Raw genomic sequence first — 65937 nt, forward strand, 5'->3', positions numbered from 1 at the left:
AAGTACATGATATTCATATCATACATGACATAAATCAAACACTCTCATAGTAGCATCACACAATGCATATACATGACATGCATACATCAATATTCAAGTCAATGCATATTCTCATTAATCAAAAAATGCATATACATGACATAATAACGTTAAACAAAGCATATATGTAACGTCCCGAAAATTACTCCATAAATATATATATGGAGTAATTTTCGGGACGTTACATATATGTTTTGTTTAATGTTATTATGTCATGTATATGCATTGTTTGATGAATGAGAATATGCATTGACTTGAATATTGATGTATGCATGTCATGTATATGCATTGTTTGATGCTACTATGAGAGTATTTGATTTATGTCATGTATGATATGAATATCATGTGCTTTTCGAATGTAATGGAATGAGAGGTAAGACTCATGCACAAATGTTCTAATGTATCATTCATGGTTTATTTTTATGTTCTAATGTATCATTCAAGGTGGTGCGTAACATTACCTTCATATAATCTTGAGGATAGTGACTAAACTTAGTCATACTACCCAGTGTAGGATGGTTGGGATTTTTTCCAAAGCATTGGTATTTTTGTAACAACAAAAACGGGCCAAGTATGGTTATTTTGACGTCTTGTCTTCATTCAGGTGGTTATTATTCATAAACTGCCACAATTTGGGTGATCAATGATGCGTATTAGTAAGACTTCATCTTAAGGGTGTTCATTTAACTCTCCCTAATTTTTGCCCAGACTACCTTATGTAGGCTTCCGTCGGGAACTCTATCATTTTATTATGATCCTAAGTCACATTTGAAGGTTTTTGACTTAGAATCGTTCTCTTCCTAGGTTGTCCATATGGATTTTCAACCTACCTCTTTTTTTTTCTTTTTCTTTTTTCTCGTTTGTTTATTTTTTGGTTTTTTTGTTCTCTTTTTTTCCTTTTTTGTGAACACCCTTGAATGTGGTGATTTGACTTGATAGGGAGAAAAAGACTTGTATGACTCGTTGTTGAATTTATTCTTGAAGATGATAATTTGAGATCCTTCATCTTCTTGGTTGAAAGATTATGGATTCATGTGATGGAATCGACTTATAGAGCCATAGGATGCCACTTTACCATTGCCCCAGTTTTGAATTACTTATAAATTTTCAATAGCATATGAGATCATCCAAACAACTGCAACAATTTTGGGTCTCTTATAATATTCCATCAGACAATAGGATCGAATCAAAAACTGCCACAGTATGAGATATTAACGGTCATCTTTCCCTTTCAATTGTGTTGGTGGGCTTAGATTGGAAAGCCTTAGGCCATGAAACATCTCAAAATCTATCCCAGTTTGAGAGGTTCTCACTTTTCCTTTTCATACTCCTTATTTCATGAATAACTCTTTAAAAAGAAATACTAAAACAATGATCATACAAACTTTGCAAGTGTTTGGGCTATGAGTGGACATGGTAGTGATGATAAAATTTAATTTGGATTTGGCTTCAGTAGATGTGGTGGTGATAATGATATGATTTAATTTGGGATTTAATCCATGAGTGATGATGAGGTAAAGATAATATTGATAAGATGACTTTTAACCCTATATATTAAAGATGAGATATTTTTATCAAAATTTATGAGTTTTGGAGTGAATGATTTTTTTGTCATGATGCGCATCTTAGGCAAAAAAATCATCGACAAGGTCTTTTAAGCTTGTACCATGGTTAGGCTAAGGGTTTTCGGGAAAATGATATAAAGCTCAAAAAGATGTGTTTCTCATACCCACCTTCCACCTTTCACCTTTCTTATTTATCCTATTTTTCAATCGTTTCCTAACATGACATTAAACTATTAAGAAACTTTTCTAGATAAGGAAGACCTAAGATTAAGGTGATAATTTTTTCGTGAAGGGTACATTTTGTGGTTATTGCATTGTACTTTGCCCTGACTTTTGCGTGAGATATTAATTGAGTATTCTCAACAGACTTTTTTGTTTTATTTTGTTTTTATTTTTTTCTCTATTTTGGCCCTTTAAGCAAGGAACATTTATTCTATTCTTTTATCCTTCTGTTATATGATTGGCGTGAAAGAATATTTTTTCTTTTAATAATTGAATGTCAAGGAAAACAATTGAAAAACTACCCTCCCTAGGTTATTAACATATTGAGGGTTATTAAAAAAATTATCTTCTTTCATGATGTCTTGGCTCAAATGGGGTGACTAGGGATGTGTTCTTAATGTTTGAGAATTACAAAGAAGCCTTGTGTCATTAAAAAAATATGGCTAAATATGTACATCATTTTTTTTATATTTGCATCATCCTCCATTTTATTTTTGAATCGAATATCTCATAGTAATGCATGAGTTAATTGTATTTGGGTTTATTTTGTGGTGGTTTTTTTTTGGTAAATATGACTGGTGGAATGTAGTATAGGATGAGGTATGATACGGTGAAATTTGCATGATCAATGCATTAGTACATGCTCGTTAAAAAACATGCATTTGAAAGTAATTCTTTATTCATGAAAAAGGAAACACGGGTAAGTGTGAGATGGACTTGGCCTTGAGTGAGTCCTCAAATAAGAATTTAATAGGTCTCCAACTTTAGTTGGAGTTGGAGGTAATGCATTATCTAGTGTGGCAAATGTAGCTTATGTGGTCTTGATCACAAACTAGGAGTTCTCTATCTTCTTGAATAGCTTTTATTTCAATATTGATTGCTTTCAGTCGAGTCTAACAATTGTATTCTTAAAAACCAACTCAAACTTATGAGTATCCTTCACAATGAGATCATGAAATACATGTAGAAAATGATTTTTAGTGATGCATGATTTGCATGAGGTGAACATTTTTTTATCTTGTTACATGGATCGATATGCAACATATAACTCGAAATGATGCATGAAATGCAAGGAACGTGTATGACTATGCATATGTTGAGATGTATGAATAGTGTGAGGATGCAAATTTTTTTATAATGTATAAGGTGTATGAATGCATGTACTTTTATTTTTTTTATCGGATGCATGAAACCACTAAAAATGCAATTTATGATATGTCTAACTTTGAATGCATGTATGAAATGTTTTTTATATGAGAAAGTTTGTGACAATGAATACAATATGGTAAGATATGAAATGTTATAGTAATGTATGAAGTAGAATGTTTGAATAATGTTTTTTACTAATATATGAATAAATGAATAGGTGAGTGTATGAATCATGTATTTATTTTTTAAAAGTGTATGAATGAATGAAATATTTCTCCTTTTGAATGCATGAATGAATGCATAAGCGAATCAATGAGATTTTTTATTTTTGAATGCAATGAATGAGTGCATAAGCCAATCAATTAAAATTTTATTCTTAAAAGTAATGAATAAATGCATGAGTCAATTAATGAAATTTTTTATTTTTGAATACAATAAATGAATGCATAAGCCAATCAATGAAGATTTTATTTTTGAATGTAATGAATAAATGCATGATTCAATTAATGAAGATTTTTTTATTCTTGAATAAATGCACAAATGAATGAATGTCCGAATAATATATTTTTGGATACATGTATGTATATATACATGTATGCGTTCAGTATCATAGATATGGTATACTTAATAGCTTTTGTGGGATATCTAAGACCCTAACTCTAAGGTGGGGATATAAGGTCTTTATACGAAATATCTCATAGGGGCTGCTTATAAGGTGCCCAGATTGTATCCAATCACAAAGAGAAGAAACCCAAATACCTTAAGGGATTACAAGTGGGGCCTGTAGTCCACACCGGTAAGACCTATGATATTTGGTAACAACCTGGGTGGTTCATCATGTCAATATAAGTGAAGCCCAAAGTCCTCACCGACAAGGCGGATGTGCCTTCTAATCTAATGCTCAGGTATAGAGCATATACTTATACTAATATGATAATGTTGTAAAGGATAACAATAAAATAAAATAAATTAAAAGTGAAAATAAAAATAAAAATCCATGCATTTAACTTTTATGGGTCTGACTCTCTTAAAAAAATCCCCAGCAGTGTCGTCAGCTGTCACGCTGCAATTTTCGGCTGCACGACCTCATTAGAGTTGTCACTACATTTTTTTTAATCAGAAATGTAGAAAAGTCTTTTGGCACAATCGCATTGGGCCTTGGACTTTGATATTCAGGTTCAAGAGTCGATTACACATTAAGGAAGGTATTAACATCTCTATTGTCCGTTCGAACGGTACCCTACTATATTGCATGAATTATTAATTGTGTTATTATTATATTTTTACAATAGTGTTATTCTGACAAGAGTGATCTTAGTCCTACGTATCCCCTTTATGAGAATCAAGACTATATAGTTTTTCGGGTACAAAAATTTGTTTGTTAGGTTGATTTTATTTCTTAAAATAAATAACGTTTAAATTATTCTTGAAAAAAAGATATGAGTGAAGCATTGACCTTAAGTCCGATACCGCATCTCATAATAAAAATTGACTAGCAAATTCCCAGTTTTTCTTTTTTATTTAAAAAATATTTTTTTGAAAATAGAAATATAATTAATCCTATTAATTTGAAGAAAGTGAAGTGTAGCCCTTACATCCAACACCGTAACATACCATAAAATTAGGATTAACATATTTCACATAGTCTTCTATTAAACGATTTTAATTTTTATGTAATTATAAGAAAAATGGAATTTCCAAATAAATTAATAAATAATCCAATCGCATATTTTATTTATTTTTATTGTGAATGCATTAAAATTATTGTTATGATAATTATTAATGGAAAGACGTAAATAGATAAGAGCAAAATTGAAAAAGGTGAAATTGTGTACCTATATTGACTCCAAGGGTCGATGTGAACTTGGATTTCAACAATTTATGTTGGCAAAATGTCTGCTATGTTGAAACCAGATTCCAAATCAGGTTTGCAATCAAAACTATTTGAGCACGAGAGAAAACAAAGAAGCTTTAGAAGTGTTGGAGATTCTGTATTTTTATGGTTTTTTGTTGGTGTCCTCTTTTGTGCGTTGTGTGGAAGATTTTTGGATTATCGTGAATGATGTGGGTACTTTTGGATGTTGAGCGTTTGAATGGATCGTTGTTGAATGCTTTTTTTTTGTTATTGTGTATAGAAGATTCTGATGTTGTTGTGAATGAAAGATTTTGATGTTGTTGTAGATGATATGGATTCGTTGTATATGAGAGATTTTTGAGATTGTGGATCTCTTGACTTTTTATTGGATGATTATGTGTGAAAGATAATGTCTAGAGAAGGAAGAAAATGATTGAAGAATGAAATTTTTGATTATTGTGTATATGAGATTTTGAGGTTGATATGGACGAGAAATTTTGAGGTTGTGTGGATGAGAAATTTTGAGGTTGTTGTGGATGAGAGATTTTGTGTATGGAAGATGATGGTTAGAGGGATTTTGGATCCGTTAGAAAAGAAAAAATGGTATGGACATTTTTTAGATTTTTTCATAAGTGTCCCCTCTCCCCTTTTTTTTGTGAATAATGAACTCTATTTATAGACTAGAATTTACACATGTGCTTAATTAGAAGAATATCTCCCATTAATTAATTAGAGGATGTTAATGGAAATAAATCTGATATGTTTTATTCAAATTTGATTTCCACGATTATGAGACAATCAAATTTGCATTTAACCCTTATTCAAAAATCTCAATTTTCATTATTATGACCCTTAATAACTAAAATTCGAAATTTAGTATTAATTATTACTCAAGATTCAAATTTTAATAATTTTATTCATTTTGGGTTATTTAAAAAATGTTATTTTCGATAGAAAAAATCCAAACAATTTTCTTTTAAAAAGTATAAAATTATTTTAACCACATATGTATAGGAATAATAATTGTTTTGGACTCTAAAATACTTAAAAGTGCTTAAAAACATGATTTGGGTTCAATTTTCATATAAGTCATATAAAAGCATTTTTTAGGGTCGTAAAATTTATTTTCTCATACATGCAAATTAATAAATTTTGTCATATAAAACCTTTTTTTTTGTTCTACCTAACTCTATTTCATTAAATTTTTGGTATTATTAAGAATATTTTTTCACATTTTTCACTAAGGAACTAATGCCATGACCTTGTTGAGTAAGGAATTATTTCATTACGTTTATCAATAATCATCCAAGTATTTAAAGTGAAAATATAGTTAATTTACGGTATTATTACACACAAAATTAATATTAAAGCATTCACAATAACCACACATAGTTAATATTTCAATATGTCTCTAACTCTTACACTCAAATATTAGCCTTTAATTATTTAAATAAAAAATAATTATTTTTTAATTTCAATTATTTTTTAATGTTTTAAAGTTATGTTCATAATTTTTAAGAAATTGTTAAATACTGTGAGAAACTGATACTATTTCCCTAAAATAATATCTTTTAATATATATTTGAAGGATACATTAAGGAAAATTGGAATTATAAAAAAGGATATGACTAAAAAATAAATATTAATAAATAAATAAAAATGAAAAGAAAACTACATAGGAGAAATATTTATTTTATAATTTCACCTTCCTCAATGTTTAATAACTTACTTTTCAATGTTTAATAACTTACTTTTCCCAATGTGTCACTGGATTTTATCTTTTTGTGTTTTATGTAACAATTTTTTTGAAATTGTTCTTTAGTTTTCCATTTCAAATTTGTATTTAATATTTCTAACATTATTAATAATATTTATTTTCTATCAATCGAGATTGATCCAAAAACTTAAACTTTTAATCCAAATCAAATGGTGAGATATTGAACTCTACAATTATATTTCAGAAATGATTCCTATTGGTATTCAAGATATAAAATATGAAAACCGTAGCTCAAAATTATTTTAGTGAAAATGTTGAGAATATTTTATTTACATTTAAAATTTGACTAAAATTTGTGGAGACATGTATGTCATCATTTTGGTATTGAAAGAAGTTTGCTAGAAAATTAGCCTATTAAAAATATATAACTACTTAATTATTTATACATTTAGAAACGGAAAACTGTAAGGGTATGTAAAGATATAATTAAATCCTAAAACATTAGTTAAATTTATAAAGTTTCTTATCTTCTTTATATTTCATGAAATCATTTTCTGACATTATACATACCTCATAAGGGCCCATTTTCATTTATCGGACATGGTGAGTTCGGTTGATGCTTTTTACTCGTACCAGATCAGCCCACTATTCGTTTCCAGAAAAAGATTATGGCCCACAGAAAATAATTCCCAACAGAAGAATAAAACGTAATGTTGGTGGAAATAAAAAAGATATCGCCGTTGCCGGGGATCGAACCCGGGTCACCCGCGTGACAGGCGGGAATACTTACCACTATACTACAACGACTTAGTTGTTTATTTTTAAATTTGTCGCATATTAACACATTAATATATTTGATTTATCTCTATTAGTCCCAACTTCCAAGTAGCTAAGCACTCACCCTCACTTAGTTTGGCCATAAAGTATAATTTTTTGACTTTATGAATTCCACTTTCTTATTTAAGAAAAATATGTATTCAGATGCATATTCTATTTTTAGATTTTAGTTTGAATACATAATGTAATGCAAAGTACTTAAATCTCTCTTCACTAGTCCAATTTTAATTGCTTAAAAATAAGTTAGTCATTTGAATACGACCTAAAAATAAAATTTCAACTTTTTGGGTTATTTATAAACATATATCTATTTACTTCATCTTTATATCTATAGTAATATGACAATATTCTGATCACTCATATATAAATTTATAATTTCTTATTAGGTATCAAATTAGGATGTATAACCAAATAAAGACGATTGTTTATTATATAGCAGTTACAATTAAGAAAATGGTGTGAAGGAAGAGCACTATCACCAATACTTATGACACAAATACTTCACCCCACATGTTACACACCTTATTTTAAGTATTCAATTTAAGATATATTTTTTAATTGGTACCAACGTTTAGCTGAAACATTTATGACGATACTTAGGATTTGTTTGAGAGTTTGATTTTGGAAGGGAAAAAAGAGAAATAGAAGACTTGAGAGTCATCTCACAAGTGTATTTCATAGCTCTCAAGTCTTCATTTTCTCTTCATTTCTCTCCAAAATCCAACTCCTAGATTAACCCTAAAGTGATACATAACTGACACCCTAAATTAGCTGGTGCAAAAACTTCTAAATGGTGAAATGTTTGGATAAAGAGAAAACTTCTAAATTAGCTGGTGCAAAAACTTCTAAATGTTGAATATAGGATGAGATGAGTTTGAATCATCCTTTGATTTTGAGGTTGCTTACTTGATGAACTTAACTATATGCGTTTGATGATGATGATAAAAAAATGAGAACACTTCTATACAGTTTTAAAAATGAAAGATATCTCGTGTTATTTAGGGATCTTCTTTTGTAAAGAGATGAATGCTTACATCATAAAGTGATGTCTTTTAATATATTTTTATGAAATCCATCATTATTCAAAAATATAAATATTAACTCTCAATTTAAATCTGTTCTCAACTCATGTTTAACTCTAATTTCAATAATATATACATATAATGTCAACATCGATCATGTCCAAGTATTCTCGTCGTGTTTGGTGAACATATTGGAGTGGAGCTTCATATGAATATTAAGTTGATACAAAAGAAGTGATCATAACACAATGTTAATCACAAACAATCAAATAAATGATACAAAAAATAGAAGAGAAGAATATTAGCCAAGGAACATATTGGCCAAGGCCAAGCAGCCAAGGCAGCATCAAGCAAGGACCAAGTATCAGGCCAAGCAGCCATAACATGTGCATCTGGCTAAGACAGATTTCCTGAAGCAAGGCAGGCTGGCCAAGCAGCCAAGTTGGCCAAGGCATGTACTCCTGGCCAAGTAGGCCATGACAGATTGACTAAAGCAGGCCAAGCCTCAGTCTGGCTCAGCATTGCTCACTACTGTTCAGCAGTATGGGCCAAGAAGCCTTGGTTAACTTATTGACCAAGCAATTCATCTTCCTTTATTTTAACATGTGTTTTTTGGTGTGTAATTTTAGTTTGTTAGTAGTTAGTTAGTTTGGTTGGTTAATTATTGTACTACCTTATAAAAGTAATATTTTAGTTCATATTTTGTACACAATTCATATCATAATCAATAAAGTTCAGATTTATCTTTTTCATTTCATCTTTTGTGTTTGAAGTCCATAAACTTCATTACTCTTCAAAGAGCTTTCAAATTCTCATATGGTATCAGAGCTCTTCTTAGAAGAGCTCTACTACATTCAATGACCACGACCAATCATTCCATGGCTTCAACAAATTCAACGGCAGATTCACTACAAGACATCATCTCTCCTTACCTTGTTCATCCCCTAGAAAATCCTGGCATTGCATTAGTTTCACCCGTATTGAATGGCAAAAACTACCACCAGTGGGCAATGGCCATGAAAGTCAGTCTCAACACCAAACAAAAGCTTCCATTTTAGATGGATCCATACTCATGCCACCCAAGACAAATCCAATAAATCCAGCATGGGAGAGGGCAAACAATATTTTCATTTCATGGAAGAATACTTTGGATTGATAAAGCCTATGAGGTTTGGGAAGAATTGGAAGAAAGATTCTCCCAAGGTAATCTTTTTAGAATTGCTGAATTGCAAGAATCTATTAATAATTTTAGGCAAAGAGAATTGAGTGTCTCTAATTACTTCACTCAACTAATAATCATGTGGGATGAATTAGACAATTTTAGACCCATACCTAGATGCATTTGTATTGCCTTACCTGATATAAAGAAATGTAGAGTTGAGCATAAGGTGATTAGATTTCTCATAGGCCTTAATGATGCCTATAGTATTGTTAGATGACAAATTATGTTACTTGAATCTTTACCTAATATGAGTAAGGTGCTCTCTTTAGTCACACAACAAGAAGGGCAATTATATGCCCAAGATTCTGATTCCAAGATCATGACAGTAGGAGGATCTTGGAAGAGGGGTGCTTCATCAAATAAGGGATCAAATCTAAATAGGAACTTTGGTAGAGGTTCCAGTAGTTCTTTTGCAAGAGGATCTTGGAATAAAAGGCCAAACAATGGAAAATATTGCACTCATTGTAAGAAAAGTGGACATATTGCTGAGACTTGCTAAAAATTGCATGGGTTTCCACCAAATTTTCAATTTACAAGGGGAGAACAAATAAATTCTGTAAGGATTGATGTTGAAAATGATGATGCTTGTAAGAATGACCAACAGAAAAGTCATGATAAAGAGGAGCATAACAACACCATCCATGGCCTAAGTCATTAACAATACCAAGGACTTGTCAGCATGCTTCAACAAACAAATTCCATAGGATATGCATCAAATAATGGAGTCTCTGGAGGTACAACCAATGTCATATCTGCTGCTTCTACATCGCATGATGAGGAATCACCAGGTATGCCTATAATGAACCAACAAATGTCATGGATTTTGGACAGTGGAGCGATTGATCATACATGCTCCACTTTGTCATTACTTCATTAACCATGTTAGCATAAATACTGACCGATGGACTTTTGTCCTTGACCGATGTATTTTGGCTTGTGACCGTGGATGCTTGGATCCTGACCGAGGGAGTCTAGATCATGATAGAGAATGCTTGAAATCTGACCAAGGAATGCTGACTCGTGGCCTGGCCAAACTGTCCCTGAAAATGATGCATCAGCCTTGGCACACACGCATCAGCTTGGCGCATCAGACCACCAGCTTGGCGCACCAGATTTGGCCTGAGGCCATGCACCAGACACATCAAGCATGGGCCGGGAACATAAACTTGGCGCATCAGGCGCACAAGTCCATCAAGCTTGGCACATCAATCTTGGCCCATATATCACACTTAAGATTTTGAAACTTTATATGGGCATATTTTTTGCTATGACCTTTTTAGTCATTCTTATCAAAGTTAGTTAAGAATTAGATGGGCCAAGGGTTGTTATTTTTCTGTTCTTACTAATTGCTTATTTTGCAAGCAACTTGAGTTATCTTGTATAAATGTAGTCCTTATGGGCATTAGATAATTCAATGAATGGAGGTAATATTCATGCTATTTCTGCAATAAGAAGAGAAGAAGAAGACAATATAATAATCTCTTAATAAGGTTTGCCATATTTATGCTCATGTCCTCGAGAGAACTAAATGACTACTAAAATAATCTCTTAATAATGATTACATATTTTAGCACACACATAGAAACAATCCCCAATGAATATTTCTAAGTGGTGCAACAAGAGTTATAATAATAAGATATTTAAGTCCAATATATAATATTAATGTTCTCCTCCACTCCATTATCACACAATAGGAGACTTCTTATAATAATATCTATTTTGGACATAAGTAGACAAATGGACTGGTTTGATGTACACTGTACGTTACAGCTAATTATACTTTAGTGTTAGTGCATGCCATGCATTTTGTACTTTTCTAGACCATATAATTATGCATCCATACGCAAATCTGTACGTAATTCTTAATTTCCATGAGCTGGTTTGCTTTGTAAAATGTAATGATTTGAGGAGAAAGGACGGCAAATTGGGGGAACAATTATTCTTTATATGCTAAACATTGTATGCTACATTTTTGCTTTAGCTATTACTTCATCCACTTTTTAAATGTGTTGCTTTAGGGTTTGTTTTATTTACCAAGAAAACTATTACAAAATTTGTTTGTAATAAAATTGTTATTGTTTTTTCTTTTCATACCATTTTCAGTTCAACTCCATACTTTATTAAACAATTATTTCTCTTTCTCCACAATAATAAAGATAACAGTATAATGGATAAATAAATAAATAATATTATATTGAACTTTCACAATTAAATTTTAACAATTCCCCCCTGAAAAACAAGACTTATAAAGAATATGAATTACAGAAGATATGATGATAGTATAAATGATTCTCACACAATTAGTGTATATATACATTTTTTATTAAAACAAATGAGAGATTACTCAATTAATTATTATCAGAGCTCATTAAAAAATGTATTACACTTGACAAGTGAGACTCCTCTCAAGTAATGGAGAAAGAAATGACTTTTACTTTATAATATAATAAGGATAAAAATATAATTTCATTTTAAATAAGAATGATATAAATGTCAATATAGGTGATTTTTTCTATGTTGGTGAAACATATACGCTAAGATATAAAATAATAATAAAAAGGTGAATGGGGAGCTCTGTTAACATATGTGATGTATATTAACCATTTGAAATTAAGTTAGCTAACATGATATCTAGAGTAAAAAAATTCTTCTTCACATATATTGCACCTATAATAGACTAATCATTGCAAATGTTATTATAAATTGGGAGATGCATGATATAGGTGGGTTTTAAAATTCGATTTATAACTAACGAATCTGTTCCCGTGCCTTTTTTAAGTTGTTGATAAATTGCGCACACCATTATAATTAATTGATGGTTTCATGTGCATTTTCTTGCAATTGTCCATGGGCAACCAATATTAAAAGGATTTTTTAAATGGATTAATAAATCCTGAGAAGAACTTTCTTAAGCAAAATAACAAAACCAGCACAAACAAATATATCAGCCACCCCAACAACTTTTAGATACTTATTAATTCAACAAAAAAAAAACTGTCAAACCCACCAGAATGAAAAAGTATGAAAAAATACCCTCTCAAATGGATGAGAAAGAAACTCTTATTTGCCCAACATAACCAAGTATAAAATAGAATAAGAATATTCTTAGTCTCTCATCCACTATGACATTCTTATTTTATAAATTTTATTCTTAAATAAAAACAATTTTTGGTAAAGTGAAAATGAGAAGAGAGGTAATGTTTAGTTATATTTATTGTAAAATATAAAAGTATAAGATAGGTTGTGAGACTCAAATAAGAATAAGAATGATATTTGTTATTATTAGAAAAATGTATATGTTGTTGTTATTTCATTAGAGTTAATAAATTATAAAATAATGTATGAGAACTAAATAAGAATGAAGATGATTTTCTCGTGTGTGATTGCTCTACCTTAACAATTTTAAACTATATATAAAGGGAGATGACTCACATGAAAACAATGCGCTATTATGAAATATAAGAACAATTAATATAAATTATTGAATCTTATTTGAATGATAAGATTAAAAAATACATGACTATTATATGGGTAGTTGTCATGGTTTCAAAGTAGGGTGGGAAGGTAAAATCAAAGGTATCAATTTACTAAAGGGACATGTTCTGGAATCTGCATATAAGGACAGTGGTGATTACAGTTACTAAATGAAAAGGGAAATTAAAGGGTACCCAAATGGTAGTACTCTTTTTTTTTCCTATTAAAATTTACTTGATGCACATGCAAACTACTTTGGGTTGCTAAAGAACGCGGTTTTTATTAAATTCTCCTTTTTTTTGCTTTATTAAATTAATCAAGTTTCACTGAAACAGCAATGGAAGTGTTTGCATGTTATCCTCCACTTAGAACCGCTTTTGTTTTTTGCTAATTGTACTGCGGAATCAACTACCGACCACAAAAAACTGTCCCTATATAGCTTATGTAGGTATGTCGTTCTATATTGTTTTTGTTTGTTTCAGATTTATAAGTTTTTTTATAAACTAAGAGAATGAAACAATGTTGCCTCCTCAATTTAAGTTTATAATATAATGCTTGGAAAATATAATCATAATTTAAAAACACAAGTTATATCTAACATATATGTAGAATGTGCTTACCTAAGAAAACCAACAAAGAATGCCTTTGAGTTTTAGAGTAAAAATATGATAATATTGCTAGCAGGCGAGCCAGCGAACATTGACTATTTTGCATCTATATAGCCTAGTAGTAAAACGTAGTTGTCAGTTTTATCAATTAACATCTGTGGTACCAACTTGGTTCATCATTCAAACTTTCGTTCAGGATTTAAATCCTGAAATTATTTTAGTTATTAATGTGATTCAAGTACATTATTGTCAACACAATAGCGATGCAATGTTGTGAAAATACCCGTCAAAAAATAGCTAAATGTATAGATTTATTAAATATTTTAAATTGTTGCTGTACTTACATTACATTTGTTGTAAATGTAGAAAAATACAACAAAAATACGACCATGATTATAATTATAATTATGTTACAATACCTTTCTAAAACTCCCAAAATAAAAACCAATGTTATGATCAAAATTACTGGTATGAAGTAAAGTTTAGAAAATTAGAATTATATGACAAAATAATGGAATAGAGAGAGAGCAATGCATTCTGACCTATTGGATATAATAATTTTTCTTTATGTTAATTTAGTGCTTTTTTCATTTTCTTCTCCTTATGTTGGTTAAGGAAAATTGAAATTTCACGTGCGATCGGAATGACGAATTACATAAAAATTGTCATAATTAATTGACATGACATTTAGTTTACTGATTAAAGTACTCAATAAATAACCACAAATTCTAATTTTCTAAAATGTGGTAAAATTCATGTGCCATCGGAATGACGAATTATGTAAAAATGTCATAATTAATTTTTTTTAGTTTTCTACGAGTATCCTCACACCGGAAGCAATCATGTCTGAGCCGGGAACATTCACAGGTACGTGGGGCTAACTCTCCCAGCAGACATTTTTTCTATCCACAAGACTTTACACTTAAGGGGAATCAAACATGTACGTACCACTTGGTGTCATAATTAATTGATATGACATTTGATTTAGTTGTTAAAATGGTAGAGTCATACATAAATCTTGATAAAGTAAGAAAGAAAGAATTAGAAAATCCATGAAGAGAAAGTTTCTTGATAAATTAAGAAGTATGAGAGAAAATCATGAATGAGAAAATGAAAATTTTCTATATAGATTTGAGTTACAAGGAATAAGAGAATCACCATTTATATACTACAATATCTAATTAATAACTAATTAGTTAAACTCTTAATCAATTAACAAAAACAATATTACAACTAACAAACTGAAATTAAAGTAATAACTTTAACATTACCAATAAAAAGTACTCAAACATTTGATTTGGTGATAAAAAGTACTCAATAAGTATTGGGATCAAAGTCATGGCCACATATTCTGTTCTTTTTGTAGTGGAATCATAGCCACAAATTCTATTTTCCTAAAATGGGGTGTTGATCCAATAAATTATAGCTCGTCACTTGGTATATATTGCTTTCCACTAAGTTCTAATTCTTTCAAGAGGCGCCATAAATTTCCAACCGGTAATTAAGTAATCCAAACATATAAATTAAACTATATAGCCTATCATTTCTTTATAAGTGTTATTTTTCAGAAATTTTTTGCTATTATTTAAACTTTTACCATTATCGAGAGATAAATAATAAGGTAGTAGAGTAGAGAGGTTAGTTGAGAAGGATAAAAATGAAAAACAATAAGAACTTTATTAATAAAAAAAGATTGAATAATGTTTTTAATTAGTGTAAAAAATTTAGAATAACACTTCTAAAAATCTAAGAATGTAAACTATAAGTCTTGGATAATTATTAGATGATCTAGGAAGAAACCATCAGAGCGTTGAACTAGTGGTGTAAGGTTTTACTGGATCTTCGAGGTTTCGATTCTTAGAAGTAACATTTATTGAGATGAGCAACCAATAACCCAAAATGGATTAGTTCCTTACCCAAAAACTGAAATCATATCTTTGGTAATACTAAAAAAAGATGATCTACAAACAAATCATCACGAGTGTATTCTTCTCATTCATGATTTTATGAGTTAAAAAATATAAAACAAAAATTGATGGTAGTGGAGTGATACATTTTGGACTACGATCATATACCACCTAACAGTTTTCTCCCCGTTTCTTTAGTTAAGGTAAATGCATAATCAAGTGTTAGGGGAACATCAAAATTCTTCAAAACTTTTCATCATGTGCTGTGTGAACGATCGAAGTGATTGAACCCTAAAAAAATAACAACGTGGGTGCAAGAGGGTGGGAGAGGAAAAGAAGTAATTTGTAACCACAATCTCAATTTCTATGTGAGGGTGATTTTCCACGTAATAAACATTCATTAGTCCATACCTTTACACTAATACAATATTTTTTCAAAATGTTTTTAGCCACTTTCACAACCTTTTCACCTTCCATGTGCATGTTGATGGCAAACAATAATTATTTGTTGTCACAAATCTTATTTCAAATTTCATCATGCTTTAATGAAAAACATTATATCATTTACAAATGTTAAAAATTTATTATTATTAGAGTAAATTATACCTACATCCTATGAGTTTTGTTAAAATTACAAAATCATCTAATCATTTTTAAACCTACACAAACCACTCCTAATTATTATATATATACATTACATTGACTATTTATATAGAAGATATAAGTGTAATTTCTTAAATAAAAAATGGCGACAATTGTAATTAATTCGAAAAAAATATAGTATATTGTGAAGACAAATTTAAATAGTATAAAAGTCAATATATATTCAGTATTTTTGTTTCGTTATAAACTTTATCAATAATTCTAATGACATGTTTAAATTACTCTTATACTATATTGTAACTAACCAAAATAATAAATAGATATTGACTCTCATACTATTTGGATTTGTCTTCACAATATAATATGTTTTATTTAACTTAATTACACTCATCAAAAAAATTGCTTAATAAATTACATTTATCTCTTCTATAAGAATAATAAGTATAATATATATATCTAATTAGGAATAGTTTGTATAAATTTAAAAAAAGAAAAAGTAATTTATGTATTATCATTAAAAAAATATAATTTACTCTTATTATTACTGATTCATTATAATTAGGTAATGGAGAGAATTAATCTTTGTTAGTCCAAAAGTACTTTGGCGTAAATAGTTGTGGTGTCAGGTAACTTTCTAATCCAATTTGTTGCATATGTGTTTTGGTTTGATCCTTAGTCATTAAGCTAAAGCTAATCTTCCACAAAGGACCCCATTTCTCTTAACCAAAAAAGCTATCATCATCATCTGAATTCCCCTTACTTTAAAGTTGTTGCATGGAATTGAATAGTTAGTGTTCAACATTTGTTTTTGTTAAAAAGAAATCACTAACAACTTTTACTTTTTTATTTTGACAAATATACCCTTAACTTTCCAATATCTTTTGCCCTTGTCGACCCCACTTGTTACCCCTCTTCATCCTTTAAATACCCCTCCCCTATGATGCAATTCTTCCCTTTTCTCTTCCTTTCTCCTTCCGGTTCATTACTTTGGAAAATACCGGTTTTTTCTTTGCTAACTTAAGCTATGTTTTTCGATACCAAGGAAGCGGTCCGGTTCTCATGTCCTCCGGTTCTTGAAACCATCCTCACACCGGGTGAAATAGAGGAGTTGTTTTCCCTCATTAATGAACCAGGCGACCTTGAGAGTCCATCCTCCGGTTCACAAGGGTCGAACCGGGCGGTTTACTCAACACAAGAGAGAAAGATCAGGCGCATGCAGTCGAACCGGGAGTCAGCCAGACGGTCCAGGTGGAGAAAGAAGCAACATGTAGATAACATGGGGAACCAAATGAACCGGTTAAGAGCCGAAAACCGAGAACTAAAAAACCGGCTCGGCTTGACCATGCACCACAATCTCCTACTATCAATAGAGAATGAGAGTCTAAGATCCGAATCATTGGCCCTTATGACCAAACTTTCGGATCTAATTGGGATCTTAGACACCATGCTTTTATAATACAAGCAAGGCATTTGAGATAACTAAAAAAGTAACAACAAACAAGAGATATCAATGTAACTGTATATGTGTATATTACTATGGATATCATGTCACATTTTAGTTTGCACCACATCGTTTCACTAAGTAGTTATAGCTATATAAAATAAAGCTCTAAACTTCAAAACATTTAGAGCACTAATATTACCCAACCATAAAGAACTCATGCAATTGGTGCATGAGGTTTTAGGGTGGGGAAAGCTAATGGTAGAAGGTAGTTCTTTCTAGCTCTTGTTTTTTTTACTTTTTATGCTAACTTTATTTTTCTTTTTAGTGGGATAGGGGAAAATGCTTATTACATGCATGTGGTGGTTTTGATTTAGAAGCCCCACATTGTTGGAAGTAGAAATAGATTTATTTGAAGACGTGTCTACTTTTTTGATGTCGTTCTCACCTTTTGTCTTTTGGTAGCTTTTTTTAAATGGATTATAATCATCAATAACCTATGAATGATATAAGTATAAAAATCAATTATATTACAGTATATAAATATGAAAGTATTATAAATACTAAAAAAAGTTGAGAGCAGTCTATTAATTATTTGAGACTCGATTGAATCTTCGTGGAATATATCGTTATAATTCTTGTATATCGATAACAACGTAATCACAGTATACATGTATAATACGATACCTAGTACCTAAAGCAAGTAATACAATATTGTTTCTTCTTTTTTTCTCCCTGTCTTTTATATGGATAATCTTTAACTATAAAATTGACTAAGACCGGACTTGTAGCGGACAAACATATTTATTTGCTCGATGGTATATGCCTTATTTATTTGAAAAAATAATAATTTATTTGAAAAATAATAATGAAATAATATAGATAATATATAATGCAACAATAATATATAAAATTCATCCAATTTTGGTGTATATATTTTTCTATAAAAATAATATAGAATGAGATGAAGATCACATCTCTTAAGTTGGCGTAGTTAATCTTATTCCCCTAATAGCATAGTGCCACATATGTCATTCAAAAATATTTATTCTTATATATCATTTCATTTTGAGGATCATGAGTTGCGTGTAAAGCCACATTCAATCACCAAAATCGAGAATTCAATTTCTGTAAGTAACACTTGTTAAGAAAGACAGTCATAAATCCCAAAAGAAATTAGTTCCTTATGTAAAAAATACACGTCTCATCAACATACAGATTTTTCTCTGAATTCATGGAAAAGAATTGACTACCCTGCAGATTGGACCATGCCCTTTCTACGCGCCTCTCTAATTTTTTTAGATTAGTGATATTCCTTAGTTTTTTCTCCACATTACATTTTACTATAGTTATTAGTAAAAAAAACTTCTATTTAGAAAAGGGATATGAGACGCTCAAGAACCCCACCCTCAACTTTAAAAGACGATGACGTGACGATTTTATGTATGGTCGGTCCACACGCATGTTTATTGTTGAATCTTCAAGTCATGGAATGATTAGTAAAGTAGGAGATTGTTACACTATTTTAATAATATGTAGTTACTCAGATAAGTGATTAAATCGACTCTTGTAAAAGTGAACTCAATTAGATCCTAGTTACCCATTAAGAAATTTAGAACTAATCATGAATAATGTGATGAAATCCTCTCCAATACGAGTATGGATCTTCACAATTAATAGAGAGAAATATTGTTTTTATATTTAATTTAAGGATGAAAATGTCTACAAGTATAAATAGAAAGATATAACTGTCATTTCATTTTAGTTTTTGCTTTGTTTTGTATAACATTTCTCTCTCCCGTAATGAAGAGGAGTGAAACTCCTCCAATATTAGATGAAAATTGTGACATATAATAAAAAATCTCTAACGATATGACCATGATTTTAAGTTATTTTTTAATAAAAAAATTTATTTCTTATATTCGGTCACTCTAATATTGAAGATGACTTCACTAAGCCATATATCGTAATAAACAACGGTCATTCAACAACGTAATTTTGAATGACGTTGTTGAAAACGAAAAAGAAGAACATTGACAGCATATACTAAAGCAAGCGTTGTCAATGTGTGTAACTTCAACAGCCCATTCTGGATACAATGGTATTGAAAATCAGTAACGTTAGCGCTGACTTGAATGAGTTATATGTAACAACATATTTGATATAAAACACTGTTAATACACTACAAAATACACTGTTAATACGCTCAGTGTATTCTATTTGAATGAGTCATGTGTAACATCTTAATGTTTAATATTTTTACAATTTCATATTAATAAATACAATAATATAGTAATATACTTAATAACAACTTCATGTTAATTATTATTGGGAAGAAGTTAGACTTCCTTAGATTCAAAGGAGTAGGGGACTCAAAACAAAATGGAAAGGAAGTTGGATATGAACAAAGATTTATTATTTTAAATTATATATTTTATCAATAAAAATGTTATATATCAATTAAATTTTTTTTTTTTTTTTACTTTATTATCACGATCGTGGAGAAACATTCAAACTTTGTTAGTTGAACATGATGTGGACTGGTCTTCATAAGGTATGGACGAATATTCCCAAATTCCAAAAGGGAGGTGATGGATTAGGAAAAAACTAACAATGAAGAATCAAACCACCAAACAGAAAAATGATGGAGAAAAGATGAAAACTAGCTAGCTTAAGGGATGGCAACTATTGGCAAGGTGTAAAGAATGGACTTGGACACGTAGTATCAATGAATAACAAATGAGGCAACAACTACCCAGGAGATCCAATGACTAATATCAGAAGGATTGGAGATCAATTGTCTTAATATGTCTCAATCAAATTAAAAAGTTCCAACTAATTAAGATAAAAATCATAAAAACATAAAATAATTTATTTTTTATTGCTTAGTATAATATAATTGACTTGAAATAAGAAGACAAAATTTTGTTTGTTAAGACATATGATTCTTGTTTTGGGAGAAGAACCATCATGGGTGTAGCGTTCAAATACAAAGCAATAGAGGAAAAACCGAAATGCTTAAAACTGCTACATGGGAATTTTGTGCGACAATATTGAGTGTGAAGGACTCAAGTGAGACTGGTATTAATTAGTGTCGAGGGAGAAGGGGAAATGGAGGAACTAATGAAAAATGAACTTGAATTGTTAGAGCGGTGGTTCAATTTAATCAGTTAGTGGGGACCGGGAACCAACGAATGTGGCAAACAGGGCAATATATCTTGCTTAGATGTTAGGAAGTGTTTATATTTCATCTCAAATCATTTGACAATGGAAGGAACAACTGATATTAAAAAAAAGACAATGAGGTAGGTTATGTCCCAACTCGCAAAAGGGAGGAGTGCGTTTCCCAGAACTTCTCTAGCGTGTTTGGAAAATAGGTGACTATTTAATTCTACAACTTTAACCGAATAATGATGCTATCATAGTCGAAACGAGATCATTTGTCCCTAGAAAGTTTATGTCTCATGTCTTGGATCAACCAATATTTGTTAATAAGTCAAAAATAATACTTCATTTTAATTCTATTTTATTAAAGTAATATATTAACTCCACGTTTATAGCTATAAGTGGAGTGAGACATGAATGGCGACACCACATTGGGACAGGTGATCCTCGTCCATCATAATTGTGCTTCAAAATAAAATGATCTAACCCTTCAGGCCTATAAGTACCTAAAAACTTTAATTATAATTTCTCATAATCTATTCTAGAATTACTTTCATATCCAATTAGAAAAGGCGAGAACTAATATGTGAACTGCATATTAGTTCACTTAGAAGCGAACTAGTGCACAACTGTTGGATGAAAATCTTTGATTGATAACTACCTATTATTCATCGATTAGAAGTCGTCAAGTGAGACATCATCCTAGAAGTTGGGTTGGCTCAATACTACTTCCGGTGGACCTCACTTCGTTATGCTCGAAACCGACTTCTAGGAGGAAGTCGGTTTGGTGAAAGAAGACTTCAGCTCGTCGTTTCTCCCCTAGACGACATTAGTAGAGAAGTCGTGATCATTGAAGTTAGGTTGGCTCAAACCGACTTCAATATGTGTGTTTATCACCGCAATCCCCATCTTTCGCAGTCAGGGTGTAATAACATAGTTCTGAAAAAATTGTTTGGATTAGTGATAGTGCTTTGTTGAGGTTAGTTTTCACTTTTTTTTCTTCTTTGTTTAGATTGTTATGAAGTAAAGACACTAATGAAAACTATTTTATGCAATATAATTGTGAATAAAAATTTTGGTACGTTGTATTGTAACTTTTTATTATTATAATTATATTGATTAGTTTTCTTTTTTGTTGTTTATGTTACTAGATGGAAGAAGAAAATAACTTCAATGAACACTATTGTGATGAGATATTATTTTTGAGAAAAAATTTTATTTTGTATTTGTCATATGAATGGTATATTTTTATGATTTTAGGTTGTAGAAGAATTTGATGATAGTGATGCTGAAAATGTGAATGAAATAGAAGATTTAGGTTTTGAAGAAATTGATTTTGGATTGTTAAATGAAGATGAAATGAAGAAGTTAATGTTTTTGAAAAATGATATTGCATATGAATTTTATAAGAAATATGGTATGAAGAAAGATTCAGTATTAGAAAATATCATACCCACCTAGACAAAAATGGTAAAATTTTATGGCAATTATTTTTTTGTAATAGAGAAGGATTTAGAAGGAAAAAAAAAAGATGATGTAGTTTGGAAGAGGACGCACAGAAAAAAACATAAGATATAGTTGTTTAATAAGAATGAACATCCATATTTATTAAATCAACGACTCAGATTAACTACATTTTAATCCAACGACTACGTTAACAATTCAATGCAAACTTCTATTAATTTCTCAATTTAGTCTTTGGCATAAAAAAATTGATATTTAGCTGTGGACATGTCTTCCTAACCACTATGCTTGGAGCTAGATATAATTTTTCTTTTTATCATCGGTGGTTGAGTTTATTTTTTGGACTTCATTGTGGTTATTTATTATGTCTTTCTATTTATTTAAAATGGCTGGGTGATATTTGCTAATCTTATTTTGTTATTTTTTCTATTTATTCCCATGTCATCTTTATATTTAAACAAATTATGACTTTTGTCTTTAAAAACACTCCCAGCTACTGAAGTTTAGGGAATACACTTCATTCCTGGTTACACATCATTCGTTCAACAATGTTAAGAAATAAGTCATACATCACTTAACATAAGTAGTACCACATTAAGTATATCAATGTATCATTACATCTTAACATAATATATTCATTCACTTATAGTGAAGCATGCCAAAGAGTATGTGTTACTATTTACTTTTTATAATTACTAGTGTGTTGATAGACACTTCGTATTTATCGATCCGCATTCTTATTTTATAATATTAATTATTAAATTTGTATTTTTTATTTTAGAGAATTATAATATTTTTTATTGGATGTACTTCATGTTATCATTTTTGTTTTTATTATAATATCCAACTTAAAGTGAGATGTATTAATTATAGTTATCTAAGATTATATGATTTTTCTTTAGAAATAGAAAATATTAAGAGCAAAATAGGAAAATAAAATCATGGTGGTAGTTATTTCAAGTTTTGACTTTATATAGTACTAGTGTGTACAGGCACTTCGTGTCTGCCGGCGAATACTGTTTGATACTGCATATTCAATTTTTATATATTTCATTTTTGTGAATTAAAATGTATTTGATGTGTTTGGTGTACTTTATATTATATTTTTGTGTGATTATGATAGTGTTTAATTAAATGTGAGATATGTGGTTAATTAATATATTGGTGGTAGTTGTTTAAGATTATATAGTTTTTTTGTAAAAATTAAATAATGTTAAGGGCAATATAGGAAATGAAAATTACACCATGAAGGAAGTTATTTCAAGTTTTGACTTTATATATAGTATAGATATAGTATAGAAGAAATACAGATTAAGTATAGATATATATAAATAGATTATAGAAATTTATATAAACATGAAATTAGAAATTATAAAAGTTAAAATAGAGGAACATAAAATACTCCATGAGTAGTTATTTTATGTTTATTAATATTAGTATAGATAACCATGAAATTAGAAAAGATAAAATAGGTAAACATAAAATAATTCATATAGTTATTTTATGTTTTCCATTTATATCAGTATACATATTGTAGGATTTATTTACTAAGGAATAAAAGAAAATCATATTAGATTATTATTTAATAATAAAATAACTACAATAACATAGTAATTTAATATTAAATTTTATCTCGTTATGAAAAGAATGAGTAATAGAATTGTACCATTAAGTTTATTTTGTTGTATTCTTATCAATGTTAGTATCCATATATATCTGATATTAATATTTTAAGTTTATAAAATAGTTTACCATTATATGATCGGATGAAATATATATTTGTGATAAGATTTAAAAGATACATGACACTTGTTATCAGCAATTAATAGATTAAAATATATTATCTTTAGTAAAAATAAGCAGGATTAATGATTTATTTTAGATTTAGGTTAGTATAAAAATAAACAGAAGAAAAAGTATAGTTACGACAATTTACCCGTATAGAGGATAATAAGAAAAAAACTAATACAAAGAGAGCAATGAAACTATATATCTACTAGATATATTGGCATCAACCACATAAAGAAAATAGATAAATAAACAAGAGCATAGCAAAGGAACTTTAGAAAGAAAAAAAAAACAAAATATATAGTCTTTCATCATGGATTTGATCAATAACATTGCCAAAGTTCATGGGGGTGCATCTGTTTTTGGGGGAGTAGGTTGAGTGGAAAAAATAATGCATTTTTAGCTTATTTGTAGTTATATATTTATTATTTGTTAATTTAAGTTGTCGCAAAAAATAGTTGTTTAATTAAGTTCGAGACTTATTTATGCGATTAAAATATAAAATATATGTTGTTTTTAATTTATTTATATCATTTTGTTGGAGTAAAATATTATTTGTTTGTTGTTTAACCAGATACATATTTTAATTAATATTATGATTTTTTTTATAATTTTTAATGTGAAAACCAATTAATGTAATTAGTGATTTACTGGCCAATTATGGTTAGTTTGAGAGTTAGATTTTGAAGGAGAATAAATGTAAATGGAAGGCTTGAGAATCATCTCACAAGTGTATTTCATGGCTTCTAGTCTTCCCTTTCACCTTATTCCCCTCCAAAATCCAACTCCCAAACTAACCATTAATAATTCATTGACTCAATATCCTAATTAAGTTGATCACTTGCCCAAATTTAATTACAATGGTTCACCTTGATAACTACTACATATAGATGAAATGTGTGCTGCTTATAAAATTTGATTCATGCTTGGTCTAAGAGTAGTTAATCATAGATTAAACTGAAATTTGTCGCCATGGTTTAATATATGTGAATCAATAATATTTGGTGGGTGCAATTTACGAAGATACAAAATAAAAAATGTAACAAGCCACTAAAATAGTGTATGTCGTAAAAAAGTACAGATAACGTATTCTGAAGCAACTTGACCGGGTATGGCCTATACCCACTAAATTGTTGATGACCGATTTCCAAGTTTAGCCATAATTTGCAAAACTTTATGGTTAAGATATTATAAGAAAGGCTAGAGTAGTGTTGAATATTTGTTATATTCAGATAAGGAAACTAATGAAATATATTACCATTTAATAGAATTTTAAAACTTACCATATAAATTAAGAAAGTAAAAACATATGTCGGTCCAACGTCCAAATTTTAATTAAAAAATGTTGACAATCAAAATGAAAAATATAGGTAATGAGAGAATTTTGTCCCTCATTAAAAAATATAATAACTATACATTATTATTCAATTCCAGGGACATCATAAATAGTACCAGCTACTCCTACTTTTTCCATAAGTTTTATCATAGACTTGGGAATTAAACTAGGTTTTGTTATTCCTTCTTAAGCTCCTATATCATACCTTAAAGGAGATTCGGGAAAAGATAGAAGTGGAAGATGTGTTTCTAGAACATATATTAATAATCATCATTTATTTATATTACTTATTAAAAAATAATAATAATTAAATATACATAACGGATAATATATTAATAGTGTAACAAATTTTTATATTGTCATATTTTTCTCATAATTAAATATCTTATAGAGACGGACTGGTATAAAATGTGAAAAAAATAGTCTATAAAATCTTAAAATTGGTTATCATAAATCACAGTATTAAAAATACAACACTTAGACAATCCGTACTATTTATTGAGAATAATATCTATGTATTTTAGTATAAAGATTTATATATAATTATTATGTTTATTATCATTTATTTAAATTATCTTTTTGGAATGTTAATAATGATTAGATATAAATATGTAATGACAATTAATAAAATTCAAATATTGTTGACAACATATTTTTCTTCTTCTTTTACCTATTATTTTATAAAAAAATACTAATATTATAGCATCCTACTATCAATCATTGACTACATAAACATCAAATATTGACACACCACGTTCGAGTCATGTACAGCTTTCCTTACAAAGTAATAATCTCTTTTTAATGCATGGTTGTTTTTTATCCAAATGCAAGGAATGTACTTGGATTTGAGATTTGTAGCCCCCATAAAATCCACAAAGAATCATTCTCGATAAATTAGAAAAAAGAAATTACATAAAGCAAGAATCATGTAGAATCAATTCACCAAACACCATAAGTCGGTCCATTAAGTATTATCCTCATATTGGTTCCTTTTCATTGTTGACCAAAGTTTTTGTTCATGTATTTCAATGTTCTTATTTCTTCATAGCAAGTTCTAAGAACTTACCAGAAAACTTTGTTGTTGAAAGTTTAGAGACAGAAGTGCCCCACCTTTTAACCTAATAACGCATATTAGAAACACTGAAAATGATTTGTAGATGACCTTAACTATAGAAAAGGATCATATTCAGTGCCAAAAGAAAAACTGATATCAATCCATTTGATTGTGAATTACTTCCACGTGATTGTTAATTATTTATTTGCGGCCCAACCTTCCTTTTCTTTCTACTACTAATGGGTAAGACATTGCATTTTTTTATACTATATGTTACTATTTGTGTTACAGATTGGTTCTCTTTCATATTACCTTATTATTTGCATTAATAAAAGTAGAATTTCTGTATGTAATATTGTTGTGTATTCCATGTATGAAGAAGAAGTACCACATCGTGTAAAAGTGAATAGTTGAAGAACATATAAGTAGATAAACTCAAAAATCTAATGTCTTAAGGTTTTGGATCAAAATGTGATGGCAAACCTAATTATAAGTTCATTTCAATTAATACATGAAAGAACAATTTAGCCCATGGATAAAGAACTATCAACAAATAATATCAAAGCCAATTGATTGACCGGTTCAACAGAGTATTGGAGCGGCAAATGGGTCGATAGATAGATTCATGTATGATCATTGTGTCGAAAGTCTTCTTGGAGAGAAGTAAGGTGATGTGTTTTGTTGATGATAAGCCAACAACGATACAAGCAAATAAAGAACTGAACTCTAGTGTATTCGATACTCAGAAAGAGAGTAACTCACAATTTAGAGAGATGTTGTGTATTTCAAGTGTGAAAAAGAAGTCTCATGGTGTATAGAAATTAATGAGTTGAAGATTATATATATATAAGTAAACCCATAAACCTAATGTTTTATGGTGTTGAGTCATGATATCCAATCTACTTATTATATGCTTCCTTCACTTGATGTGTGGAAAAATAATTTAGTCCATAAATGATATACAAACAAATATAATACTAGTCAAATTGTCAATATTTTCGCATAAAGCTAAGTTGACTGCATGATCAAACAAATTATTTATTTTACTGGCAATTTTTTCTAGGAGAGGGGCAGAGAATAGACATTGTGGGTTTTACGTTAAATACTCACTACATCGTTTTTTTTATTAAGTTAAATTTATGGATAGGCTGACATATTTAGTCATAAATCATTTCTAATTATTTTATCAGCCTATTTCTTATTTTCCTTCTTCATCTAATTGTTAGACTATTATACTACGAAAAATGCTATATCATCTTAAAAAATAAATCTTCTTATAATATGAAAGTGACATATGTTTTGAAATTAACCAATATGTTTCACTTAATATTACTTTTTTTATGGTCCAGAAAATTTTAGCCTAGACTTATTATGATATCACAATCAGTCTTACGTGTCTCAAAGTATCAGTAATATTTAGTTAAAGAATAATCTCCTTCATAATATTATGATTAACTTCTTAGTAAATATCATTATTAAATATTGAAACACAACCTTTAGCCTTATATAATATCTAAGGTCTAGCTTTGCCCAACCATTGTACCTCGTCCTCGTTCGTTTTTCTACTTTTATACGTGTTACTTTTAGTTACTTTTCTTTCTCACAACTTAATTATTTATCTTATTTTCTTGTATGCTCTAATGAGTAGGGATACTCTTAATTATTGGAGAAATAAATACAATTTTTACACTTACTTTTTAGTTACTTTTCCTCTGATTTTACATATTATTTGTCCTTCCGGTACTAGAGAAAAGTCTAACTATATTGTTATGTGTTTCTATATCTGTCGACATACCTGGATTCTGTGTTTGATTTGTTATTGAAGATGGAATGACTAGACAGCAAAAAAAAAAATTGTGCCATGCAGCCATGCTTAATTTCAAAGTTGATGGATTTTTAAGATTTTGGAGTGAGTGATTCTCCATCCAATAATTGTCGTTTTCAATAATTGAATCCTTAATTTTTTCTATCTGAGGATTTAGTGAGATTTTACACCACTGAACCAATACTTTGGATTACTAGATCAACGACTTGTTGATAAAGTTAATGGAATAAAACATGGCATGACACAGTTTCTGGTTTGAAGTATGATTGGCTGCCCCAAGTCGGTGTGGTCGTTGTAGAACGGCACTACGGTGGTACGATGGTGGCAGGTAGTGGGAGAGACTACTGCAAGTCTTACTCCTTATTGTGTTTCTCCTTCAATATGGTTCTCTACCTTATGTTTTAGGACTTCTAAGAAAATATAAAAAAAAGATAAAAGAGGGGACTTAAGATTCACCATGGCCCATTAAGATTCACATCCCAATTTTTAATAAAAAAAACTAAAATGCCAAAACTAATTTCTTCTTCATGCTTTACCTCACATATTTCTTCATGCTTTACCATTTCCTACTTTATTATCTTTCTTATCCCACCCCACCTAAATCTACAAACCTCAAGCTTTTTCAAAACTTAATGGGAGAAGTGGAAAATGTGTGAAAGTAAGGAGAAAAAAGAGAAAGGAAATTTTAAGATTTTTTATTAAAAAAAATGTGGGATGTAAATCTTAATGGGTGGGATGAATTATAAGTGGTGTCATTTGAGTAGTATATTTGTTATACCATATCATATCTCATACAATATGTAACACTAATAATAATAATGAAGCAAAAATAATAATAATAATAATGAAGCAAAAATAATAATAATAATAAAAATTTAAAATTTTCAATTAATATGACATGTTCTTTTTTACATGGAACAATATATAAGACAAAATCTATAACAATATATCTTTGTTCATTAGTAATCTATTTATTTCTCCTTATTATAGGATATTTTATTCAGAGAAAAAAAATAGAAATACATTGGTCCATACCATATAATATGAAAACTTCAACCCAATACTATCAAACAAGCCCATTCATGCTCATTCCAAAAAACTCAAACTACTTTCCAAATTCATCCTCAGAGCCCAAGCCCACCATGTTTGAACTAGAAAAACAAATAAGGGTATTTCCGTCGATAAACAAAAATTCAAATCTAGCAAAAAACGTTGCAACTTGAAGCAAAGCCCGCCTATCAGAGAAGTAGCAAAATGGAGAAAATCTGCGTCGCAATTCGAGTTCGCCCTTCAATCTCCGAAGCTTCATTCAATGGAAGCTTCTGGAAGATCGAAGAAAATCGCATCTCTCTTCACAAAACTCACGGCTCACCCCTCTCCGGTTCTGTTTATGCTTTTGGTAAATTATTCCTATTCTTATCATCTTCAATTTCATTTCACGATTCAAATTTTATATTATTTATTATTTTATGTTTTGTTTTAAATTTTTCGTTAATTTCAGATCATATATTTGACAAAAGTAGCACAAATGCTAGTGTTTACAATCTCCTCACTGAGGATATCATTCAAGCTGCGCTCGACGGCTTTAATGGTATGATTCTGATTCATATTGTTGAAATTCCATTTTACTTTTTAGTTCCATATATTGCTAGTGCTTAATCATTTCTATAACAATTGAAATTAAGATTTAAATAAAGCAGACAAAACGGTACCTCATAGGCTTAGCTTTGGCAGTGTTAAGTTTTAGATCAGTATGCGAGTAAAGAACTACTTATAATGATTTGAGCAATCCTTCAGGACCGAATTTTTTATATTAAGTTGAACTCCGGTACTCAAATATATTAGTATAGCCTATCCTGCAAACTTCACGCTCCAGTGTTTTAAATTGATCTTGTGTATCATCCGGTGTTTTAAATTGCAGTTGCGGTATGTGATTGCTTGCTGTCACTGCGACCTGTTACGATGCAGATTGCGGCCTACAGTATGAATTATTTTGTGAGAAAAAAATATTTTTGATATCAATGTAGTCTGATGCGGCTGATGCGGTTATGTTGCAGCCTGATGTGGCTCAAATGTAGTCTCATGCGGTTGCATTGCAGTCACATCATTGTAATTCGGTATCACACTGCAATTGTGGTGTGATGCGGTTGTGGCGGTCATTGCAACCGCAATATTGCGGCCACGTTTGTGATTCGTAGTTTGAAAGTCTGATATCGTCTATCATACAAGCCAAACAAATGAGTAAACAATCTTTTAAAATAACTTGAACAATCCTCCCCTACAAGCCCTATTATTCTAATATGCAAGTGGTAAATTTTATAATGAGTTGAACAATGCCTTAATATGAACCTTTACGTAATAGTATTATACTCCTTGAGTAAATAGGTACCACTGCGTGATGCTCCCACCTACCTGTTATAAGTAGTTTTCGAATTATGAAGCATGTTACGAGTGTGAGTGTAGTAGGATTTATTTGCAGTGGCTCCTTTTCAGATACATTTGGACATTAGTGTTGATTATTGAGATTATCATGTGGTCAGGAACTGCATTTGCTTATGGGCAGACTAGTAGTGGCAAAACCTTCACCATGAATGGTTCTGAAACCGATCCAGGAGTAATTCCTCGAGCTGTTAAAGATGTATTTTCAAAAATTGAGAGGGTAGGTACTGCTAATATGAGTTGTTTTAATAGACTGCCTAGTGCTTATTACCGCAATGCTGATGTTTGGTTTAACCACTTTGATTCTCAGATGTCTGATCGAGAGTTTCTGATTCGAGTTTCATACATGGAGATCTATAATGAAGAAATCAATGATCTTCTTGCAGTTGAGAATCAGAAGTTGCAAATTCATGAGAATTTGGAGGTTGGCTAGCTGCCATTCAATTCTTAATTATAGTTAATATGTCATTGTAACTCTATACATGTATAGGTAATAGATGTACTGATTTTACTATTGTTTTTCTTTAGCGTGGAGTGTTTGTTGCAGGTCTCAGAGAGGAAATTGTCAATAATGCTGAACAAGTGTTAAATCTCATTAATGCTGGAGAAGGTTTGTAGTTCTACCTTTCTGTTAGAATTTTCCTTCAAGTTGGAATGTACTTGCTATAATTAAGTGAAAAAATGTCCTTGATGTTCTTACAGTTAACAGACACTTTGGTGAGACAAACATGAATGTTAAGAGTAGCAGATCACATACAATATTCAGAATGGTAGACCTTTAAAAAATTTGTTTTGTTTGTGATGCATGTGTTTTACAAAATACCTGTCCTTGTAAAAATACTAAATTATATGCTTTTTAATCAAATATGCAGGTGATTGAAAGCAAAGGGAAGGATTCCGATTCCTCTAATGATTCTTCAATTAGGGATATAGTTCGTGTTTCAGTATTGGTATGTATTACTACTTTTTTCATCTTTTAAGAATTTCCTGCAAGTGAACTTCATACTTATTTTTGAGCTTCTGAAATTAGAATTTAGTGGATCTAGCTGGCTCTGAAAGGATTGCCAAGACTGGAGCTGATGGTGTTCGTTTGAAAGAAGGAAAATCTTATGTTTTGTTTTAAATTTTTCGTTAATTTCAGATCATATATTTGACAAAAGTAGCACAAATGCTAGTGTTTACAATCTCCTCACTGAGGATATCATTCAAGCTGCGCTCGACGGCTTTAATGGTATGATTCTGATTCATATTGTTGAAATTCCATTTTACTTTTTAGTTCCATATATTGCTAGTGCTTAATCATTTCTATAACAATTGAAATTAAGATTTAAATAAAGCAGACAAAACGGTACCTCATAGGCTTAGCTTTGGCAGTGTTAAGTTTTAGATCAGTATGCGAGTAAAGAACTACTTATAATGATTTGAGCAATCCTTCAGGACCGAATTTTTTATATTAAGTTGAACTCCGGTACTCAAATATATTAGTATAGCCTATCCTGCAAACTTCACGCTCCAGTGTTTTAAATTGATCTTGTGTATCATCCGGTGTTTTAAATTGCAGTTGCGGTATGTGATTGCTTGCTGTCACTGCGACCTGTTACGATGCAGATTGCGGCCTACAGTATGAATTATTTTGTGAGAAAAAAATATTTTTGATATCAATGTAGTCTGATGCGGCTGATGCGGTTATGTTGCAGCCTGATGTGGCTCAAATGTAGTCTCATGCGGTTGCATTGCAGTCACATCATTGTAATTCGGTATCACACTGCAATTGTGGTGTGATGCGGTTGTGGCGGTCATTGCAACCGCAATATTGCGGCCACGTTTGTGATTCGTAGTTTGAAAGTCTGATATCGTCTATCATACAAGCCAAACAAATGAGTAAACAATCTTTTAAAATAACTTGAACAATCCTCCCCTACAAGCCCTATTATTCTAATATGCAAGTGGTAAATTTTATAATGAGTTGAACAATGCCTTAATATGAACCTTTACGTAATAGTATTATACTCCTTGAGTAAATAGGTACCACTGCGTGATGCTCCCACCTACCTGTTATAAGTAGTTTTCGAATTATGAAGCATGTTACGAGTGTGAGTGTAGTAGGATTTATTTGCAGTGGCTCCTTTTCAGATACATTTGGACATTAGTGTTGATTATTGAGATTATCATGTGGTCAGGAACTGCATTTGCTTATGGGCAGACTAGTAGTGGCAAAACCTTCACCATGAATGGTTCTGAAACCGATCCAGGAGTAATTCCTCGAGCTGTTAAAGATGTATTTTCAAAAATTGAGAGGGTAGGTACTGCTAATATGAGTTGTTTTAATAGACTGCCTAGTGCTTATTACCGCAATGCTGATGTTTGGTTTAACCACTTTGATTCTCAGATGTCTGATCGAGAGTTTCTGATTCGAGTTTCATACATGGAGATCTATAATGAAGAAATCAATGATCTTCTTGCAGTTGAGAATCAGAAGTTGCAAATTCATGAGAATTTGGAGGTTGGCTAGCTGCCATTCAATTCTTAATTATAGTTAATATGTCATTGTAACTCTATACATGTATAGGTAATAGATGTACTGATTTTACTATTGTTTTTCTTTAGCGTGGAGTGTTTGTTGCAGGTCTCAGAGAGGAAATTGTCAATAATGCTGAACAAGTGTTAAATCTCATTAATGCTGGAGAAGGTTTGTAGTTCTACCTTTCTGTTAGAATTTTCCTTCAAGTTGGAATGTACTTGCTATAATTAAGTGAAAAAATGTCCTTGATGTTCTTACAGTTAACAGACACTTTGGTGAGACAAACATGAATGTTAAGAGTAGCAGATCACATACAATATTCAGAATGGTAGACCTTTAAAAAATTTGTTTTGTTTGTGATGCATGTGTTTTACAAAATACCTGTCCTTGTAAAAATACTAAATTATATGCTTTTTAATCAAATATGCAGGTGATTGAAAGCAAAGGGAAGGATTCCGATTCCTCTAATGATTCTTCAATTAGGGATATAGTTCGTGTTTCAGTATTGGTATGTATTACTACTTTTTTCATCTTTTAAGAATTTCCTGCAAGTGAACTTCATACTTATTTTTGAGCTTCTGAAATTAGAATTTAGTGGATCTAGCTGGCTCTGAAAGGATTGCCAAGACTGGAGCTGATGGTGTTCGTTTGAAAGAAGGAAAATCTATTAACAAGAGCTTGATGATTTTGGGAAATGTTATTAACAAACTAAGTGATGGTTCAAAGCAAAGGTATATTTATTTTAGTTTAGTTTCATCATTTACTAATCATATATTATTATGCTTAGTTTTTGAGGTTATTGTTATGAAAGTCACATCTTTAATGACATGATAATTCATGGCTGGATGATAGTATAAAAAAACTTATACAGAAGTGCATTAAAATGAAATTCATTTTCCCCTGCCTCCTATACTGTATTTTAATACCTTAAATTTCGTTTTTGTGGCAGTCATATTCCATATCGTGATAGTAAATTAACCCGTATACTCCAACCTGCTCTTGGCGGTAATGCCAAAACATCCATCATTTGTACCGTAGCACCAGAAGAGGTAGATGCTGTTGTTTTAGTTTTGTATTACTCTTTTCATGTTTGGCGATTAACTTGTAATTTTAATAGCCCATATTTTCCAATCCGTTTAGATTCACATTGAAGAAACAAAGGGAACTCTTCAGTTTGCCAGTAGAGCCAAACACATCACAAATTGTGCTCAAGTGAATGAGGTCTGTGTTTTCTGCACATCAAATTTACTATCTTGTCACCTTAATTTTCTGGTCTTCGAGTTGGATGTTTGATACCATTTAATTTTCCCCCCTTGATTTTCACTATGGTCTACACCAGAATTACTTGTCTATGTTTTACGGGTGTCTGTGTGAAATGTTTACACTTTCAGTGACCCATCAATTTCCACAATGCATATCATACAGAGCTTGCATATTATCTTTTAAGATAGTGAATTGTTTTCTTAAATATACACAAATTTGAAGATTTGCTAAAGTAATCCATACACACTATTAGGTAAAAATTGCCATGTTCCTGTCACAATATATGCAGTCTAAACTCTAAAGCATTATGTTTCCCTGTGCCTGATGAATCACGTGAAGGAATATTCTAATTTCTGTGCAACTAAAACTAACTATTGGAGGATAGATGTTGGACTATGAACCATGAGAATTGTCTTACAGTTTACTCAGGCCAAATAGTGAAAAGAAAAATGGATTAAGCCTAGTATTCTCTCTACGTTTTTAATAGTGAAGCTTCAGTTCTTCCCAGCTATATGCAAATATGATTTGCCTCCATTTGCATGCTGGTATTCCATGTCTAGCATTTTCTAGGCAAATCTGTTTCCTGATGGTAAGAATTTTTCAGATATTGACAGATGCAGCCTTGTTAAAGCGGCAACAGTTAGAGATAGAAGAACTACGTAAGAAACTTGAGGTAATCGTTTTCTGATGATCATTTTTGCATTCACTTCAGACAATCTAACATAATGAAAATTTCTATAAAGGGATCCCATGCTGAGGTGCTCGAGCAAGAGGTTCTTAAACTCCGCAATGATTTGCTCAAGGCAAGTTTTACCTTTGGAGTTTGTCTGCACTCTGCAGACTTAGCCATTATGTTCATGATAAAGTATTAAATGAACTCTATTTATCTTTTTATATTAATAATATGTTGATATTCCTCTGATTAGTATGAATTGGAGCGTGGGAAGCTTGAAATGGAACTGGAAGAGGAGAGGAAGTCACGTGACCAATGGATTCGGGAGAACCAGATGAAGATTGAAAGTTCCAGTTCTATAGCTCTCTCAGACTGTGAGGCGAACGACATTCAGGTGCACCTCATGAGTGAACGAAATAATATTGCCAGAAAAAACCTGTTTATGGCTAATAAGTTTTTGCAAGGGATGTTTTTCATTTATCTGCTATAATTGGATCCTAATGTGTTTCAATTTGTATGGCCATGTTTTTCCCCCTGGAAAATGCTCTGTTTTGGGCTGCTTTATAGTAAACTTGATTGACCTTCCCAGTCATTTTTTTCCTGATATTTGTTGTTCATTTTGTTGTTGCAATAACTTTCTGTAATATTAGAGACAGGGATCTCCAAGGCACAGTTTTTCAGAAGAGTGCAGTGGGAGTAATAGTACATCTCAAGAAGATATTTTTAAATCTCCCGGTATAAAGAAAGCTCCCAGTGCTTTTGTGGTCAAGCGATCAAAGTATATGGCATTGCCAGATTGCAGTCCTCCTCCACATGCCTTCAACAATGTGGCTGATGAAGATATGTGGTTGAGAATGAACAATGGTTATGTTGCAGACCTTGATTCACTTCAAGCTACTCCTGCTCGAAAATTTCAATCATTCCCAAGTGATACAACTCATGTGAGTTCATATATATGTAAATATATAATATATATACACTGAAGCAATTTTCTTATATGTCTTGGGTTGCTATTTTTTTGCATCCATCCACATGTTCCTGACAAAGTTAAAAGAATAAGTGTTGGAATGCATGGATATTAGGTTGTTTGTTCCCTATGTTGATGATGACATTTTTTTTCTTTTGTTGAGCTATTCTTGTTGATTTCACATTGCCATTTACACCAAATGGTATTTAACCATTATAAGCTCACCTTAGCATGATCATCTATTCAGGCCTTTTGTTGTTCGGCTTTTCATTTGGCTTATGCTTATCAGGGTTGTAAAAGTGAAATTGGAAAGTATGAACAAGAGGTTCAGGATTTGAGGAGGCAACTGGAACTTGCTAATGCGAAGATAAATGAACTAGAGGTCAGTATATGATATACTATTACTCTCCTCCCTTGGTCAAAATGAAATTTGACATCTATAAACTTTTGATTAAGCCAGAATATCATCTGAAAAATTTGTCTGACTTGAGACCATGTTTATAAAGGGGTACTGTGTCTAGTATTAAATTATTAATTACGATTATGATGATGAGAATTATACATATCTAGTTTGCTCTCTTGTACAATATTCCTGCTTGGTTTCTCAATATTTTGAATTCATTTTGTGCTTCTGACATTGAGATATAATGCATAGTTTCTAACATTATGCGCATTTGAACATTCATAAAATACTATCTCGTGCTTGCTTCTTATAGGGATTGAATTCAATACCACTCTATTCCATTCACAAGCTTCATGAGCTTGATGCTATGTATATTGCCTTTTTCTTTTGATCTCTTTTCTTATAATGTGTTCTGTGTACTTTGCATGGATTTGTGTTGATGCACATGAATCCAGAGAAAACATTCAGATGAAGCATTAAGCAAGCAATTAATGGATGAGAGAGCTGAACATCAACAAGAAACACAAACAATTCAAGTTTTGCCCTTAAGGTCATCTGAATCTGTGGAAAACTTCAAATACAGCTTTGAGGAGGTTTTGTCAGTAATGCAGGTTGAGCATGTGCACCTTATCGGTTTCTTTCTACCTTTATTTCTCTTGACCAATTCAAAAAACATTAAATAAATTTTCTCCTGTGGTCTAAAACAGAGGTTTGCATCTTGTGGCAAATTATCAACAGCAAAGGTGCTTTCAACCATGAGTGACATTCGTGCACAGCTATTTGCAGCACTGGATGCTCACTTTCCGGCGGATAGGGACGGCGAAAGGTCTTCAACTGGGAGTTATGCTTTAATTGATGAACAGAAAGCATTTCAAGAGAGGATGCATAATATAATTACATCACTGGAGTTATCAGATTCCTCAACAACACAGTGGCAGGAGAGAAGTTCTTTGTGCAGCTGTGAACACAAGGTAGGTGTCTGGTCACATATATCAAGATATCAATCACCAATCATGGTTTTATTCTTTGCCTTATTTTTAGGATTTATTGTGTCTTTGTTTTAGAATTCTGTTGCCATTAATGTCACTCAGCAATTATTGACTGGCATTTATTCAATAGCTTATAGGTATAGTATGTTTTCACGTGTATATACTATAAAGAAAACCGTGAAAATAATTGTTGTACTCATTTAGTCCTTCTTTGAGGAATATGCACATTGAATCAGGATTGTAAGAAATAAACAGTGTTATTAGTTAATGAGATAACCTCTCATGGTCTCCTTGTTGCAAATATAACACGCTCTTCAAATTAGACAGAACTTACAAAAGCTTGAATCTACATTATGGTTGATTTTTGTACGAAAACAAAACAAAAATCTCCTTCCACCTTCAAATGTTGTGGAATGATATTAGCTTCTCTAAAGAAATGAATCGAGATTATAGATGGATTCTACATCAAATATTGATTGGAAATATTAGATTTCATTTTCCTGTTTGTTATATATAGTTTCCACTTGCTTCATATACTGCGGCAGCTCCAATCCACATGAATTGTCATTACTGTATATCAAAAGTTGAACTTATTGAATGTGGGAAAAGCTGTGAGGAGTCTCTATGCGGTAGGAAAAAACAGTAAGGGCAATCACTTGATGGAGTTAAACATTTGTATATGATTCTATAGTTAGGTTACTACACCATCAAATGTCAATAAAAAGTGTACGAAACTATCACCTATAATGGGGTTTGAGGAGAGTAAATATAAACAACTTTATCATTACAATCAAAGATTATTTATGGGATTTGAACTCATGACTTCGAGTCACAAATCAAACAATTTTACTATTGGATTGTGACTCACCCACTACAAAATGTCAATGAAGAGAGTAAAAGATTGAATAGTATTCTAAGCCTGATGGAGGGATGATATGACAGTGATTTCTATGAGATGAACTGGGTTGAGGACCAACCTTGAAGTGCTGGACCAATGTTGAATCGGGCTGTGAATCGGCAAGTGGCAAATTTCTATGGTCATTCTGCATTTCACTACCATGATTTTAAATTGTAGTTGTGTGCCGTTAGTTTGCATTTTACATAACAGATATCTTACAAGTTGTGGAAAAGCAGGCCATTTGGCACAAAGAATACAAAAGTTTATAATCATCCTTTTCTTTTTTCAATAATAACATTTCAAAAGAGCTGGATCAATGTACACATCAAGCACAAACTATTTATTTCTCACAGCATATCTATAAACTAGGATAGTTGCCAGGGTAACCAGCTAGAAGCATAGTTGCCAAATTGCAGTGAAAGAGCTGTAATGAATCTAAAGCTTAATTGGGGAAATTAATTAAAGTCAAATGCCACGTGACCTGAAGAGTCAAGGGAACGTGGTTAAAAGGCATGTGATGAGAAGATTTGGGGGTGAAGAATAAAGATTGAGCTCTGGACCTTCTTCCTATATCTCCCTCGGTTGCCATTCCTCTTTGGGCCATGATTTGATTTTCTGGTTGTCACTATACTTCTATTCTCCTCAATTAATCTTGTTCATAATGAATCGATCAATGAACTGAACCTTAATTCTAATCATCAATAGAAAAGTTGTTCTAAACTGTTATTACATGAATAGGTTTGTGTTTAAGTAGCCTCGTTACAAAAGCTTAAAGTGTTTTAAGGAACATCTGTGGCATGTTTAGCACAAAAAGAAGAATGCAACTTCCTTGACAACAAGGCCATAAGTCAATACGAAGGGCATAAATTTGATTGATCTCAAGTCATTGCACCCAAACTGTGACTGAAATCCAAGAGAACCCATTTCACAAAATGCATTGCGTAATTCATGACATTGACATAATTCTAGAAATCCATCGAAAATCTTGGATAATTTAATTTATTAGCAGGTCTGGCAATGTAAGATAACAACATACAATGAGTTGCGAACTAGTGAAGGGTGGCGTTTGCATCAGTGAAATGGAGAAAAACTGGAAAATTGGTCAACTCAGCAGTTTTTATGTTTTTCCTTCTGAAATCTGCAGTCTTTTGGTGTAACCCATATATTTGTTGGTATTACAAAGATATTCGCTCACTATTTGGATAAAAAAACTAATCCCTTTCGAGGTATGTAGTTATCTCTCCCAACAAGTGTCACTCCCAGAAATCGAACATTTGACATTTTGGTCATCCTGTGGATCTAAGGGGACTTTACACTACTAGACACAAACTCCTTGTCGGTTGTGTAACCAGATGTTATAATTGATATTGGGTACTCCAAAACAGGTACATTTATACCAGATACCACTCTATAACCGGCTACTTCCGGTTAAGCCAACTAGTCAAGGACCAAATTCGATTCGTTTCCCAGGTGGGTTCATGCTAAAGGCTTAAACCGGCTGCTTCGGCTTAAGTCAAGGACCAAATTTGGTCAGTTTACCAAGTACGTGCATACTAAAAAGGCTTCTAGGTAAGCAGCTTTTTTCTTGTCACCATCAGGAAAGATGAGGAATGAAATGACTTCAGATGCTGAATTCATAAAAAATACAATGTTCTACTAATAATAACGTTATTAAAAGAAGTAAGACTATTCATAAGATTCCCAAATATATCTGCAATATAATCAGCAAAAGATGAACATCTAAACAAAAGTTGCTGGTGTAAAATTAAAATTAGTACTCTAGAACTAGTACCAAGTGGACATAGTTGACAAAACTATAGCCAAAACTAAAAAGGTTTCTTTTTAAACTTCAAGATCCTAAGTCAGATGTTTCCTGGAAAGAGGAATAACAAGACCTAAAGTGTATTTGACAATGACAATCGAACTCAATAATATTCTTCAAATGATGCAGTTTAAGTTCTTTATCTCACCACTTCAACGAACAATTAAATATCACCATCATCACCGAGCTCCCCGTCTTCAAGCTCCACATGGCCCCCAGTTTTTCTGGAACCATCCCGGTGCTCCCTCTTGTGTCTTCTATGCTTACTTTCGTTATCTGATTCAGAGTTTGCATGCTGCAATAGTACCAAACAGCTCAGATGCTTATTCTAAAACGTGTCTTTGAATCAAGATTTTATTAAATAAAGATGCAGAAATAAATATCATGTACCTTCCTAGACTTCTTGCGGTCACTGCCATGTCTTCGTGATTTCTTAGATTCTTCCTTCTCATCCCTTTCAGAATCCACATCCTCTATGCTGCTCTGGCGCCTCTTCCGATGTTTCCTTTCCTTATCCTTTTCTTTTTTCTTCTCCTCCTTGTAATCATGGCTGTCATTTACTTCCTGATTTTCACTATCTGTGTCAACCTTCTTATGTCTTTCCTTAGACTTTTCTTTCTCACGTTCTCTATCCTTCTCCTTCCGTTTTTCTTTCTCTTCCTTTTCTTTCTCTTTTTTAGCCTGAATTTATAAAATAAAACGTTGGTCCAATATAAAGTACACCAAAGGAAGGAATGGGGAAAAACAAGTGCACATAAGGTGTACCGAATGGAGACCAATGGTTTAAATGACCTCTATCTGCTTCTATACCTTTCAACCCTATACTTTATTTCTACTCCTCTATTGTCACTCAACCATCCATGTTAGAAGCTTAGATCTGAAATAGGAGTCATCTCCAGCCACCACACATCAACCACCATAACAGCAATGCCTGGTTTGGACAATGCTGGCAGGAAGTTGCCTCTTTATCTTTGACACTGGTACACAGAAAATATCACTGCCATGCTTTGGACAATCCTGGCAGGAAGTTGTCTCTTCGCTTGCTAGGGTAAGGCTACATACATGTACCCTCCCCAGATTCTACTAGGTGGGAACCGCGTGCACTAGGCCGCCAATGTCCAAATTAGCTCAACTATGTCAAACCATGTTTTTGGGGCGTCATAGACAAGATACGTTAAAAAAGTTAATTGGAAACAGACACATATCTGACATGTTCTTATGCATGTCAAAAAGGTGTAGGTTTCCAAAGAGTTTTGGAAACTCTGATGCCAAAAAACTGCTTTGTTAATGGGTAAGAATATGGCTACAAAATCTAGACTGGACCAGCCGGTTGAATAGGCTAAAGTGTACACAAGCCTGATTGCTGGTCCTTTCTACCCTTGATACCTGGAAATAGGCTGAAGCATATACAAGCATGATTGCTGGTTTCTTTTTACCAGGCAGTTGAATAAACCGTATTTTAAATTGCGGTTGCGATCGTGATTGCAGTTACTGCGATTGAGGCCGCTGGCTTGCTGCGGCCTGATGAGGCTACATCATTGTAATTCGGTGTGATGTGGTTGCGGCGGTCAATGCAACCACAATATTGCGGCCGTATCACGTGATGTAGTCCACAATTTGAATCACTAGGCCTTAACATTGCTTATGCCTTTGCAACATAGATTATCAAACTGAGTGAGCTAGTTGTCATATAAAAAGATAAACAAGACAATCCAATGACTAAGAAATATCATTGTATGGACAAGAAAACCTGCGAACCAATTATCATTCACACACCTTTTCATCTTCACGCTTGCGTTCCTTCTCTTTAGCTTTTTCCTCCAAGTATGTAATGTACTGTTCAAAAATTTCTCTACTGTAGCTTTCATCCCCAATGGACCTGTTCGGAAGTGCAGGAGAAAAAACATATAGTAAAAATTCCTCCATCATGGACATGACACTTTATGTGGTACAGCTGCTCCAGGTACTAGAAACAAAATGAGAAAGGTACCTGTACTCTTGTGTCTCTTCAAAGAGTGGCTTGCAATCCTCCCATTGTGAAGAAGTAGTAATATCCTATAAAATAAGATATGATGCATAAAAGCAATTTATTTAGCCAATTAAGAAACACTAATCAGATCACTGAAAGAGTCTTAATTTACCTTAAATGTATATAACAAGTTAGTGAAATCATCAGCAAGGCGTTGGCGTTTCTTAGCTTCTTTCTCCTCCTTCTCCTTGGCTCTCTCTAGCAACTCTTCGTATACAAGCTTCAGAAGAGGGGGGAAAATCAAATTTTGATAATCCATGTTGCGAAGGCATAAACAATATTAAAGCCCACTGCTTAAGCTTAACAAAAATGACTTTAAAATAGACTTGATTGTCTCCTTGTTGTATAGCTCTTATGTAAGTTAGAAACTATTTTGCGTTTCACTATAATTACAAGTACTTATAGTTAGGGTTGCACATGGTTCTGTCAGAGCCAAGCAACCCAGCCCAATTCATGCCATCTATTTTGGGTTGGTTTCAGTATCTTTTAGGGAATCAATCATGGATGGTTTGGCTCCCCACTTTGGCTTTGGTTGGAACCAAACCAAACGAACCAATAGAACCAAACCAAACGAACCAACCCCAACAACATTACTATGTTACTTTACTAATACTGGGAACACTCTAATGTAAATACTAATTTTAAACATCATGGGAGGGGCAACAACTAATCATTACTGATAGAGGCTCCTTGTTTCACGTGGTTGTTTGTTAGAAGTGGTTTTTCCACTTTTGAGTTACTTTTATGTTTGAAATTTTATTGAATATGTTGTTTGAACTTTGAAGTGTCTTTTTAAATTTTAATCATGTTATTTGAGTTTGTAATCAGATCATAATAGTATCTATTCCTTTTGGTAATGTTAGAATGATAGTAGTTTATTGTTTTTTTATTTTGAAAGGCCAACATTGATTTAGAAAAAGCGCTTTTTTGTGAGATATGCTTAAGCAAATGGGCCCTAATTGGTCAACTGCCTAAACACAACCTCTTGATAGAGAGATATTTGTTCCAACATGTATATACAATTCCAAGTTATGGAAGTTAGTCAATAGCATCATAAAGAGATCCATACAACAACTTATATAATAACATAGTATTCAATTCAAGTTACAGACTGGACAATGGTAACTATTTATTTTATTCTGCAATAGTTTAGCTTTATAGATATAACATGTAAAAAACATCATGCAACTATATCCAAAATTAACGAAAAAAACTAATGCACCAAACTGTTCTTTTTTGTCATAAATATTGTCTGAACTTAAAAAAAACAACTTTCAACTTTTTGGGGCTGCGAAGCTCATTAGAGATGCCCAAACATGTATGATTGCCTTGCATTCTAATAAATTCACTGTTAAGGCACCAAGAGAGGTGTTCTCATTTCAGTCAATTGAGATGCTACTCTCAAATTATATAGTTTCATACTTTAGGAGCAAGAAATGCAATCAAAATGACAGAAATCAAAAACCAAATACACTACCTTCAAATTGATCTCAGATATTGTTTTGCTACCTTCTTCCAAGACAGCAGACTTAAAGTCCTCAAACAATGATGTAGACACTACAGTAATCTACTTGCATGCAGTAGGAGGCAGGGGGAGGGAGAGTTAGTCATCAAATGCAAACTACAGATAAAACACAGAATATCTTTTTGATGACTACCTTGCATGTCTTGATTATATCTTTTACGAGTGTCTTGTCTTCATGATACTGTCAACAACAAAAGGTTGGGTTAAAAAGGAGAAATCAACAACCACAGTAAGCCATACAACATTGTAGGTCTAATATTTGTGTGGTAAAATAATTCTTTAAACTTGAGACATGTTTCTATCACAGGTAACACTTGAAACACTCCTGCATTCCGTCCACCCGGCTCGAATCTTATGGTCTACAGCTCCCTCTATTTCTCCACCATTTAGTATCATAGATCCAAGATACCTAAACCAAGTGACTTGTGGTATAGTATGATATCCAATTTTTACCTATAGGCTAGTGTAAGCAAGCTTCTAAACTTACATTCTATATGCTTTGTTTTAGTTGTGCTACATGAGCAATCTTATTTTCTTTATGTTGTTTTAAATCATTTGAAGTAAAGTCAACTGACATCAAACACAGAATACAAATGGACAAAATATACTTTCTTTCCAGAGAGAGTGCATGTGGCTAATCAAAGGTTACTTTAAATAATAGAAAACTAGACAAGTAGACAGCATTTTAACATAGCCCCATAAAAGTATTGCTCTAGTTTTCCATGGCAATAAAAATCAATAACAAACTCACTGCAAGTATCCCGAAGAAATAACATGAATACATGACATAAAAAAATTATAACCTGGTTTTCAAGTTCTACAGCAACATCCTCAAATATTTCTTTTGGAGTGGAACCAGATGTATTTGACGCAACAGCTTGATATTGAGGCAAATCCCTGACCTAGAACATTGAAAACACAAGAGGATTTTCATTTCCATGTTATTCCAGCTTTTCAACATGACCATGGCAAGTTTTATTACCTTCAAGCAATACTCTCTCCATTGAGTTTTAGCAGTCAGAACTCCAGCGGCAACATGTTCTTCCAGCAACTTGCAAAATGCATCACGGTTTTTCCTTTCACCCCGATGGACTCGATCCTATATCATAGTCATAAAAATACATACGCACAAGAATATGGACTGAAACACAACCAATAATCATATGCATAGGTTCTACCTTCTGTATTCTTTTTTTCTCCTCTTCTTCCTTCTCCAAGTCACGTATATAGTCCTGCCAAAGCCAACTTTAGCACATAGAAGATAGACCAATCTTACATGACCAATGATAAGAAAACATACCTGGAAAACAAGCAAGCGATCAATTTTTTCAAGTCTCAAGTATCTATCATCATCCTCTAACCGATCTTGGACTTTCCGCCACTGACTATACACCTAAAATGAAAAATACAATAATAAAGACAAGGGTCAAGAACAAAGCAACCATTACAACATCTCTTTAATTTAAAAAATGCACCTTCACATAATCACAGGACTCTAAGAATTTCCTGTATTCTGCTACATTCTGCCTGTGCTCCTCTGCAGCAATTTCCTTTTCCTAAATTTTACATGTAGAAGAGATAACAGTAAGAATGGTTCCTGAGAAAATGAAGCCATATAGCATCCTGCCATCACTGATCATCAATTATTTTTAGAAAAGAATTACTGTTACAATAAGATGAAGAAAATCATGCTGGAAAAGGAAAAGCTTGATTAAGCTTTTCAATTATTACTTCGATCGAGTCAGTTATACAATTCAATCACTTTCCCTGACTATGTGAAAGGATAACAAAAACCAAAATGCAAATGCTACACTATGACCATAACAACCACTCACCTGCCGCCACCACTCACAACATAAAAATAGGGTTCTTCGTGAAATTGACGAGTAGGTAAAGAAAACTAACATGAATCACGTCAAAAAAAAGTTTATAGAGCCTGCTTTGGTACAAGATCTAGACTAACATGAGGTGCCATGTTCACAAAGGTTCATAACTTCATATTTAAAGAAAAAGAAACATGTCATCACCTTTCTCTCAAGTTCCACCATGTAGCTTTCAAATAAATCTTCCCGGTCTCTTTGTTTTTCAACAGCATTGAATCGTTCATCATTTTCAAACATACTTATAGCTTTGCTGATCATGGTAAATGATTAATTAGAAATAATAAGATGGATTAGTTCAGCCTAAAGAGATCGACTAAAAATAATTTTTTACTCAAACAAGCAGACACATACCTCCACCTTATGGATGATGTAAGTTCTTTGCACTCCTGAAAAGAGAATATGCATAAAGAGTTAATCAATAGAAGCACAAATTAATCAGGTATTCTGTTTAACATACTTCCAACATCTTAGTGAATTCTTCTCGAGCTCTTTTCTGCTTCATGCGCCTCTCTTCAGCCTCTAGCTTCTTCCTTTGGCCCAAATACTGAATGTAAGATTAAATTAATTCAGTGTCAGAAGACAAATAGCGTCATTAACACATACATGCAAAATGATATGCAACTGTACTGTGCAATTGAATTAGTTCACTTGATGCAGACTGAAGGATCCACTGCAAGGAAGAACATGCAATGTGTCATGAGAAGCCGATTTCTCACCTCATTAAAAGCTTGTTTTCGTTCACCAGGTGTTTTTAGAGCATTATATCTTTTGTCATTAATGATTTCTCTCATTGCCTGAATTACAATTCAAAAATAATAGTTAGCCTTTGAAGCAAAAAAGAAAGACTGGGGAAAGGATGCACCAATCTACCTGTTCCCATGTCCAATCAGAATGAACATTCGCAGATTCCAAAAGCCCTTTAAATGCAGTTTTTGCTTCCTAAAATTTTAATGGAAAATTATAACAGAGATAAACAAATTACAAAAAAAAAGATATACCTCCCAAGTTTTCCAAAAAAGGAGATTATCCATAACATACAGAATTCTTACCAGTTTATTCGCATAGACCAAAGTTTCATCATCATCGGCCTTCTCCTCAGGAGGAGTCACATTAATTTTTCCAACCCCTGTCACTCCTCTTTTGGATTCCTGCAACATTTGCAAGAATATATGAATATAAGTAATTAAATAATGGTTCTCAATTGTGCCACAAAACAAGGAGATTGTCTTCTGGGTATTTTGGGTCCCTTTGTGACCTAGTTTTAACAAGTTTAAAAACAGCAGTTGGCAAAATCTTGCAACAAACTATAAATCTTGGCACTACTGAAACATTTACAGGGGCATACTGACATGATAGCCTATTATTCATGCTGGGGTCCATTTTCTTAACAATTCAAGCTTTCCAGTGGTTGCATCTTATACGGTATAGAACCAGGGATGCAAGAGTGATAAATTGTGGATCAAGATACTATAATACCTTACAAATTTATTCCAGTATTCTGTTTTATGTTATCTTTTCAAAATAATCAAATCTTTGTTCTTGTAGGCTAGTATAACTACATGCATATTTATGTTAGGGTTTTAAAGCACATCAAGCCTCTCCAAACAGATTAGGCTTCTGGATTGATTAGAAATCCAACAATTCTAAAAGATGAAAAAAAGTACCTCAATATCTTGAAGAGAAGCTCCAGTGACGGATGTAGCAAAATCTTGAGATGCTTGATTTTCAACACTGATCAGGTAAATTTTCAATATGTAAGTCAGCAGAAACTGCAATCACAATATAATAGAAAATAAGTAATAAGAAAACAGTGAATAGGTGAAACAAGGTTTTATACATGGATGGCACTTTGGAATCAAGTGAATCTGTAGCTGCTCCTGAGCTTCCTGCAACTGTTATAGGTTCCGTGATTGTCATGGTAACAGTACTTTGTTCGACTCCAGTGGAGGCAGGAGTGACAATAGAGTGGGAAACAGGGGTCCCTGATCCAGAAATCAACTGTTGCGGATCAGCTGCTCCGATAGGTGGGAGAGAAGCAGGGCTTGAAGCAATCCCATTTGATGTCAAAGAAGTGTTGGAAATAGCTACATTAGCATCGGTTGATGTTGCATTAGAGGAGACGGCAGCATTGGATGCATCAGTTGTTTCTGACTGGACTCCCTGGTTCACAGCTTTCTGTGCCTGTTCACGAGCCAACTGAATGGAAATATTACAATTAGGGTTAATCAATGCTGTCAGGAAAAAAATGGATTTCAATCACACACAAAAAATCATTATTTGATAAACCTTAAGTTCCTCTGGTATTGACCATGTTGATTGCTGAGTAATCTTGTTGTAATAATACCTGCAAGAAGTCACAGCAAAAACATAGAACATTTGGTCATTCATACAAATAAATGCAACAGCATGGATGCAGCAAAAAAGTGCAGTATATAGATTTGTTAAATAAAAAAATTGATAAGAAGTTTGTTAAATAAAATTATCCAACAATAAAACGCACTTTTTTCCATCTGAAGAAGTGAATTCTTTCCACACCGTTGATGCATCTGCCCGCTGTCACATCCAGAAGAATTAGCAAGATTTGTAAATGATAAAAGTAAACATCCAAGAAAGGTCATCATATACACAATAATAATTAATGCATGCTGCTGCCAAAAACCAAAGGTGTTTATTAAAAACACAACAAAAAAATTACACGTCTGGAGAGTTAGCTACTTTATATGATAATGTAGCCAATACTAATAAAAAATAAATAAATAACTTAATAAACAAGAATTTATGCATGACATAGAGCACTGAAACAAGATCACAAAAAATGTAAGGAGATAAAATCACAGATGGAGAAAGCGGCAAAAAGCACAAAGGCGCACAATTTATGTGGTGTAGCGAGAGCAAAGAAACTGACAAAGGAAACAATCAATACAACACAAACACATGCACACCCCATAAAGAATAACCCTATAAAACCGTTGGAGGAAGTGGATGGGTAGGCTGCAATCAACCATCAATTTATGGTACTTCAGAACCACAGTTATACACCAAATGTCACATTTTAAGATAAATAAAATAATGTAAATAGCAAACTGTTGCCTGCCTTGAGAAAGTACAACCACCGCTTCACAGTGACCATATAGAGCAGTTGTTAAAATGTCTCCTGACTTGCCATGATATCTACAAATCAGTGGAAGCACATGCACATAAAAGGATATCCACACCATAAACCCTTTTGATATTCGAAAATATCGCAAAAATGGTCAACATCCATATTAGATACCAGTTCGGTTGACCACATAACATTTTCAAGGCATCTCCTGTAGATAATGGAAATGACATTCAAATTGCAGCAACAACAACACATCATCAAAACAACTCACCTCAATAGGTGACATCAATTCCAAAGGTTTCTCCCAACTAGATTGCCTTGTCCTCTTGTTGTAGTAATATCTGGTAAAATGACAAGACAACAAAACATATCACAAGGATTCATGATGATGTCAATTACGGAAGCACTAGATAATCCGACATTACCATAAAGAGTTCAGTAACAAATTGTATAAACATCTTGTGTTTTTTATTAAAGCAAGATATAATTACATTAATCAATACCTTCTTCCATCTGCAGAAGTATGCTCTTGCCAATCAGATAAGGACTGCTGGTTAGGGGCACTTGTTCTCTAAATTTTGGCAGAGAAAAAAGAGTGGGAATTATAGAAGCTAAAATATCTCAGAAATCATAATATAACAATAGAAGGATATTTAACATAGAAGAAACGTAATTCACCGAGTCTTGTGTAATGTACGGCATTATAAAAAACTTCATGACTATTGAGATTTAATTAGCCACTCCCACTCCTCAAGGAGTCTACCCAATATGGTATCATAACAAGGAAGTCACCAATTCTATTACAATAGCATAATCCCAAAATAATATCCATGACAAGTTACTAATATTTCTTGACACCCCTTGTGCCAAAAAAGAACAATTACAAATAGCATCTAACTATATCTACTACTCCTATATTTCTAGGATCCATGGCCCAAAGGCATTATATGTGGATCAAATTTGCAGATTTGATTATGCTCCATAAAATCAGGCAACATAAAGACAAAGTGAACCAAATAAAAATATTCTTAGCATCTTTGGATAAAAAATTCAGTCAGAAAATAAGAAACATACTTCCATGGAAAAATCATATATCTCCGTGGACGTGTTTGGCACGCAAACAGAACAGAATAGAAAGAAACAATATATTAATAGAGTTATTTTCTTTTGTTTCACCCATTCAGTGTTACCAAAATGTCTCACTTTTTAACCTTGTACCCTGAATAGTTTATAAAATGTACCGGAAAAAGAACAGAACCCATATATTATGTTTAGTACATTCTAACACATCTACCAAGCGCTACAGAACCGTATGTAAGCACTTACACTCCTAGTTAGAGTATCTTAATGTAATATATGTAAACACACTGTATGTTAGATGTTAAAGTGTATTAGGGTGAAGTCCTCGTTACTGAGTCCGCAAGAGGCAGTTAAGTTTTACTAGGAGTGTCACGAGATATAAAAATCTGAATGCAATGTATCTTGCCATCATCTGAATACAACTCATTTTCTTCAGTTTATGGTCTCTATATTCTACAAATTCATCTTCTATGCTCTTCCAAGAATCATACAGTAACAACTAAATTAAAAAAACAGGAAAAATATCCACCATTTAAAATGCATAACTTCATATAAATTTCAAACAAGCTTTATGATATATTTAAAGTTTGCATAAATAAGAGCACCTCAAGCGAAAACTTCAAAAGAAAAAATGCAAAGGAAGAGTAATATGCATTAAAGAATCAAAGAATAAAAACACTTACTGCATCAGTTGATGTAGAATCCAATGACTGTACTCCACCCTGCTGCACTGGTGTAACAGCAGAAGCACTCTGAGATACAGAGGACATCCAAGGTTGTCCAGCAGGAGGTGCAAGCATTTGAGGTGGAGGCTGGTATTGAGCCAATGCATTAGCATTATCTTGCTGCTGACCATAGGATGGTGTGAACTGAAGAAGTGCAAAACGATGTTAGTGTGAAAGATACTAAATATTTGAAAGAGAAATCTAATAATGTAACTGGGAAAACTCCAAAAAATTGAGGTGACCATACAGTATATGAAGGGTGTGGAGGTGCTCCTGACACAGCCAAGCCAGGCATATGATTGCTTAAGTGGGAAACCATTTGCTGTGAATGTGGTGAAGCAGATGTCAGTGGCCTACTTGTCTGAATATATGGCATAGGAGCCTGGGATAAAGGTGCAGGATGACCGGGCTGAATTGGTCTTGGAGCCAACTGTTGCACTGGTTGAGAATACTGCACTTGCTGACTCTGAACAACATTTGAAGACGGTATAGCATGTCCTGCATGTCCAAATTGTTGTGAAGTCATTGGAACAAATGGTTGCCCTTGCTGAGATTGAATGACTGGCCGAAACTGTGGACAAAGAGTTGTAAGAGTGATTGCAATTTGAAAACTTACAACTCATTCTTAACTGACAACAAGATCTAATAGTGAATAAAATGAAGAGGAAAAGAAAATGTTTGCATGAAGATGAACTAAAACTTTGAGGGGGCAAATATCCATCCAACTATAGGAGACCAAACCAAATAGGTTAATCTAAAGATAAAATCGTGTCTCTTTCAGGTACAAAGAAAAGTGATGGAAATGGCTTTGCATCCAAAGCATTCTGTATAATTAGCAATTTATAGAACATAAGGCGAAGTAGAAAAGTTGGTCATGGTAATTGACTGCATATTAACAACTAAATATAGAAGATATATGAATTAAAAAATAATTGAATGGATCATAATCTGACAAGGAAATCAGAATGAACTGAGTTAGCAGGACGTATTATGACACCATCACACTTGGACAAAATTGACGAAATCCAGCTGATTAAATAGAAATCTAAGGTGGATACTGAGGTACTGACTATTCCTCATATGATCATTTCAATAATTAATGTTCTCATAATCAAGTTTACACAGTAAAAAGCAAGTAAAAAATTACAGTTTTGAGAAAGATATATTTTACCTGCATACCAGGGGGCTGAGAATTATTGGCCATTTAACACAAATGATCCCTGCCAAATGTAAACAGATGCATCAGCCAATATGAAAAGAAACATACCAAAATGACCAATTACATTGATAAATTAATCAATTGCTCATGGTGTACTCGTGTGACAAGGTCAAAAATACTTGCAGAAAAATGAATAACTCAATAGTCAAGACAAATACAGCATCTTACAGATACACCTTTGCATCGATCACACAATAAAGTAACCCAACTCCCCCCTCCCCTAAAAAATATAAAATATCATATTTTTATGCAATTTAATTATTACTGTAGCCCAAAACAATTAATGACTCAGTGAAATTGGTCATTAGTAAAAACAGAACGATTAGCTTAGCTCCACCTTCATATACTGTGCAAAATCCCAAACTACAGTAATTCACATCACCATGCCCAAGCTTGATGAATTAAGGACCCACTACAGTAATACTTGCACAATTGTTTGATTGGGCTTTTAGAAGAAGAAAAAAACAGACCTTGAAGAACAGTGGAATTCCAGCTTTTTGAGAAGCTAGAAAACCACTTTGCTTTAATTTCATATAATCACTTTTTTAAGCCTAACCAAGCAGATCCTGAGTTTGATACCATATCTTTCGACTATTTGTGTACGCTATAAATTAAAGGAGGCTTGTTTCGTCTGTAATTGATTTTTGGGTGCAATCGGCATGTTCGGGAAAAAACAATATAGACAATCTAAGCTAAAACCAAATTTAAATAAGGCACATTCAAGTAACTTAGAAACGCATGAATTAATTCTCTAAAAACATATAATACCATAACTATTTATTCCCTAGTGATAAATAAGTAATACCTTCAACAAACACAAAGCACAAAAAAAATAGCAAATGAATCTAGAACAGTTAATATTAAACATGAAAGAACGTTCTTAAATTTCTCGATTTTCAATCTAATCAAGTTTCGACCGGAAACAATGGCATCAAATTATGAGATTCGTTGCATCACAACATATATAAGCAATTGAAAAAATGACGTCGCAATTAATTGATGAAGAAATAGTAAAAGGTGACTTACAAATTGGAAGAAAATGAGGTGAAGAAACAAATCTTCGGATTGATGAGTTCGAAGAAACGGTTTTGTTTTATGTTCTCAAATTGAAACTCGTGAGAGTCACAAGTGATGTGGTGGTTGTGGTTTGGTTAGGGTTTAAGAGTTTTGAAGCACCTAAGTGCAATTGGGATTTGGGATGAAGAAGGTGATGAATGAAACTAATATATTTACGATTCTGCCCTTTTGTTCTCTATCATATCTAATTACCATTCCACATGTGTGGACTTGGGTGGGTAGAACCCAATAAAATTTGATATAGGGTTGGATTTCACACATTGCTTAAATAAGTTTATGGACGTAAATATTTATATACAGTCACAATATTATATATAATTTATTTGTATTATTATTTTGATAATTGATAATAAAATGTTTAAATATAAATAATATATGATATAACATAAAACTTATATCGTCAATATATGCATTTTTCTCTTTAAAAATAGAAAAAGAGAATAAGTAATGTTAATATGTTATTCTAAAATAACAATGTCAAATTAATGGTGTTAATTAAAAATTAAATTATTAACATTCTAACACTATCTCATGAGAAGTAACATATTATTTTGATCTTGTCACCTATTCGCTGGTGATAAAGATTGAGAATGATAAGTGAAAAAGATAATGTACTAAACTATTATTAAAATATATGATGAAGTGAGGGTAATATAAGAATGATAACAGTGTGGATCGGGGTTGGGTTATTGGGTTGACAACAATGTTATCATTCCCAAATTCATTAGGTTTCGGATAACTTGAACTCGAGGGGAACACACCCAAAACATGTATTTATATATATAGGTTGTATATATGTGTTAAATTTATATATATATTATATATACAAATTTAACTTTATAGTTTTACATATATCAGTCGGATTTGGGGTAGACATCAGTTGTACCAAATCCGAACCTGAAAATTAAACTAAGTAAAATTTAAACTCACTCACATCAAAAAATTTCGTTAAATTCAGGTTGAGTTCATACGAATATTTATGAGTTCAATTTTCATTATCATCCATAAGGAGCACCCATCTTTTCTTTTTTAAAAATAGCAGTTTTATTTATTATGGATTAGGATTATGGTTGACTTGGTTCTCATAAAAAGCAAACTCAAGAACCAAACTAGAGGTATCAAAATAGGTTATCCAGACAAATTCGGATTAATCTACATGGGGTTCGGGCTAATTTGAGTTGGAATAAAAAGTATGGATACAATTTTTGCATACCAAATTGTAGCCTAAACCCGCTTTAAGCAGGTTGCGGGTTGTGGCGGGCAGGCCCACGTAATATTAAGAAAATTATTTAAATTTTAACTTATTTAATTTATTTAATATATATAATTTGATATTAATGTATAATTTTTTTAACACATTTCCTATGCCAAATACAACCAAACTTATAGATCTAACTAGTAAGTTACCCGTGCATTTGCACGGGACAATAATATTTTTGCCGCATAGTTAATAACATACATGTTACTTGTATACTTCATATGAGAGTGATGAAAAAATTTGAAAGCATGATGTTAACATATATTGTAGAAGAAAAAATAATAATTAAAAACAGAATTCAATGGCCTAAACATTTACAAAACATAAGAATTTGATAATAATATTAGATAATTAAAAAATAAATATAACAAATCAGAAGTAAAATAGTGAAAAACAATGAGAAAAATATAGAAGTTCTTTAGACAATAAAACTTTTAAAAGGCAATAAGCAAACCATGGGTGAGTAACTAAAATGCCCGTAAAATTTGAACATTGAGAGGTATTTTTTACACGGCCACATGTATACTGCAAGGCTGTACTTTGAAAACTTCTTAAAAGATTGTGTAAATTCTCAATGGTGAAAATGAAAATATTGAATGCAATGGAAAGTAGCATTAAATGGAAAAAAATATTCTTAGTTGTGTACCCAAATAGAAAAGTAAATAAAAAATGTTATTACATATGCAACAATTAATTGAACATATAATCAGTGAAGAGTCTTATATAAAAATTTAAACAATAAATAAAATCTTTAAATTTGAACAATAATAATTTAAATCAATAATGATTTAATTAAAAAATGATAATTAAATCACTAAATATTTTAATTTCTTACCTTCGGGAATTGAAAAATTGGTAAAGAAAAACGTTTTACATATAAAAATAAGTAATTAACTAAATGTTAATCATTTTATAATCTACATATTTGGTTGACTAATAGATACAATAAAACTTTATGTTGTCATTATTAATATTGTTTTTTAAGATATGTTCCATATTGTTACTATTTAATATTGCAATAATAACATGTCAATATTATAATCAAATCTAAACTCTAAAAAATATATACATAATGAGCATTACTTAAATTAAGGAATAAAAAATAATTAAAACAAATATAAATCAAATATGTGTTATAATACATACAACTTTATATATCTTATGATTGTTTTTAATATAATGAATGTAGAAGAATCAATTTCATTATCACAATTAAATCAAATTAAAGATATGACTTTATTTTAAGCAAAAATGTTGTTTTTTTAATAAGGGTCAATGATAATAAACTTATACATTTATATCTATAATGAGTCGTGTCTAAAATTAAGAAATCAAAAATAACTTTGATTGAAATTGTATTAGTATTTGAATTAGCCATTTTCCTAAGATTATTATTCTATTTTTTGTGGTTGATTTTACTTGCAGGAAAGAGATAGAAAAAGATATCGTTATACTTTATATTGTTCTGTATGAGGATGAAGGACATGAGACCTTATAATGTATTAAGCAACACATCATTATCATATTAATTTAAAAATCAACAATAAATTTGTAACTCATTATTATTTTACTATAAAATAAGATTAATTTCAAAAAACGTATTATTATTATTTGACTCTAAAATAACTACAAACAAATAAAATTCAAAAATTGTTACTATTGTTATTACTCTTAATAACTACTAACAAATATAAATAATAGAAAATTATTATTATTCTTTTTTATTATATTTCTTATTGTTACTATTTGAATACTACAACAGTAACATTGCAATATTAGAATTAAATCTAAACTATAAACAAAATATGTTCATAATGAGTTCTAACATTAAGGAATACATATTTGTTATGATTTATAAATATTTCATTTACCTATTATATAATTAAACAATAAATGGTAATAAACTTAAATTTATAATGAACATGATCTAAAATTAAGGGATCGGAAATAAATTTGATTGAAATTGTACTAATATTTGAATTAATCATTTTCCTAAGATTGCTATTCTATTTTAGTTGTAAAATGTCAAATCATTTATTAACTAAAAATATAGTTGATATTTTAAGAACTAATAAAGGAAAATTTAAAATCACAAACATATATATTAAAATTTATAAATTTTCTTTGTTACAATTGTACGGTTACAAGTATTTTTTTACAATTAAAATTTTACGAAAACATATTATTACACTGTTACAATTCAAATATTAGAATGATTGTACTTGTATATTATATATCGTTATATAATGATTGTACTTTAATATTATATAATGTAACAACTGCATATTAATATTTCTTAATGTAATGACTGCATTGTAACTGTTGTATGGAAGAAGTTAATTTGTTAAACATTTTATTGATTTTATATTAAATAAATTTTAATATAACGTACATGACCAATAAATGTTTCATAACATAGTAAAAATATTAATTAAATAAATTTTAAAATAACATACATGAACAATAAATGTTTGATAACGTAATGAAAATATTAATCAAGAAAATATTGATTATACGTTTATATCTATAATGAGCAATGTCTAAAATTAAGGAATCGGAAATAACTTGAATTTGAATTATACTAATATTTAAATTAGTCATTTTCCTAATATTGTTATTCTATTTTAGGTATAAAATATCAAATTATTTATTAGCTAAAAATATAGCTGGTACTTTCAGAACTAATAGAAGAAAAATTAAAATTATAAATATATATTAAAATTTATAAATTTGATGGTTACAATTCTACGGTTACAATTCTTTTTTTATAATTTGAATTTTATGAAAATATATTATTATACTGTTGCAATTCAAATATTATAATGATTACTTTAATATTATATAACGCTATGTAATGATTGACCAATAAATATTTCATAACGCATTGAAAATATTAATTAAACAAATTTGCACATGGCATAAAATCTCTCTCCTCAAATAAATGCAAATAATAAAATACCTTAAATTGCATAATTTTTCATCTTAGAAGATTTGATTCAATTACAGTTGTGATCTTGAATCAATTTTCTAATGGATCAAATTGAAAGTCTTAAGTACAATATAATACAAACTAAACTATATAATAAAAAATATAATCTTAAATCAAAATACAAATCTTTATACATCATAAATGACGTTAAACATAGGAAAAATGATATTATCACAAAATGTATACTTTAAATTTAAAGTTATAGGTTGATTTTATTTTACTAAAATAATATCAAAATGACTATTAAGACACATATAATTTCTTGCTCTAGTTTAAGTAAGATAACGTATAATACATTTTCTAGTGTTTATTTTTAAACAATTATTTATTTACAAATTGAAAGGAAAATATTCAAAATACCAAATTATGAGGGGCTATTATCTTTTTCTTCCTATGTATTGTCGATGCCATTTTCAACAATTTTATTACAACCTGGTAAAGACAATCCATATGTTTTTTGTTAAAATAATGATTACTTTTAGTAGAAAATTCTACAAACAAAATATTAGATACACAAATATATAGAAAACTCACCTACAACAATGCTTCAAGGGTGAATCAACAATAAGAGACATCAAGGATGAAATGAAATGAAATGGAAGAAGAATACGAACTAAGAAAAAAAAATATATTACAACGTGGTATAGACAATCCATATGTCATTTTCAATAATTATATTACAACCTGGTAAAGACAATCCATATGCTCTTTGTTAAAATAATGATTACTTTTAGTAGAAAATTCTACAAACAAAATATTAGATACACGAATATATAGAAAACTAACCTACAACAATGCTTCAAGGGTGAACCAACGATAAGAGACATCAATGGTGAAATGAAATGAAATGGAAGAAGAATATGAACCCAGAAGATAAAAAATTGGTAGAAGATAAGAAAAGTGATGAAATGAGGGAGTAAAAAGTAGAGAGATGATCAAAAAAAAAAAAGTAGAGAGATGATTCTATGCTTTAGAATAAAATGTGAGAGAAAGATGTGGAAGAATAGAAAAAAGTGCGAGAGAAAGATAATGAGCTATTATGTTAAATTGAAACAAATAATAAAGACAATTTTTCATTTTATGTGTGAGGTGAGGTTGCACAATAAGAGGTGGAGAACTTTTTAGATGAAAATTTTGCATAAGGTATTGACATGTGTCACTTGATAATGTGACAAGAGTTGGTATTGACATGTGTCCATTGCTAATGTGGCAAGAGTTTTCTTTGTTAAATAGTAAATAAATATCTTGTTTTTTTAGCTAAGACATGAAGTCCACATATATAATTTTTAACATAACTCATTTATTAAATATCTCATTTTTATTGGACTCTCACTCTATAACACAATATAATTTGGACTTCACTATAATATATAAATTTTTAGACACTATAAATATTATCATTTGTATGTTCTATCAACATTTTTATTATGAACTATTACATTAAATTTGGTTGTATGGAGTTCTCTATAGAAAAATTATGTTGTCTTTTAGTTTTGTTGTCAAAGTTATTTTCTTTATCATGTTATTGTTGTAGAAGTTAAATATAATTAGGTACACAATTAAGAAAGGAAATCTATGTGGTTTAATATCTTCTAATTTGATTTGAAACATTATTTTTTTGGGCTTAAAAGGATATTATGCAAAATAGGAAAAATAATATAATGTTTAACTTTATAACATTATTGTAATTTATAAATATTTATGGTATAGACCTTACTCTATTTTTTATTCAAAGTTCATAACATAATATTTATTATATATTTTTTATTATAAGTTGTTTTGTAAAATAATTTTTACCTACGGCTTACTAACGAACCAAATATTTTTTATTATAAGTTGTTTTGTGCAAACTAAGGTCTTATGGACCTGATTGAGAGCCTTAACAACACTCTTGGATCTTGACATCACCTCAAGGCAGATTACTTTGGGCGACACCGATAGACTCTTAAAGATAAATTTATTTCTGCATCTCCACAAACTATCAATAACAAAACCAAACAAAAGCTTCCAATCAGCAATAGCGGTGAACTGAGGCGACTGACTTAAGTTAGAGCTGCACCACTCCAACAGATTCCCTTGGAAGAATTGGTGATTAGCATGAGCTTTTAGGAGGGAACACCAAATTGTTTTGGCCATATTGCAGTCCCGAAAAACATGAAAATCAGTTTCAGGGAGAGAGCAACTGGACAACAGGCAGATTCAACCATTTTCCTGTGAAATCGGCGAGCATTTGTTGGGAGACCATTTCAAACTAGATGCCACAACAAAACATTAATCTGGTAAGGCCCTTTCCAATCTCAAATCACTTTGGTCAACAGGTTATGGGGAGTTCCATGGTGCCCAGCAATGCTAGCGTAGGCCGAAGAGATAGAGAATGCGCCATCATTTGTAGTTATCCATGCTACAGAATCCAAAGAGTTCTGATATGTAGATAGGGACATAAAGCCACAATTTTCCTAGCAATCTCCACTAGAACCGTATTGGAAATTAACTAGTAATTCCACTATCCATTGATACCGAAGGAATTTGAAAATGTGAGATCCAAATACATGTTTTGAGTTGTTGCCCAGGGCTGGTCAGCCAGCATGTTTTCGTCGGGAACTCAACGATCCTTCCAGAAATTAATAAGTCTGCCATTACCAAGCCTTAGCCAAGGTTCTTTCCAAAATTGGGCCACCCTTTCCTAATTCCTTTCCAAAACTGTGATTCCTTCAGCAGTCTAGAAATCCTAGGGATCACATCAGTACCACATTTATACTTGGCCCTAATAATTCTGGCCTACAAGTCATCTTTGGAATTAATCAACTTTCATGTCACTTTCATAAGGAAACTTTGATTGAGCAACCTTGATTGCTCGATGCTAAGACATCCCAGATTTGTTGGTTGGATAGAGTGCCCCAACTCAACCAGTGTGCCCTGTGGTTTGAGGAGGTTTCCCCCATATGAAGGAGCGACATAATCTATCGAACCCGTCACAAATCGAAACTGGTAGGGGAGTGGTTTGCATTACATAAGAAGGAAGAGCTTGAAGAACTAATTTTGTTAGAGTCACTCTGCCCGCAAAAGAAATGTGATTAACCTTCCAATTGTTGAGGCGTCTTTGAGCATTCTCCAAGATATAATTGTAACTGCTCCTATGGGATCTCGGCTGATAGATTGGAACACCAAGATATTTACCAAGATCACTGGTTCTGTTGAAATCGAATTCACTGGAGATTTGTTGTCTGACATTATCATGCACATTCCTAGAAAAGAAGATTTGAGTTTTGTCTTTATTGATTTTTTTTCCCGGAGCTCCTACAACACAAATCCAAACAAGATGAAATAGCTTCAACCTGAGATAAGCTTACTTCCGCAAATAAAATCAGATCATCTACAAAATCCAGGTAGGATAGAGCTGGACCATTTCTACCAATCTTGATCGGTTTCTAGAAGCCAGCCTCTGTGGCAGCCCGAATTAGGTGGGATAATATTTCCATACAGAGCACGAAAATATACGGAGAGATAAGGTCTCCCTGCCTGATACCTCTCTCTAGAATGATGGGGTCAAGAGCCTCACCATTCCAAAAATCTACATAGAAATATTAGAGATACAATGCATAATTAAATTTACCAGAGTGTCTGGGAAGGCCGCATCTCTCAAAGTATCTCTGATGAAATCCCAACTTAGCCTATCATAGGCTTTTTCGAAATCAATCTTGATTGTCATCGAACCAATTTCCCCCCTTTTTGTATGCATTGAATGAATTACCTCTTGAGTGATGATGATATTATCACTACTCTAACGTCCCGAAATGAAGCTACTTTGGAAAGGCCCCGTTAAACTGTTCATAATAGTCCGCACTATGGAGGCAACAATTTTTGTGATTACCTTATATGAGACATTGCACAGACTTATGGGACGGAAGTGCTTAAGATGCGAAGCCTGGTCAGATTTCGGTATGAGGGTGATTAAGGTATCATTTAAAGCCCCCACCAGACTAGGGCAAGCGAAAACTGCCTTAACCAGATCACACAGATTAGCTCCAACAATATTCCATTAACTTTGATAAAATATGGTGTGGAAGCCAACCTTACCTGGAGTCTTGTAACCCCTTATGCTAAAAGTGGCACAACGCACTTCATCATCAGTAATAAGCGCTCTAATCAAAAGATACTAGTGGACGTCAAGGCTTGGGAAGCAGTCAGAGATGCAATAAGGAATAAAAGGGGAATCCACAATGTACAATTTTTTATAAAAAGAAGTAGCCAAATCCTCCAACTGTTCTCTGTCTGTGATCCACTGACCGAATCATTTTGAAGCATAGACATTTGTCTTTTCCTTCGTCTGATAATAGTTGATGCATGAATAAAGCGAGTGTTTCTATCCCCATAGATAAGCAATTTGCTCCTGGATTTTTGAAACCACAGGAGTTCCTCCTGCTTAAATACATCCTCATACTCACCCCAGAGGACCTTGTGAATATTTAGAAGGTAAACATTAGAACTAGTGGCAAGTTTCTTGGTAATACCATTTAATCTCCTGAGAATGATTTTTTCCTGATGGAAGATGTTACCAAAAACTTCTCTATTCCAGGTTTTTAAATCATCTTGAAGCCTGGAAATAGCTATACTCCATGGCTGGTGAGGGTCCCAAGAACTGCAGATCTGGTCATTGAAAGAAGGATGAGAAAGCCAAGCCGCCAAAAGACGAAAAGGCCTCCTATGTCGGTTTGGGTTCTGTCTCCCCTTCAAATTTACCAAGAGTGGAGAGTGGTCCAACTTCAGGGGGTTGAGATGAGTGACAGAGGCATGAGGAAACATCATCCTCCAATCTACATTTGCAAGAGCACGACCCAGACGCTCCTTAAGTCTTCCTCTTGTCCAGGTGAACCAAGGCCCGGAGAAACCCAGGTCAATAAGATTACAATCACTAATCAAGGAGGCAAATTCATGAACTCCCCTTGGGGGGATACGGCTACTACTGCCTTCCCTCTCGTAATTCGCAACCACCACATTAAAATCTCCCAAAATACACCATGGTTTATCCATCCCTTTGGCCAAGGAGAGAAGAGAATTCCAAAGAATGTTTTTAATAGACGGATGGGGACTAGCATAAACCGCAAAAAGAATCCACGGTACGCCCCCATAAATACTCACCTCCATAGATAAGGCTTGGTTTGTGGCCTGTATTACTTTCACCGCACACTTGTTGCTGTCCCATAGGACCCATATACCTTCAGCTCTACCGATGGCATCTACCTTCACTGAATCATCAAATCCCAAGTTCACAATAACTTTATCAGCCTTTGCACCGCTGATTTGGGTTTCCAACAGAATAAGCATAGATATTGAAAATTATGCACTAAGGTCTTTGACCAAAGACCTAAAGCCCCTAGCATTTGTGCCTCTGCAACTCCAGCATATAATATTCATTAACAAATAAATTTTATTTTGGGGTCTGGAGACCCCATAGAATCAAGTTGCATTAGCACTTCATCATTATTAAATTTGGCAGGAGCTTCATTATGCACGATGCCTTGTAACTGAAGGTGGGTTTCTGATATTTGTAAGAGTTGGGAATCCACCATCTGGTCATTAACCAGTTGTGGGTCAATAATTTCAACACGCTCCATTTGTCGTTGGTGGACAATGTTTAAGGGAGGTTCAACAGGATGGACATTATTTTTTGATGGAGACCCAATTATGGGCTCCAGAATGGGTAAACGGGCGTTTCATGGGCCTTGAGGAACAACCCAAACTTGACTTTTGATGGTAATATTTTTAGAAGATAAAATCCCTTTACCTTTATCTTTTGGAATTCGGACGTCGTGGGACCCAGGCCCATTAATCATCATAGGAGAATTAATTCCTCGAATACTATGGTCATTTTTCTTATTAATACCTTTATTCTCTCCTCCTTTCTCCATACGCATTCCTCTTTGTTTGTGTTTGGGTTTATGACGCTACAGTAACATCCATGGACCATATACATCCTCATAATTAGTATGAATCTTCTCCTCATTAATTTCCTTTGGAACTGACATAAGTCCGATGGCCTCGGTGCCAGCACCACCTCCGTGATCAACCTTGCCGATAGAAGACGACCCTTGGACTTCTTGAATCAGAGAGGGAGACTCCTTTGCAGCATGTACTTCGACAACAATGGGAACCTGCACATTCTCTAGGCACCCATCCATATAGTGGCCATACACACCACACTCGATGCAAATCTAATGTAAACCTTCATACTCCAAATGTAACACTTGACCCATAACCTTAATCATCTGAATAAGTTTCCTAGCCAAGTTTAATTCCACACATATACGAGCAAACTTCCCTCGATAATGGATGGGCGTGAGGTTGTCTATTTTTAGCATCTTACTCAAACCCACACTTGTTGGAGAATTTCTCCATCCGAAATCCATAGATTAAACGCGGAAGTCCTTATGACCATGGCTTTGTCCCCATAACCTAATGTTTATGCCCATACATAAACCCAAATGGAACAACCATGGCCTAGACCGCAGAAACCCCAAATGGTGAAGATGAAGAACATACCTTGTTGAGCCATTTCCGGAATCTCGAAGGTATGAGGGTGCGATGATCTTCCAGATGTTAGAGCCTGAATGGTTTTCCTTATGCTTCTCTAGAGGGGAATGAGAAAGCCAAGAGAGAAGAGAGTGTGTTTGATGTGAGACCCTTGCCTTATGATTTGCCTTAGTGTTCCTTATGGAAGTGTGATGGAGAGTTATCTTATATATGATAACTCTTCACAATTCCCTTTATTCTCATCATTCACTCAACCAAAACCCATTGATATACAAATGGGGACCATAACCCATAAAAGTAACCCCGTAGTGGTTACTAATTTAGTTGCAATAATTCTGATTCAGTCCCTTCATCAAATCAGAAATTGCCTGAAGGTATCTACACTTACATTATTTCATGACACATATGCCCTTTCGCCACCAAATTAATTACTGAAGATCATTTTATATTTTGGCTAATTACATAATGGTGATAACACAATCATAGAATTATATTTGTGACCCATAAATTGTCAGAAATTCTAACAACACCAACACAAGATATGAATTTTGGATTATACATTTCAATAGGGAGATTACGTATCTGAATCCAAACCGCAATCTTCTGAACTTCCTTAGCATTGGAAAGGAAAAACGATCTCCATCGTTGAACAATAAGGTAGTGGTTGACCAACATCCATGGACCTTCGAAAAGGGCATGGTTGTAATCTTCCTCATTAGTGAAGTGCACCAGGAAGTAGTTTTGGGGCATATCAATAATCTGCAATGTCCCATGAACCTGCCATAACTGTTTCAATATGGACTCCATCAAGCACATAGGCACCGTTGAGCCCAACAACTTCACCACTAGTGCTTGCTTCCAAGGTTTACACCAGGTTTCAAATTCCTCCTTTGTTACCACAATCTCTAGACACGGGTTAAAAGTTTCCTTCTCCTCCACTTCTTTGTACCACCGGTTCTCCACCAGATCATCATCATCAACAACCTCCAACGATTCCTCATCAACCGTCAACAAAGAAATAAGTTTTTCCGTGTAAAAAGGTTTTTCTCCTCGAGTAGACCGGTCCTCTTCCATAGGACATTTCCTTCATGAGCAATATCATCTCTGGTTTTGACCTTCTTAGTACTTCGAATCATAGGGTCATCTTCCTGAATGGAAGATTTTCCCATAGCAGATTTTTGAACGTTCTCCATGGATGAATACACTTGGTAGTGTAACAGGAAACCTGGTTTCACGAGTCTTGCAGACCCATGTGAAAGCCTGGTGTGACTAATATTTATAATCTACTTTTAATATTTTGAATACATTATGTTAAACAAGTGTTGTTATGGAACTTGAGATTTTAGTTTACAATAGTGATGCAAAATGGAAGCTATGACATTATAGTTAAAAGTTTACATTTGTTTAGATGATTTATTGAAGTAAACCTATTTATCAAATTAATTATGCAATTAAGGAAAATTTATTAAATATACAATTTAAAAGAACATATAAATGATAACAAAACAAACATATAAATATTGTGTAGGTTTTGCTAACCATTTAGGGCATAGTAAATAAGCACAAAAAAAGTTATTAATTACGTTATTAAATGTTACTTGGAAATCCAAAATTAAACTAAACAGTTTTTTTCTGTTGCTATGTACTAATCACATGTTTGCAGGGGAGGATCTTCTCTAGGACAGGTGGGGCAGTTGCCCTAAATATTTCAAAAAAATATTATAGAGATATCGTTTTTTGTATATTTTAAAATTTAACAACAAAACTTAAGGATAAGAGTGTAATATTTATATATTATTAATGTAAAAATTTATACACATTCACTACATCATCTATCATTCATTTAGATTAATGTTTAAAGAGTTAATAAAGATTGAATATGAATGGTAGGTGATGAAGTGAAAAAGTATAAAATTAAGACATTGTTAGTGCATATATTCTTCTCTCAAAGAATAATACTTCTACATGACTCATTGGACAATAAAATATTTAATATTCTCTTCAAAACTCTCCCCCTTTATGAAGTTTCACTCTCTTTAGTATCATATGACATATTCTCCCCCTAATATTGTTTTAGATAACTCTCCAACCCAAACCCATTTATTTTTTCACCTTAAAAATGTCATATTTGCTCTTTATAGATCAGTTTTCTTCAATTGCTTTTTTCATGGCATATTATCATATGCCTATGAAGTCATGACATGATTACTTATGATTTGTTTGTTTCTTGCATCAAATTTTATTCATGGA

The 65937-nt window shown here is 32.1% G+C and overlaps 3 protein-coding genes and 1 non-coding gene across 5 annotated transcripts; 2 read left to right on the plus strand and 2 right to left on the minus strand.

The window, feature by feature from the left end:
• TRNAD-GUC lies at positions 7283-7354 on the minus strand. Its single transcript has one exon. It is a non-coding gene; the product is annotated as a tRNA-Asp (tRNA).
• LOC109342291 (kinesin-like protein KIN-7N) lies at positions 29459-31855 on the plus strand. The gene is made up of 8 exons (XM_019580304.1): positions 29459-29692; positions 29795-29884; positions 30834-30952; positions 31043-31156; positions 31261-31342; positions 31435-31502; positions 31605-31682; positions 31763-31855. The coding sequence occupies exons 1-8, from the start codon at positions 29548-29550 to the stop codon at positions 31853-31855; spliced, it is 789 nt and encodes a 262-aa protein (XP_019435849.1). The 5' UTR covers positions 29459-29547.
• LOC109343226 (kinesin-like protein KIN-7N) lies at positions 31863-37667 on the plus strand. The gene is made up of 16 exons (XM_019581422.1): positions 31863-31963; positions 32913-33031; positions 33122-33235; positions 33340-33421; positions 33514-33581; positions 33684-33761; positions 33842-33984; positions 34203-34302; positions 34394-34474; positions 35121-35189; positions 35260-35319; positions 35443-35583; positions 35840-36130; positions 36446-36538; positions 37015-37170; positions 37267-37667. Exons 2-16 carry the CDS (start codon positions 32960-32962, stop codon positions 37621-37623), a joined length of 1905 nt encoding a protein of 634 aa, XP_019436967.1. The 5' UTR covers positions 31863-31963; positions 32913-32959; the 3' UTR covers positions 37624-37667.
• Positions 40104-53087, minus strand: LOC109343227 (pre-mRNA-processing protein 40A). 2 transcript variants are annotated; one of them, XM_019581424.1, is made up of 29 exons: positions 52859-53087; positions 51785-51833; positions 50861-51184; positions 50572-50757; positions 49312-49379; positions 49080-49149; positions 48206-48258; positions 47992-48049; positions 47543-47901; positions 47370-47436; positions 46755-46853; positions 46576-46644; positions 46422-46499; positions 46163-46249; positions 46057-46091; positions 45850-45955; positions 45298-45378; positions 45123-45215; positions 45001-45054; positions 44805-44921; positions 44626-44724; positions 43956-44003; positions 43775-43864; positions 42410-42517; positions 42259-42323; positions 42045-42147; positions 40659-40949; positions 40417-40563; positions 40104-40341 (listed from the first exon to the last, which is right to left on the minus strand). In XM_019581424.1, exons 2-28 carry the CDS (start codon positions 51815-51817, stop codon positions 40432-40434), a joined length of 2973 nt encoding a protein of 990 aa, XP_019436969.1. In that variant the 5' UTR covers positions 51818-51833; positions 52859-53087; the 3' UTR covers positions 40104-40341; positions 40417-40431. The 2 variants fall into 2 exon arrangements, with proteins under 2 accessions (XP_019436969.1, XP_019436968.1); XM_019581423.1 differs by having other exon boundaries at positions 40134-40563; positions 52859-52895; positions 52937-53087.

Source organism: Lupinus angustifolius, chromosome LG03 (genome assembly GCF_001865875.1).
Source record: "Lupinus angustifolius cultivar Tanjil chromosome LG03, LupAngTanjil_v1.0, whole genome shotgun sequence".
In the NCBI taxonomy this organism is placed as follows: Eukaryota; Viridiplantae; Streptophyta; class Magnoliopsida; order Fabales; family Fabaceae; genus Lupinus; species Lupinus angustifolius.

What these genes read in the sequence shown, in the direction of transcription:
- LOC109343226 (XM_019581422.1), top strand. Translation starts at nt 32,960, where the DNA reads ATGAATGGTTCTGAAACCGATCCAGGAGTAATTCCTCGAGCTGTTAAA. An exon ending in TATTTTCAAAAATTGAGAGG is followed by an intron (nt 33,032 to 33,121) that starts GTAGGTACTGCT and finishes TTTGATTCTCAG; the next exon opens with ATGTCTGATCGAGAGTTTCT. An exon ending in CACATACAATATTCAGAATG is followed by an intron (nt 33,582 to 33,683) that starts GTAGACCTTTAA and finishes TCAAATATGCAG; the next exon opens with GTGATTGAAAGCAAAGGGAA.
- LOC109343227 (XM_019581424.1), bottom strand. Translation starts at nt 51,817, where the DNA reads ATGGCCAATAATTCTCAGCCCCCTGGTATGCAG. An exon ending in AATTCACTAAGATGTTGGAA is followed by an intron (nt 46,092 to 46,162) that starts GTATGTTAAACA and finishes TTCTCTTTTCAG; the next exon opens with GAGTGCAAAGAACTTACATC. An exon ending in GCAAGCGTGAAGATGAAAAG is followed by an intron (nt 40,950 to 42,044) that starts GTGTGTGAATGA and finishes TTATAAATTCAG; the next exon opens with GCTAAAAAAGAGAAAGAAAA.
- LOC109342291 (XM_019580304.1), top strand. Translation starts at nt 29,548, where the DNA reads ATGGAGAAAATCTGCGTCGCAATTCGAGTTCGCCCTTCAATCTCCGAA. An exon ending in TGCGCTCGACGGCTTTAATG is followed by an intron (nt 29,885 to 30,833) that starts GTATGATTCTGA and finishes TCATGTGGTCAG; the next exon opens with GAACTGCATTTGCTTATGGG. An exon ending in TAGTTCGTGTTTCAGTATTG is followed by an intron (nt 31,683 to 31,762) that starts GTATGTATTACT and finishes TTCTGAAATTAG; the next exon opens with AATTTAGTGGATCTAGCTGG.